We start from the raw sequence: 66,782 nt of genomic DNA on the forward strand, positions 1-66,782 counted from the left end.
TCCTTTGCAAATCCCAATGTAATCAATACGTTTCATTTAAAAAATACCATTATGAACTCTTAGGCGCTCATGTACTTTAATATGTTTCTGTCCACTCTTGATTATTCTTCCTGATCCTCAGATTTTCCTATGTTAGACCAGTGGGAGTCCTTATAAGTTGGCTCCTATGTCCTTTTGATGTAATCTCAGTAGTCTTCAATAACTTCTTTGTCTTCTTTGATACTTTGTCTCTGGGGTAGGATATTCTAGGCTCATCTTGTACATTTATTGCCCCACACCTGGAATCAGCTATTTCCCTTCCTTACCTTTTAGGCAGGAAACTATTGGTGCCTCCCACCTTCAACATGGTAGATCTCAGAATGTTTTTGCTTCCATGACACAACAATTACGCAGTTAGAGATTCTAAAGATGCACCGGAAGGAACTGGATCCTTGGTGGTTACCTTCTCCTTTTCCTTTTTCTCTTCCCAGCCCATGGCTGAAAGGTTGCTAATAAGAGCACTGAAGGGTGGTAAAAGCACTAAGATCATCACCCTGAGCGGGAAGAAGTTGACTAAGATGCCCTGCGCATTAGAAAAGCTGCCAGGACTGAGGACTCTACACCTTCAGAATAATCTAATCTCCAAAGTGTGCTCAGAGGTGCACAACTTGACTCAGGTGAGGAATAGCATATCTTTTGGGAATGAGAATGCAGAACAGGAGAGAAAAGAGGTGAGAGAACAATAAGGCTTTGATCTGTGGAGATTTAGCTTCTTGAAGACTTACTGTGGAGCTTTGTCACAAAGACATGGGGAGGCTGGCCCCCTCAGGGGATTCCATGTGTTGGGGGAAGAACGTGTTTCAACTTCCTCCAGTTCTCCTTGACCCACATCTGGCATCAGAGGGTTACGTCTCTGCCACAAAAACAAAGACTTGTCTTTTGTCTTCTGGAAAGGCCTGAGAGTCTGGGTTTGAGGACTCCCAGGTTCTGTTCACCCTGAGGACTACTCTGAAGCTTTTGCATATGGAAAAAAGAGGCATTTCTGGCACAGGAAAGGGGATCCTTTTCGGTTTCCAGCAGCAGGCTGAAGTTTGCAATGAAGGGTTGGCAGGAAATGGGAAGGAGGGGCAGCCATTTCTTCTGAAGTTGTCTTAAATCAGTTAAATTCGTTATTAAAAGTAGAGTACAATTTATTTAAATAAATTCTTTCAGGACAGCTGGGTTTGGAAGATGCATGTGGCATTGTATTGAACTGTGGTCTTAAAGATGTCACAGGTTTTTTTTTAAAGGCATTTATAAGGATTAGCAGAGTGAGCCATAGTGCTGCCAGTCCCCGTATACCTTGGCCACACACCAGGTAATTAGAAAAATGTAAAACCTTATTATGTTTCTCATTACTTTGATTCAGTTATTTTTGTTAAATAGTTTGTGGGACTGGGTGCTCTATTGTGTACTATGTAGGTATAGTAAATGGGAGTATTTACTGTCCTTAAGCAATTTAAAGATTAATATTTCAAATACCAGCTCAAACATATTTATACATGTTATCAGAAAATCATCTAATAGCTTGTTCCAAGATGGTATCATCAAGCCACTGTTTAGTTCAGAGGACTTCCAGCTTGTTTTTTGATACTTGCAAAAAATTTGTTATCCAAGTTAGTCATGGTTATTATTTTTAAAATCACACAAATAATTAAAAGATATAATAAATAGCGAAGAATTTTCTAGTGGTAATTAGCAGCTACAATTACAGAGTAATTACATGTTAGAAAAGTAGCCTGGACCATGATCTAGGTGTACTTTATGATAGATTGAATTAAAGGTACAGTTACTGAGAATGAGTTGATGGCTAGAATTTAAAAAAAAACACATAACCCATTAGAAGGAAGTGAACTGAGCAGTTTGGAGCTGACTGAACTTTATAGAGACTTAATTTTGAAAAAAAAAATCATGTGGAAGTATAATGAGTATTCCACAGCTGAACCATTAGTTTACAGAAATGTTCTAAGCAGGCAGCATTCAACTAATGTTTCCTGAGCAGCTATTATATTCCAGACACTGTTCTTTGGATGCCAGATAAACCACATAGAGATCCCAACATTACAAAACTTCCAAATAATTGTAGAGGTAAAAAGAAAAAAATATGTATACATATATATATACTAGAATCAGTGTAATACAAAGCAGATGGTAATCAGCCATAGACAGTGCCTTGCAAGCACAAGAGGATAGCTTCATGGAGAAGGTGCTACATTGCTAGGGAGGAGCAATTAACACAGAAATCTGTTACAACAATTGGAAAGCCAAGGTATAGTAATAGTGTGGTGGAAACAGAATCCTGAAACACATTCATCACTACAGGAATAAACAAACAAAACTTTTCAGCAAAATTAACAAATTAATATAAAGGCTTTATAGTAAACATTTCTCTCTTTCAAAAGTGGCTGTGGATGTAGAAATCTTCAAAATCATTAGAAAACAAATGGTTTTCTCATGCAGAATTAGAAAACAAATGACTTTAAGTTAGAAAGCCAGGTAGAAGCGTCAACACACACATATACGAAGGACCTACTGCACTTGCAGCTTCTGCTGGGTCTAAAAGGTTATGGTTGGCATTTCATAGTATCTACTGTTTGCCAGGTGCTTCATTATACTGTCTCTGATCCTTAAAACAGCTGTGAGAAGCAGGTGCTACTGACCCCGTTCTAAAACCAGAAAAGGCTGGGTTACTGGGTTGGAGCATCATCCCATGTGTGCGCACACACACTCAGGGTGCAGGTTCAGTCCTGGTCAGGGAGCGTGTGGGAGGCAGTCGATTGGTGTTTCTCCACCATATGGAGGTTTCTCTTTCTCAATCTCTCTCCCTCTCTCCCCTCTCCCCCTTCCTCTCTCTCTAAAACATCAATTAACGTGTGCTTGGGTGTTCATTAGAGTAAGTTGTCTGTGACCCCTTACCTCGTACACTACCTGGCAGATGGTCTAAGAAACATATGCTATGCCTTCTGCACAATGCTGACTAATGACTATGTAAACCAATAGAACAACTATATTTAAAATGAGAATTGTATGTATTGCATACAAGAAAATTTTATTGTATGTTATATGAATGTATTATGTGTATATATGTCCTTATATGTGATCATTCTGAGCAATAGTAAATTCTTCTTAAAAATAGGCAGCATGTTACTGTAGATAGTGTGGTATAGAAGTTAGGAGTATAGACTATAGAGTGAAGCTACATTATTTCACTATTAATTGTTGCCTGGACCCCAGATCTCTTTTCTGTACAATGAATGTACAGTGAATGTACAGGCTGGCTCACTGTTAATTTGCCAGCCTGCAAATCAAAGGGTCACTGGTTCGATTCCCAGTCAGGGCACATGCCTTTGAGTTGTGGGCCAGGTCCCCAGCTGGGGGCACTCAAGAGGCACTACACACTGATGTTTCTTTCCCTCTCTTTCTCCCTCCCTTCCCCTATCTCTCGAAATAAATAAATACGTTTTTTAAAAAAATATTATGTAAATTTTAGTGCCCTGGTACCTCAGTACTCATTCTTTTTTTTAAAGATTTTATTTATTTATCCCTATAGGGGAAGGGAAGGAGAGAAATATCAATGTATGGTTGCCTCTCATGAGTCCCCTGCTGGGAACTGGCCTGCAGCCCAGGCATGTGCCCTGACTGGGAATCGAACCGCAACTGTGTGGTTCGCAGGCCCGTGCTCAATGCACTGAGCTACACCAGCCAGGGCGTCCGTACTCATTCTTAATTTATTCTGGAATTCATGAAAAGTGCCAAAACTGAGAAGTACAGAACGATGAACATTTCCTCTTGCGGGGTGGAATCATAACACACAAGTTCTAGCAAGTGAGATGAGTCCCCAGCAAGCGCCGAGTGCTGGGACATTTTTTTTCTTGTCAGAATGAGACAAGTACAAGGTTTAACAAGTTCTGAAGCCAATGAATACCAAGGTAGGACTGTATTATCGTTAACAAATCAGTCAGTACTTTTTTCCCCCTCAAACTTCTTCTCTCCTGCTTATACAAAGACTGCTACACATGAAAGCTAGATGTCATAATCCAAAGGCATCAGTGGACACTGAGATGCTTATCTTATACCCAAGGTGTAAGAACAATCACATGTATCTCCTACAAGGCAGGCAAAGATTGGATATAACTTAGAGGCATGCGTGGGTCAATGTAATTAAATGCATTTAGGAAGAGTTGGCTTAGAGGGTCACTAGGGCAAGAATACAAAGATGCAGAAAAGGCTTCAGGAAGGATAGAAATATTTAGGAATTTTGAGTGAAAAAATTCCTCATCAACTGATAATTTGGGCAGCTGTTTATATACAATCTAGCAGGATTGAAAAAAGGGAATTTAAATGATAGTACATTCCATTCTTTGTATTTTTTCACCTATGTAATACCATAAATAAACAATAATGATTCCTAGTATCAGAGTGATTGCGAATGGGATAAAACTAAAATATTGAATCTAAAAGGAGTTTGAGAACAGGATTTGTTGACTATTGATTGGGGTGGAGAGAAAGAAGCTGGGTGATTTCAAAGGTGGCTACCACCGCATTACAAGCATGGTGAGTACATTAACCAAAGTGTGGATAGGAAAAACAGAACCCATTGACAATGGGTTTCTCCATTGACTTTGTCCAGGTTTAGACTTTGGATTTAAAGTGACAGAAAACTGTACTTGAAAAATAATTAAATAAATTTAAAAAAATAAAAAAGTGACAACATCACATATACTTGAGCTGTCTTTTGAGCTGAAACCAAAAAGATACAATTTTTGTAGGGATAGCTGCATTTAAGTTAAGAAAATAATTTCATTACATAAGTCCAGATGTGGCTTATGGTCTTGACTATTGATTTAGCAGCTTCGTCGCAGATAAAATTAATTATGCACCAACAATGGGCCCTGCTGACTAGAGTGCACGCCAGGATCAGCTGCATTAATGTAAATGTAGTGATCTGCCGGAGGAAAATTCTGTGGCCCCGCCAGCGTCTGCGCTATGAGATCACATTCCCTGTCTCACACGAGGTGTCATGCTTTCAGGGACAGGTACTTGTAAAAATGAGAGAATGACTAGGACGGTGAGGGGTCTTAATAGTATGTCCTGAGACAATTGGTTAAGGAAGAATGGAACAAATTTGGGGGAATATAACAGCAATCTTCAGAATTTTAAGAGGTCGTTACATGGGAGAAAGGAGGGGGGATAAGACTGTTTTTTATGGCTGCTGTGGGAAGAATTGGGTAGAAGTTTCAGAGAACCTAAACTTAAAAAAATAAAAATTCCTAGCAAGATAGAAAAGCTTCCCATTACTCTGTCATGAGGAACATACATGATGCCCATTTCTGTTTTATATGGTGTCCTAGGTAACTTATAAAAGTTCATCTGGATTATAAGACACTATAATTCTCTGGGTCACGGGGCCATGAGAAACCATTTAGTAGCGATGGTGTCTTTCAATCTATGGCAATATGCCCATTGCAAGGAACAAAATTTACATGCTGAAAAATACCAGCAGAACTTTATTCTGTATATAATTGTTGAAGTAATGTTAGTTTTAAATTTACCAAATGGTTGTCTCTTATTTGACTAAGGTCTTTCCTCAGGGACTGCCCATAACCACAGAGAGTTACTGATGAAATGGTGTAGGTGCTGTTCCTGGATGCTCGCAATTTCTGAAACCCCTGTGAGCAACACACCATTTAGTAGCCTTCCAAGGCATCCCGACGTCTCAGTTCAAACACCACCTTGTCAGAGAGGTGTTCCCTTCTGACACAGTCTAGCCCTGAGTTACTTTCCATTCCTTGATCCTATTTTCTTTCCTGTATATGCAGCACTTGGCACTAACAGAAATTATTTGTGTGCTTTTTTGTTGTCTGTCTCATTTTTCAACGTATAAATACTACAAGAAAGGGAATTTTGTGTGTCCTTTTTACTGTAGTATTCAGAATAGTACCAGACACATAGTAGACATATGAAGAAGGGACCCCCCAAAATTGAAATTATCTTCTAGAGGGTGGGCCCCTGGTAGTACAGACTCCCCCCGCTGGGTGGCTGTCCTGGGAACCCATCTGTGTCAGTGTACCAGCTGGTGTTGTTGTGAGAGGCTGCATTCAGCCTCAGGGAGGTTTTTTTAAAGACTCTTTGAATCTGTTTATCTATTTCATGATGAGTGATTTAAAAGTGCACCTGCCCACACAGCATTCAGTGGTCAGTAGTTTTTGACCAAAAATGGCGTGAGCCCCGTGCCCCATGCTCCTATTCACCTGATCTTGCCCCAAGTGACTTTTTTTGTTTCCCTGGCTGAAAAATGTCCTCCAATGGGAACATTTTGCCGATGTGGAGGAGGTGACACAGCAACAACCATGGCAGAGGCACTAAAAGGCATCAAAATCGACCAGTTCGAAACTGTTTGGAGCAGTGGAAAAAAACATCTCCATAGGTGCATTGCATCAAATGGAGAGTACTGTGAAGGTGCCTGAAGTTTAGACATGTCAGGATAAACACACAAGTTTTATAAATAAATCTCAGTGTTTGGGGGATCCCCTATTATATTTTATGTAATATTTTTATATAAAATATTATTGAGTTATTGAAACTTTTAGATGGGGTCTTGAGGTATTTTTCAAAGGAGAATTTTTCACTTCCTGCCATGGTGTCTGTGGACCTTTCTGTATAATTTCCGTAATCCAGGCTGAAGCTCTGACATATTTGTCATGGTGACAGAGTATAACCACCTGGTCTTTAAGATACTTTTATAGATCTCAAGGTCATCAATGAATCTTTTTAGTTATCCTATTCTATCAAGAATAATCCCAGTTTCATGTACTTCATTTTAGCTTTAACTTTGAAATCCTTTACATTCTAAAAAGAGATTATCGTTGAAACTGCTTCATCTTTTACATGTCATATTCTCGGTCGTAGGGCTCAGAATTCCACGTGGTAGCCTTTTCTAAGGCCTGCCTGAGTGAGGTTGGTAGGGTACATGAATGGCTCGCATGAGCTGGACAGCAGTTTGACCGTTTTATCTAAGGTGTCGCATGGTGTGCTGGAGTGTGATATTGTTATGTTACAGAAGTACATGCTTATGACTTTGTAATATTTTATAATAAAAAGGGGCATTATTTGTGACAGACCTACATGCATATATGTGTGTGTGCCCATGAGTATTTTTAATCCCTTCACCTTCTTTCATCCAGCCTCCCAATGCTCCTCCCCTCTGGCAGCTGTCAGTCTGTTCCATGTGTCCATGCCTCTGTTTCCATTTTGTTTGTCAGTTCATTTTGTTCATTAGATTCCATATATAAGTGAGATCCTATGGTAATGGTATTTCTCTGACTGGCTTATTTCACTTAGCGTAATAATCTCCAGGTCCATCCATGCTGTCAAAAAAAGGTAAGATATCCTTCTTTTTCACAACTGAGTAGTATTTGTGTAAATGCACCACAGCTTCTTATCCACTCATCTACTGATCGACACTGGGCTGTTTCCAGATCTTGGCTACTGTAAATAATTACTGTAAATAATGCTACAATAGACATAGGGCTGCATATATACTTTCAAATTAGTGGTTTTTTTGAAATATGTTCCCAGAAGTGGGATTGCTGGGTCATCAGACAGTTCCATTGTTAATTTTTTGAAAGAGATTGGCACAGCGACTGATTACCAAAGTTGCTGCACCAGTCTGCATTCCCACCAACAGTGCACTAAGGTTTCCTTTTCTCCGCATTCTCGCCAGCACTTGTTGGCTGATTTATTGGCGATAGCTGTTCTGACAGCTGTTAGGTGATCGCTCATTGTGGTTTTCATTTGCATCTCTCTGATGATCAGTGACATTAAGCACCTTTTCATATGTTTATTGGCCCTCCGTATGTCCTCTTTGGAGAAGTGTCTATTCGGATCCTTCGCCCATTTTTTAATTGGGTTGTTTGTCTTCTTGGTGTTAAATTTTTTAAGTTCTTTATATGCTTTGGAAATCAACCTCTTGTCAGATGTATAATTGGAAAATACATTTCCCCATTCAGTAGGTTGTCTTTTCATTTTGTTAATGGTTTTTTTGCTGTGCAAAAGCTTTTTAATTTGATGTGGTTTCATTTGTTTATTTTCCTTTGTTTTCCTAGCCTAAGGAAATGCATTGGCAAAAATATTGCTATGAGAAATGTCTAAGATTTTACTGCCTATATTTTCTTTTAAAATTGTTTCTTTTATGGCTTACGTTGAAGTCTTTAATCCATTTTGAGTTTATTTTTCTGTATGGTGTAATTTAGTGGTCTAGTTTTATTTTTTCTTCTTTTTTTAACCATTCATTCTTTCATTCATTCATCCATCCATTTTGTTTTCGCTCCCTCACTGCTACTGTGTAAGTGCTTTTCAGGTAAATGTATCTTACATGTCTTATTCACCTCTTTACATTCAACACTTAGAACTAACTAGTGGCTCATAGTAGTCACACAATGCATATTTGTAAATGAATATTGAGTCACCTGCTTCCTTAGAGATGATTATATGGGCAGTTTAGACTGCATTTTTTCCATCATTTATTTGTGGATATATTTGTAAGCCTTAAAAATTAAATAAAACACCCATTTATAGTCAACCTTATTTATATCTTGCGATTTTCTTTGACATACTGTGATATCAAATTACTGTATTATCTTGTATCCGGGGCATGTCCTTAGATTCTGTAAAACACAATGACAAAAATAAAACTCACACATGAGTACTGAGGGCATAGAATATGAAACGAGTATTATATAGTCTGTGCCCTCAAAAATACCTGGAAAGCATGGATGGTGTGGGAAATTACAAGTGATATTTCCGGTTGTCTATTTACTTTAAAAAATACATATTGCCATTAACAAAACTGACAAAAATAAAAAACTGGCAACAACTTAAAATTACATATGGCCATCTTTTTGTTGGAGACAATTCATGGATCTCTCCTGCTTCCACGCATCTGGTAAGAAGTACTGACTGCCTTTATTCTGGACTCGCTCTCCCAGGATATTTATGAAGCAGAGAGCCTTGGGAATTAGAGATGGTGTTTTGCTGTGGGGCAAAGGGCAGCCACGGATGGTTAATGCTCACTGTAGAAGAGTTCCTTAACTCATGTTTTCTTTTCTGTAATACAACCCACTGCACATCCGTGCATTGCTGGTACAAAAATAGCAATGATCTGGGCACTGCTGTTTCTGTGGATAACAAATTGTCCTTTGCCTCTTTCCCAGGGGTCTCATGCTTTCTACCATCATCTACAAAATGGTGGCAAGTTAACTGTTATTTTGCAAGTTGGGTAAAATCTCAGAGCAGGTGAAATGTCTCCCGACCTTTTTGTGTTCCTCACCAGTAGCACAGCAATTTTGTTGACCTCCTAGCACTGGCAAAGTGCTACAGATTTTTTTTTACTAAATTTAGGCAAAAGAATGAAATCTACCTCCTTTTTGGAAAAGACTTCACTGTGGTAGGCAAATAATGGCTCTCCAAAGATGCCCACATCCAAAGCCCCTTAATCTGTGAATATGTTAGGATCCCACATCTTAAGCCCCTTAATCTGTGAACATGTTAGGTTCCATGTCTCAGGGGAATCAAGCGTGCAGATGCAACTAAAGTTAATAGTTAGCTGACCTTGAGATGGAGAGATTGTTCTGGATTATCTGGGTGAGCCAGTTGTTATTATGAGAGTCTTAAACGTGGCCGAGAACATCAGGGTGATGTGATTTGAGGAAGAGTCTCCCAGGTGTTGCTGGCTCTGAAGATGAAAGGCTGAGCTAGGCCCACGGCAGCGGGAAGCCTCTGTGACCTGGACAAGGCAAAGAATTCTTGTCCCCTCAGGAGATATGGCCCTGCTGGCACCTTGGTTTTAGGTCAGTGAGACCCATTTCTGATATCTGATCTCCAGAGCTGAAGATAATAAATTTGTGTCGTTTTAAGCCATGAAATGCATGGTAATTTGTTACCACAGGCAAAAGGAAATGAGTACAGTCACAAACTCTGGATTAAGTGTTGTCATAAGAATAGCTGCATGAATATAAACATGACTTGAAGATATTGCAAGTTCGATTTCAGATTACGTGATAAAAATTGCGATAAAGCAAATTGTAATCTCTTTGCTATTGGAAGGTCTTGTCTTCAACTTGTAAAAAGCACACCGCCTGTGAAGTACAGTAAAACAAGATAAATTTTAACTTCACCTTTACAAAAGAATAAGGCTTCCAAGGTATATGGTTCTTTGTTTTGGGGCAATGGTAAATTTTGGAGGAAAGCATGTATGGAAGTAAAACCTTTCCCATGAATTCTCTGGGCAAGGAATTTCATTGTAGATAAATCTATGTCTGCTTTATATTAATTTAAATCATTAACAGACATCCACACCAAATACCACTTGGTATTTACATATAAATGTAATTGCTGACATTTTTTCTGAATAATTTTTCTTGTGTTATATAAACTTATTTATTTGTCAAAGCTACCATGTTTCCTTTTACCTTTTAATGGTAAAATTCTGGAGTATGAAGTTGGTAGTGAAATCTGAATGGTAAATTATGTTTTGGAGTAAAAAAAAAAGACCGTGTATCTCAGAAGGTACATTTTGGTTTCAAATACCCTCCCAAAAAATATCATGTTTTAGAGAACAATCCTGTATCACGGATTTATCAGAGGATCCACGAGGCTCTTTCTGGCCCTCTTACACGCAACACTCCCTACCTCTAACCAGTGCATCGTTGGTAGGACAGGTGCGTAGGGGCAGATCTCCCTGCCCCACCTACCATGCCTTGTCAGTAGTTTCTCGTGAATTTTGTGGTCACACAGAGTGATGTTAAAGCCCCCCTCCCTTCCTCTGACTCTATACATGTAGTAGAGAAGTCTTGGTTGTCTAAATGAAAAGGCTCCTTTGGGAATGAGATAACATGGGGGCCTCAGATTTTTGGCTATATATCTGATTTCAGGACATCAACACCTTTGTTGGTTTTTAAATCGTTCTGAGTCTATGGGTCACATGTTAGGACACTCTTGAATTGCTGAAGTGAGTTATAAATGAGTCATTAATTGTGTTTTTGAATATTCTTGGAATGGTTTGTAATACAACTTTAGTGATGTACTTTAACTGAAAATTAAATTGTTCTTTAATTAACATAAGGTGTTTGAACATGATGAGCTCAAATGAACTTTATAAAGATCATTTTAGGCACATCTGAAAAATTCATATGATCATGTTGAAGTGTGAGGTCATATGGATCACAGCAAAGGGGCCTAATTATTTTCTGTTTTTATCCTTTGAAGGTAGATAATGTATGAGTCCATTAAATCTCTATATGTTTGCAGCTGACAACACTAAACCTGGGAAACAACCTTTTAGAAGAAGTTCCAGAAGAGATGAAGTACCTTCCCTCCCTGAAGAAGCTCCATTTGTTTGGAAATAGAATTAATAGATTTGCACCTGGAGCATGTGGTAAGTTAGTCGAAGAAAAGCAATATTATAGTATCAAACTTAATCCCGTCATTATGTTTAACAATTTGGAACTAAAGTGAGAAAGAAATTGTACATGATTTTCTTTTTTTTTTTTGGAGATATTTACACACTACTCAGGAATTTGGGGGACTTTTTTCAACTATTGTATTACACATTTCTTTACATGCAGACTTAAGAAGCTGAGTGAGCATTAGTATCGGTGGATTTTCCCCCTTTCAGAATCAGTGTACACTCAGGCTCTTGAACCTGTGGGCTCTTCCTTCCTGCCAGGATGAAAACTAGTTGAAGATCAAATCAACAAAATCTTTCCACAGCTTTCCTTTTTCTTTGCGCTTTTTATTCTATCTCAGATACTAAGTCACAATCTTTGCTCAAGATTTAGCTTTAAATTAATTTGTGGAGAATTTTAAAGAAAGGATAGGACATCCAATTAGTGGCATTCTTTTTGTGTGTTTCCTTTAGACGTATATTTTTTTGCCATTCAATATGAAACTCTACCCATTTAATATAGGTGGAGTGGGTTTAAGGACAGAACATATGACAAAGAAATTCAGGTGAATTTTATAGCTCTATTAACTCATGTAAGGCACTTCATCACTCTGTCTTTGTCCCCAGTAGTAAAACTAAAGATATATTATACAGTTTACAAGGTGCTGTGAACTTTTGAGACTTGGGTACTATATATAATCATTGTCATAATCAAACAGCCTTCATTAAGGGTATTATTGCATGGGGCACTAAATTAAGGGTATATTTGGCAAACAGCACCAAGAGACTCTGGTACCATCTCTTTAAGGTACTTTTCAGTCATAGATCATGTATCTTGGAGAAATAGTTTTACTCAAAAAATGTGACAAACACTTATCGATGCTTATGCACATTACAGACACAAAGCCATAGATTGAACATTCAACTATATTTTACTTAGGAAGAAAAAGTTTACCTAAGAAAAAATTCAGGGCATGGAAACAAGTAGACAATATTATTTTATGAACTATACTGAGAGAACACATTTCAGTAAAATTTGATACATATAAATGGTATTAAGCAACCTAATTAGTTCTAATTTAGATTTCTATAAATTTTTTTGTTGCCCTTAAATGTAAGGTTTATAAACTATGTGTCATCTGTGTACAGTGATCCTGAAGGTCTTTAGTTTCTGTACATCTTAGTTTGGAGCTGTTAAAATTAGAAAATCTCATGTGATTGACATAAACTATGTTCTGTGTTAGGTCACGATTGTCCAGCTGCAGAAACAGTTTGGTGTCAGGGAGTTGAGCACTGCCCAGCAGGTATTACATAGCCCTGTGTATGTGTCTCCGGCCCCTGACCAGAGCAGACTGAACCAGGGTTAGATATGTGTCCTGAGCTGAGTCAGTCATATACTCTTTGTTGGGAGTTATGATAAAATCTAAAACAGTTTAATTCGTTTGAGCTAATCACATGAACTAAGACAGCGGTTATACACTGGTGGCCCAGGGGCTGAATCTGGTTCACAAATAAGTTAGTTCTGTTTTGTCTACTTTCTTTTAAATCCTTACCTGAAGATAAGTTTATTAATTTTGAGAGAGAGATCAATTGGAGTAAGAAACCCTGATCAATTGCTTTCCATACACACCCCAGCTGGGTATCAAAGCTGCAAGCTGGGTATGTGCCCTGACTGGGGATTGAACCCTCAACATTTAGGTATATGGGACGACGTGCCAACAACCAATTGAGCCACCCAACCAGCACTGTTTGTCTGCTTTTTTTAAAGTTTGACTTTAGTGCCAAGATTTGCAGATTAAGAGAATTCATATAAAAATCTGGATTCCTGGCTGTTTTTGTCTGTTTTTTTTTTTTTTAAAAGAAAGGTTAGGCACCACTGGATTCACACTACCATATGACGGCACTTGCTAGGAGCTGGCTGAGTTGCTGCTTCCTGTTGGACAAGACATGTGCTCTCCAGCTCAGCACGCTTGGGCCAGGTACACTCCCATGAGGCCCACTACTGTGTTCTGAGTCGTCTTCTTGATTCCTGCAGGCATTTCAGTTTGAGAACTGTTTAATCCGGTCTGCAAATGTTTGAAAGCAGGAGTTGTAGGAGGGATATGAACACATGGATAATTAGAGAAAATCTATTCAAAAGAGAAGGAATTGGAGAGGGAGAGAGACCATGAATATGAAGCTGAGAGAAGCTGTAATGAGAAATGAAACTATGTCTCGCATTCTCTGTGCTGCAGAGATTCTCCGAGAGTATATAATCTACAGGCTTTGAGGAGCTCAGGGTGGGGAAGACAATTAGCCTGGAGAATGGCCCAGAGCATGGCCTGGGTCTCCTTGGACATCACAATCTGGAATAGTGGTTCAGAAGTATCTGAAGCCCTGGAGACCTAAGCATGAGCATTTTTGTGTCTACCAAGAGTGGTCATATACAAAACCAATACATATATCAGCCTATAATTACATAACATCTACCTATATTATTTGTTTATATAGTGAAATATATTTGTATTAATATGGCTTCTGGCCAGCACCACTGCTGTGGTCAGAGGGCCTGGTGTGCGCGGCGGTGGGGCAGTGAGTCTGTGCAGCCCATGTCCTGGTTCATGGCAGAGTCTAAAGAGAAGCCCAATGGGAAGAAGCCTGATACAGAGAAGAAGGTGTATCTGGAGCAGGAATACACCAAGTCCGAAATCACCAACTTCAAGTTCAAGCAGCTAGTGGTGCTGCCCTGGGAGACTGAGATTGCAATGAGCCACAGCATTTCTCCACCTGGTCATTCTGCAGTACAGCACCATCTCAGAACTCTGCACAGGAGAGGTGTGCTAGATGCTGGCCGCATGCAATACCTAGCACTAGCACAGGGGAAGATCAAGTGCACAATCCCCAAGTACACTGGCTTAGTCTTGAGCTCCATGCAGAAGCTGGTGACCAATGAGGACATGTTCTCTATGAAATACGATAAAGAATTCCCCAGCTCCTTTGAGTCTCTTGTGAAGATCTGCAAGTACCTGTTCCCAGTCTCGGTGCAAATCTACTCATCCCACTCCAGGGGGAGCCTGGCTCTGGAGCTGCAGACACTCAAACACACTCATGCGGTCCATCCTCATCACCAGGGAGTCCATCCTGCTCAGCTCTTAAGAGACTGCCATTGTGGACAGTGTCATAGAGGTGCCGTGTGGAGCAGGGCACAGGGCACAGAACCAGGGGCAGGAGAGGTGAGCCTCGAGAAGGGACAGGTGTGCACACATGCAGGGAGATGGTGCCATGGGTGCCCACATTGGTTTGCCTGGGCGCTCGCGCTGGGCCCGTCAGATGCTGGTGGGCATGGGGCATTTGATTTCCCACTGTAGGTTTAGTTGGGATGGATGGCACCAGTAAAGAGCCTTTGGACGTCATTCATTTGCTCAGTACATGTTTATGGTACTGCCGTTCAGAGTTGTTTTTCTTAAAGTCTGTGTTCTGGTGCCCTTTGCAGTACCTTTGTTCCACTTTGTGGTAGCTTGGCTGCACCTTTTGTCCCCAGGCACCATGTTGCAGCATTGTAACTTTATGATAAATTCAGCTCTTTTGTGTAAGCTAGTTTTAAAGGTTATTGGTTATCGGTGACCCAGAGAGCCTTGGCTAAGGCCAAAAATCAGAAAGAAAACAAAGTTAACAGAAAAGAGGCTAAAAATTATTTTCAAGTGTACAGCTAAAGTGACTAAAATTATTTTCTGACAGATGGTTTACAAAATTTGATTCTGCTTAATCTGAATAATAATCAACTCACATGGATTCCTGAAGAAATCAGCAGGTAATCTTGTTCATAGTGAGACTTAGTGAACCCCCCTCCCCCAAATCCTCCAGCCCTCTGAAGCCATCTGAAAACCTATGCCCAGCCTCAAGCCCTAGTGGGATTTGAACATATAGCAAAGAGGCACCTAAAGGACCAAGGCAAGCTGCTAATTTTAAGCAGATGTTTCCTTACGCAGCATGGCGTGGCAAAGTCGGGGGTTGGAAACATAAAGTTCTAAAGTTGATTGTGTTATTGATCTCCCAAGTCTGTGGTTCTTGGAGCTTGTTCCACTACAGAATCGGTGATATTAAAATTTTATGTCATATGAGTATTGCAAGTCATTCTCAGCTTGGTAGGAAAGGTACTATACAAGCAAAGGATTTAAGATCAAGATGTCATTTTCATTTTTAAAAATCCCACGTTTTATTATCATTAACAGCAACAACAACAAAAAATGTCGTTTCTCCTTCCTGCACATCTGCGCAGATGGGCTGCCTTCACGGCGCCTTTCTGGGGCCGACTGATGGCCTCGTGCTTCCGCAGGCAGGCCACCGGCTTGGGCTTTGCTTCCCGCAGATAGAGAGAAAACCTTCCTCGAGTTTACTTTGGAGACTCTTTACTGCTGTTGAGCAGACACAGACATATTACAGAGTTGAGAGCATCCAGATATTTCAAAGAGGACACAAAGCTATGAACAGCCTTCAACAAAGGGTTTTCTGTAGCATCTAAAGTCTATTCTATTTTCCTGCCACCACTAATGTATGTAAAAAAAATAAATAAAGTCTATTCTAATTCACTTATCCATATCGCTAGCAAATGTATTGTTTCACAGACAGATTTTTACAAAAAAAGTAGAATTTGAAGTCAGAGCCACTAGAAAAAAAATTTGAAGCAAATTAATTTTTTAAGATGAGGAATATTTATAGCAACGAAAATACCAATAATTGTCTGCTTGCTTTTTCACTTATTCAATTGATTGATGTATTGGTATAATAAAAATAGGACACCTTGGAAGACCTAGTGAACTACATTCAGGTTCATATATTTGTGTAACTGGCCACTAGCCTTATGACTTGGAGTGAGTAATTTAACTATCCTATACCATAGCTTTCTCAACTCTAAAGGAAGAATTTTGAGTAGGTGAACTTCCAAATCTTTGCAGCTATGTTATAATTTCACAATTTACTATGCTCTGTTTGGAGTACAAAATAAAATACTAAAGGAACTGTATAAATCTATGGTGCTATGTTAGAAAAGTGAATAAAAGCCTTCACTGGAAAAAGTAGGATTAGAAAATGTATAGGTCTGAGCCATTTTACAGATAACTCTGGATTGTCTGTATTCCAGCTGTGCCTTAGATGTAAGCTGCATGGTTAGCTTCCCATGAGTGATTCCATTTTCTGATCTTAGGCAAGTTTCTTCACCTTCCTCTACCTTGGTATTTTCATTTGCAAAATGAAGACTATAATGATGCCTATTTCACAGGGCTGTTTTGATGGTTAAATATGATAACCCATCCCCAACATTCAGGGTTGAGCCTGGGAACATAGTAAATGATCAAAGGATGTTAGCTGTTAGTATTATTAGTTATTTTTATTCTTTTTGTATCCCCAAATTCAAATGTCAATTTTTCAAAAATGTTTGTGGCATACCTCAGGTATCATGTCTGTAATTATAGACTCAGATTTTCTTAATGTTTTCTCCTGGTCCAATGGCATTTTCTATCCTCATTTTACGACTTATGTAATCTGCTTTGGACCATGGCGTATGAATAAGGCAGAATTTGTGTTTGATCCATCTTTGCATCTTCCACAGGGACTAAGTGATTCTCACAAATATTTGGTACAAGATATGTAATCTGTAACTATACTTATATCTACACCCATGTAGTAAATTTGTGCATGTGTGAATATATATGTATAAGTATATGTATATATCCTACTTTGTTCAATCTATATACATCCTACTTTGTAAAAAATATATGTGTGTATATATGTATATGTACACACATATACATGTATGTGTATACACACACACACACACACATATATATGCACACACATATATCCTACTATGTTCCCTGGCTTCCTCTTTAATATAGTGAATATATACTCACAAATAATAAAAATAAGATTTTCTTTCTTTAAAATCTAGGTTTTGATTATTTAAAATACTTTTTTTTAAAGATTTTATTTATTTATTTATCTTTAGATGGGAAGGAGAGAGGGAGAGAAACATCAATGTATGGTTGCCTTTTGTGCGTCCCCTGCTGGGAGTTGGCTTGCAGAGAACTGGACTACAACCCAGGCATGTGCCCTGACTGGGAATCGAACCGTGATCTTCTGGTTCGCAGGCCTGTGCTCAATCCACTGAGCTACACCAGCCAGGGCTTAAAATACTTTTAATGTAAGCCATATGAATATAAAATACCTTCAGAAGTTTGATTACAACTTTTTTATGTTCCAATGATTCACCATAGTTGTGAACACTGGACTGAAATAAGGCTCAGATGAGCTGCACGAACCAGGTCTGCACAGTAGCTTTTCTTATTTTTGTGAGTTTTGTTCCTATGCTTTATTTTTTAGATTAAAAAATCTGACATATTTGAGTATAAATCGTAACCAGCTAGCCAGTATTCCTAGAGAACTTTGTTTTCTTAAGAACCTTTCTGAACTTCAACTTAACCACAATCAGCTCATTTGCATACCTGAAGAAATTAAGTTCATGAAGATGCTCCAGAAGCTTTTTGTAGTCCAGAACAGCATTGAAGTTTTGCCAGAGGTAAGCGAAACAGGCAACAGAATTTTATTTTGTTGGGGAACAGCTCTCATCCCAACCCAGTTGGGAAGGGTTATAGAATGGACTTGGGTATCTGAGTACAGACCAGCATGTGCTTTCCCTGTGATTAGATGTAGTCAGTTCCCAAGTTCCTGTGACAAGGGAGAGTTGTAGTTTGGTTTATTTCACTTAGCTAGGGCTGCCAGGTTTAGTAAACACAAATACAGGCTAGCTCACTTCAATTTGAATTTAAGTTAACTAATGAATAATTTTCCAGTATAAGTATGTTCCAAATACTAATATGGGTCATAACTTATGTTAAAAAATATTCTTTATTTGAAATTTAAATTTAAGTGAACCTACTATATGTTATCTGGCAACCCTATATACTGTGTAAGTATAAATGCATATTGGTTTTGGAATTTGTGCTAGATGTCTCTCATTTTTCTTCATATCCACCTTTTATCCTTTTTCAACCTATTTTGCCTCTGAGAGACTCACCTATATTGGCATCACTGAGCTCCTGTGTCCTCTGGCTTGTTCTTGGACATGGCCAATGAGAGGCACTAGCATGATATAAAAGGATGGGAGAAGAGTGAGTATCAAATGGTATTCCCCCAGTACCCCACCTGATGGGGTGCGGTGAGTTTCCTGCACACCTTTTTGGAAAACCATAGCTAATGTCAGGTGATCCTCATATGGACCATTACCACTGGCTCCCTTGGCCTACGGTGTTAACACACACGCACACACACATACACACACACACACACACACACACACACACACACACACACACCCCTCTTTCTGCTGTTGCTAGCTTTTGGGAACTTTGTGGGATTAAGGAACTATGTTTTGAGGCTTAGGTTTTTCTAAACACTGTCAAGCTTTTATAAGTAGTGATTTTACTAAATCTCCTCAAATTTCCCAGTTAGAGAGTAGTGTTTCCTGTTAGGTACCTGTCAATGGGTTTACCTTGATTCCTTATGCAAGTTAGAATTAATTTGGTAGGAGGGAATGCATGTCATACAATAAATTGAGAGACATAAAAGCAGATCAATTCCTGATATTTCATTTTTCTTACAACAGAATATTCTCTTTAAAAATTTTGTGCATAGTACAATGCAATATATGAAAATATACTAATATATAGATATATTTCAAATATTTTATTCTTAAATTCTTAAAAAATCCTAATTTCTATAAGCAAGAAAAAATGTCTTTAAATTATGGAACAAATCTATTAAAAGTATAACTCCTTTATTTGAGGGAAAAGTTTTAATAGCATAAATATGGTCATCATCTTGTTTTTCAGTGTTTATTACAACTTTATGATGTAGCTCTTTTTATTATACCCATTTTAGAATAAGAAACAGAGATTATGTGACTTGAACACAATTTGCAAAGGTCGGAGAAGGTACTCAGATACATTCTCTTATAACTTAAAAGGAATTTTTCTACAATTTATATACCCCCAAAAGTTTAGACTTCAAAAAATTTGAATGCTAATAAGCCCTGCCCTGAATTATTATGTAAAGAACGCGTATGATTATCTATGTCCTGGTGCATTTAATATGATTCAGTTTATCATTTTTTGTTTGCATTATAAATAATAAAGCATCACAGAAAATATTCATTTGTTCTGGTAATGACAAAATTATGTGATTTTTCTGGTCATTATAAATTATGAATATGTCTGCACATGTATGTGGGTATATACATCCATCCAGGCACACTGGACTTGTAGCTAGATAGAAACCCTAACAGATTTTTCTTTATAAGGAAGGGTTTCTGTGAGTGCAGTGCTAAGCAAAAGGGAGATAAGAAATAAACATTGTAGAATTGTCAATAGAGACAACTTTCTAAGATTTTGTCTGTTTCTCAAAGATTCTATTTTAATGATAGTAATGTCTACCAACTGCTCACTCTGTATCGAGCCCTTTAGTAAGCACTTAGTAACTTATTTAACTCATTCAACAAATCATCGAAATAGGAGTTTCAATGAGCAATTTCATGTTACACATGGAGAATTGAAGTACAAAGAGACTGAGATATTTAACCAAAGTTACACAGTAAGTGTCAGAGGTGAGATGTGAACCTTCAAATAGCCCAACTCTTGGCCACCATGATATGTTGCCTTTGTATGGTCAGAGGAAATGGAAAACTCAAAGAATCTAGCAATCCAGTGTATAGTGATCTCCTTGGGGAGAATGTACTGAAGAATTGATCAGGTAATTAGGAAAGATGGTCAACAGCATCTAGTTCAGATTTAGAAGAAATATTTATTATTCTATATACTTTATAGATTTTTAAGAATCTCTCTCTTTTGTTTTCTTACACAGGGATTTTGTGATCTTATAAACCTAAGAGTCCTAAATATAGCTGGAAACATTATTCGGATATTTCCACAAGGAGTAAGTAGAATCAACTTCTATTATAATTGAAAAATAATTTTGTTTATGCTACTGGGATTAAGAAAATGTGGACAGCCAGTATAACCTATAATAACTGGAATCTTGAATTATATAAATGACTCAACTATTTTTTTTCCTAGAATTTCAAAACTTTTTCTTTCCCATTTCTTCCTTTGTGTTTTGCGTCTGCTGAACTTGTTTGAACTAAGCAAACTCGACTATCATAAACACTTTAATGTGTTTGTTATGGTTGGTGTTTTTGTTATTGTATACTGCTTTTGGTCACCTCAGAGTTTTTGAAAATATTGTTTTCCAGAGTATACGTTTTTATCCCTTTTAAATAATCCAGAGGTGACATTTGTCTTAGTTGCTTTTGAGGCATAAACAATGAAAAATGCACCTTTTTTCCATTTGGAAATGAATTTTGACTTTGCTGAGAAGCAGGTGATCTGGACAAATTCTATCTTTTTTTTATTTGATTCTTATTCAAGTACAGTTTTCTGTTTTATATTCCCTGCCCTGCCCCCCTCCCAGTGCTCCCAATTCTATCTTTTGAGAAAGAAGTGGCAGTTTTTCATCACATTTTTATATCCTAGTGAGTGCTTCTACATGCAAGGTAATAAGTAGAGGCCCATCAGCCCAGAAGGTATTCAATAAGTAGTTGTTGGTCCATTGGTTACTTTTTCTGATGTATCAACTCCAAATTGAGATTTTAGTCTTTATTTGACCCTTAGTCCTTTGCATGTGGTTTTCCAATTCTCCCAGCACTATTATTGAAGAGGCTTCTTTTTCTCCTTTGTATGTTTTGGCTTTTTTTCTGTCAAAAATCAGTTGTCAATATATATATGGGCTTACTTCTGGGCTCTCAATTCTGTCCCATTGGTCTATGTGTCTGTTTTTCTGATATACCATTCTGATTCAATTATTGTAGCTTTGTAGTGCAATTTAAAGTCAGGAAGTGTGACACCTTTGGTTTATATTTTCTCCTCAAGATTGCTTTGGCAATTCAGAGTCTTTTGTATTTCTGTACAAATTTGATTAACTTTTTACTGATTTCTGTTTTTAATAATTTGAATATTTAATTCCACTCTCTCTTATTACATAGGGCTTCTGCTAAAAAATCTGATGATAATCTAATGGTATTTCTTTTGCTGATTACTATTTTCTTTCCCTGGCTGCCTTAAGAATTCTTCTTTGTGTTAATTTTTCAGTTTCAACATAATATGCCTTTTGTGAATGCTGTTTTTGGATTGAGATCATTAGGTGTCCTGTTAGCTTCTTGGATTTGAGAATCCAGATTTTTCCATGGGTTTGGAAAGTGCTTGTTGATTATTTGTTTAAGTTTTAGTTCCTTTTTAATTTTAGAAATAAATAAAATTATAGAAACCATTTAATACTTTTTTTGCCTTGGATTCTAAGAAGTTCATAACAAAATAAATTACAGTTTAGCATTATCTTATTCTGTATATTTCAACTCTAGTTTTTTGACCTTAATTTATAGTTTTCAATTATAAACCACCTAATGTTCTTGGAAGATAATTTAGATTGTATTAAAATACAAACCGAAATGAAAATGAAAACCTAAGCTCTCACTGAGAAGGTATTCCAAAGACTCCCAAAGCTTTCTGTATAAAATTGCAGAATGTTTCAGAACATTTTATTTGTAATCAGCAGTGATGGTAGCAGGAAGGAAGATCAAATTTCTCATTATTAGTATTTCTGTTAGATGAGCATCAATAAATTGATAGGAAACTGCCTGCTATTCTATACATTGATCTGTCTCTTAATTTCTCCTTCTAGTGCCCATGTACAGAAAATAATACTGTAGTGTACAGAGAAGGCATAATGGTTAGATAGGTATAAGTATTGGTGACATTAAGGGCAGAAGTTTCTAGAAGATATTAAGGGGAAAAATCAATTCGGTGTGAAGAAGGCAACTACCCAGAAGTTTCAGGGAACTAGGCCCAGAAAATAATATATTTACTTGTTAGGACCAATCAGTTTTTCTTTAGGAGATTATGGCAAATACTTACATGGACTAGAGTTCTATGATTAGAAGCAGAACCAACAAGGATAGGCAAAAGCCACGTAAGAGGGGTACTCTTTGGTCTGATACACTCAAGATTGTTAGTGTTTCATGTACCTAGGTCATAGATGCTTGCTGGAAACAATAGTATGCCAAGGGGACTATGTAAAAGTTATATGAAAATGAACAATTCTAACTAATTCTTTGAAAAGTGTGTGGTTGGTTTTGTGGTAAGCACTTTCAGAGTATCATCTTATTTAGTCCTCATTATAGGTCTATTTGCTAGGTACAATTACTGTTTGCAATCTACAGATGAGAAAACTGAGGAGTGGGGGAAAGATGAAGATACCTTGCTCAACATTATATATTAGAGTGAAAATGTCAACCTAGATCACTTCAAAACCAAGTCAAACTTAGTTACTAGTAGTACTTTTAGGAATAAACCATGCCTGATTATTGTGTATTGTTTCTGACTGTTTGTGACGATTGTTGTTCTTTGAATTATTGTGGAGGCCTTGGTCAAGTTTAAGTACCCGGGGAAAAGCCTGATCTCTGAACCTTCTTCCCCCTGCTGGGTAGCCTCCTGTGCTCCTATGGGTTCTTGCTTACTTTAGAATAGTGAGGTCAGGCTTCCTGGAAATGTGGTTTTAGAAGTAAAAATCACAGGTTTATTTGAGAGGAGTCGAGATTAGTAGTTGACTTTGAAAGTTGACAGTAGGTGGCATTGAGGAAAGCTTGAGTGTGTCACTGTGGGGAGACTAAGCTCTCTGATACCATAGTTCTTTGTTTTAGAATACAGAAGTTTGCTTACTTTCACTTTCTTATGCTTGCAGCTAGGGAGTTGGTGCTAATCTATTAAAATAATTTGATGCCTAGATTTTCCCAGGTGTTTAGTCCTGAGACTTCTTCCATGCAAATGTCTCCCAGGAATGACAGCGGCATCAGGTCATTCACACAACTCTGATAAACACGTGTAGTCAAAAGTAATCCATTTCTATGTAATATTGGTTGCATTGATATTTCTTTCTTTTTTTTTCATTAATGGAAGAAACATGATGGGTGAAAACAGCAGACAGGTCTGGAGTCAGACAAACTTGGGCTTGAATTCTGGCTCTGACACTTACATTTGATTTCTTATGATTCTTGCAGATAACAGCCCATTGCAAGAGATCACTGAATTGGCCATAGAAGAAGACAGGTTTTTCTTGGTGGAATTACAAGTTAGCTTTCCAAGGGAAATGTGGTGAGTCAAATTTTGGTAATGACTTCCTTTTTAGGTTGTAATAGAATGAGGAGAGGCTAGTGTGTGATCTTCACTGGAGGCAGCATTATGTAATAAAAGACAGGAACTTTTGTGCAATGTATTTGAATTCCGGCTTTGCAACTTCCTAGTTGTGTGACTATGGAGAGGTTTCCCAGAGCCTTGAACTTAGTTCTTTTATCTAAAAAAATGGATGTTAATACAATGATGCTGGCTGCTGTCATAATTGAACTAGTAAATATAAATCACCAGAAACATAGCTAGTGCTTTATACATTATGTTAGCCCTTTATACATTATGTTAGGCCCATTTCCGTCTCTCACCATCAGAGACTGTTTCCACACCCCGTACACACTACGACAGTGGTGTGGGACCGCCACCGTAATAGCGAGGCTGAGAAAAGTTGTGCTAGAAGATGTAATGATTGCTTCCTCTCCAACTTCTTTCCCTAAGTTATTTCTTGCATACCTGGGACACCCTGGGGTAATCTGACCCCGACTATGAAAGAATAAATGGCGAGGAAATAATAAATGGAAAAGAACCTTTAAATGCCTGAGGAGTATTGTTGGAGAACTAATTAATATTATCATTTTTTTAACTTTATGGCAGGAAGAGTAATTATGGTTCATATCTTTGGATGAAAGATATACTCTGAAAACCAAAAACACATAACATAAAATGAACATGTGGCTATGTGTAACTTTAGAGTGGAAGAGGCTACTGTATGAAATTATTTTATATCACTCCCATCTAATTTTTATGCAGGTAAAAATTTTATTTACTGCTTTAAAGCACAGCTTCTGCTGAACGTCCCCTGGGGAGTAACACATAGTCAGTCCAGTACTGACCTCATATAAAAAGAACAAAGGAACTTATGCTTTCTCTAAGTAAGCTGAGCACTGCCAAAGAAGCACTTTCTCTTTTTCGTTTTTATTGAGTTTATTGGGGTGACGTTGGTTAGTTATATAGGTTTCACATGTACAGTTGTATACTACACTATCTGTATATTGTGTTGCGTGTTCACCAGCCCAAGTCAAGTCCCCTTCCATCACCATTTACCGCCACCCCCTCCACCTTTACCATCTGGTAATCACTGTACTGTTTGTGTCTGTGAGGTGTTTTGGATCCCTTTAACTTTTTCACCCAGGCCCACACCCACCCTCCCTTCTGACAGCAGTCAGCCTGTTCTCTATGAGTCTGTTTTTAATTTGTTTGTTAGTTTATTTTTTTCACTTGCCACATGAGTGAAATTATATAGCACTTGTCTTTCTCTGACTGGCTTATTTTGCTTAGCCAAATTGTGTCCAGGTCCATCCATACTGTTGCAAATGGTAAGATTTCCTTCTTTTTTATGATCTAGTAGTATTCCATTGTGTAAATGCACCCCAGCTTTTTTAGCCACTCGTACGTATACTGATGGGCACTTGGGATGCTTTGAAATTTTGGCTATTGGAAATAACTCTGCAATGAATGTGGGGGTGCATATATTCTTTCAGATTAGTGTGTCAGGTTTCTTTTGATGTATTGCCAAAAGTGGAATTGCTGGGTCACAAGGCAGATTCATTTTTAATCTTTGGAGGTAACTCCATACTGCTTTCCACAGTGGCTGCAGCAATCTGCATTCCTACCAACAGTGTATAAAGGTTTGCTTTTTAAATAAAACTTTTAAAATTAAAATTGTCCCACTATTTCCTCATTTCTTCTCCCTTACCCCATTCTCCTTCATTCAGTTCCCACTCTGTTGTCCTTTACCATGAGTCCTTTATACATGTTCCTTGACTAGACACTTTCTCTTATTTCCCCCATTTTTCCTCTCCCCCTTCCCTTCTGGACACCATCAGTTTGTTCCACTTTTATCCACATCCTTGTTTGTTGATTTATTGATGATGGACATTCTGACATGTGTGAGGCGATATCTCATTGTGGTTTTAATTTGTATTTCTCTCAAGATTAGTAACATTGAGTATATTTCATATGTCTATTGACCATCTGTATGTCCTCTTTTAAGTGTCTATTCAGATCTTTCACACATTTTCTAAATTGGGTTGTTTGTTTTTTGCTTTTAAATTTTGTATATTCTTTATTAATTTTGGATTTTAATCCTGAATCATATGTATCATTGGTGAATATGTTCACCCATTCAGTTGGTTGTGTTTTCATGTTTTCTTTTGTTGTGCAAAAACATTTTAGTGCGATGTAGTCCCATTTGTTTTTCTGTTGTTTCACTTGCTTGAAGAGATATATTAGAAAAAAGTATTGCTATGAGAAATGTTTGAGATATTACTATCTATATTTTTTTCTAGGATTTTTATGGTTTTGAATCTTACACTTCAGTCTTTAATACATTTTCAGTTTATTCTTGTGTATGGTGTAAGAAGATGGTCTACTTTCATTTTTTGAACATATCTCTCCAGTTTTTCCAACACCATTTATTGAGTAGATTATTTTACTTTATTGTATTTTTATCTCCGTTGTTGAATATTAATTGACCATAACAGTGTGGGTTTATTTCTGAACTCTCGCTTCTGTTCCATTGATCTATATCTCTGTTTTCATGTACATACTATGCTGTTTTGATTACTATGGACTTAGAGTATGTTTGATATCAGGTAGCATGATACCTCAACTTTGTTCTTCTTTCTCAAGATTGCTGAGGTTATTTGGGGTCTTTTGTGGTTCCATATACATTTTTGTAATATTTATTCTAGATCTATAAAGTACGCCATTGGTATCTTAATGGGAATTGCATAGATTCTATAAATTGACTTGGTAGTATGGACATTTTAATGATCTTGATTCTTCTAATCCATGAACATGATATATGCTTCTACTTATTTATATCTTCCACAACTTCTTTCTCCAGTGTCTTACAGGTTTCTTGGTACAAATCTTTTACTCTCCCAGTTAAATTTATTCCTAGGTACTTTATTTCTTTTGCAGTAGTTAACGGGATTGCTTTCTTACTTTCTCTTTCTGGTAGCTCATGAATGGTATATAAAAATGTCATTGATTTCTGAATATTTACTTTATATTCTGCTACTATGCCTAATGCATTGATTAGGCCGAGTAGTTTTTTGGTGGGGCCTAAAGGGTTTTCTATGGACAATATCATGTTGTCTGAGAATAATGACAATTTTACTTCCTCTTTTCCAATTTGGTTCCTTTTTTATTTCTTCTTCTTGTCTGGTCACTATGGTTAGGTCTTCTGGTACTATGTTGACTAAGAATGGTTAAAGAGAACATCCTTGTCTTGTTCCCAGTCTTAATGGAAATGCTTTTAGTTTTTGCCCACTGAGTATGATATTGGCAGTAGGTTTTTCATATAAGACCTTTATTGTGTCCAAAACCCTGATGTTGAGGTATACTCCCTCTATTCCCACTTTGGTGAGTGTTTTTTTTATCATAAATGGGTGCTGGATTTTATCAAATGCTTTTTCTGCATCTATTGATATGATCATGTGATTTTTGTCTCATTTTGTGTATGTGATGTATAACATTTATTGATTTGTGAATACTGTACCACCCTTGCATCTCTGGAATAAATCCCACTTGATCATGGTGTATGATCCTTTTAATGTGTTGCTGGATCTGGTTTGGTAATATTTTGTTGAGGATTTTAGCATCTATGTTCATCAGAGAGATTGGCCTGTAATTTTCTTTCTTCGTTGTGTCTTTACCTCATTTTGGAATTAGGATAATACTGGTTTCATAAAAAGAGTGTGGACGCCTTTTCTCTTCTTGAATTTTTTGGGATGATTTGAGACTGATAGGTGTTAGTTCTTTTCTGAATGATTGGTAAAATTTGCCTGTGAAGCTGCCTGGTCTGGGCTTTTGTGTGCTAGGAGTTTTTTGAATACTGCTTCAATTTCATGAGTCATTATCAGCTTTTTTCAGGTTTTCTGCATCTTCCTGATTCAGTTTTGGAAGATTGTATGTTTCTAGAAATGTATCTATTTTTCTCAGGCTGTCCATTGTCTTGGTATAGAATTGTTTGCATTAATTTCTTACAATACCTTGTATTTCTATGGTATCAATTATTTCTCCTCTTTTAGTTATGACTTTATTTATTTGGGTCCTCACTTTTTTTTGTGATGAGTCTTGTTAAAGATTTTCCAATTCAGTTTATATGTTCAAAGAACCAGCTCCTGGATTCATTGATCCTTTAATTGCCTTTTTAGCCTATATTTATTTATTTCTGCTCTGATCTTAATTATTTCCTTCTTTCTACTCACTCTGGGCTTTTTTTGTTGTTGTTTTTCTAGCTCCTTTGGGTGTAGATTTAGGTTGTTTGTTTGAGATGTTTCTATCTTCTTCAGATAAGCCAGTAGTACTATGAATTTCCCTCTCAGGGCTGCTCTTGCTGTATCCCATAGGTTTTTGTGTTGTTGTGAGTTTGTTTTCATTTGTTGTCAGGTACTTTTTGGTTTCTTCCTTGATTTCATTGTTAATCTATTCATTATTTAATAATATGTTGTTTAGCCTCCATGTATTTGAATGTTTTTGAGGGTTTTTTTTTGTGTGTGTGTGTGGTTGATTTCTAGTTTCCAACCATTGTGATCCAAGAAAGTGTTTGATATGATTTCATTTCTCTTGAATTTGAGAAAGCCTATTTTGTGTTCTACCATATGGTCTATCTTTGAGAATGATCCTTGTGCATTTGAGAAGAATGTGTATTCTGCTTTTCTGAGTTGAAATGTCCTGAAAATATCAATTAAATCCATAAAAGTATGGAAGCATTGTGAATTTGCGTGTCATCCTTGTGAAGGGGCCATGCTAATCTTTGTGTCATTCCAATTTTAGTATGTTTGCTGCTGTAGTGAGCACTGTTCCCCAAATTCTTTGTTTGTTTGTATTTACTTTCTTTTTTTAAGATTTTATTTTATTTATCTTTTAGAGGGGAAAGGAAGGAGAGAGGGAGAGAAACATCAATGTATGGTTGCCTCTCATGCGTCCCCTGCTGTGAACTGACAGGCAACCTAGGCATGTGCGCTGACTGGAAATCTAACCACGATCGACTGCTTCACAGGCCCGCACTCAATCTACTGAGCTACACCAGCCAGGGTGTTTTTTACTTTCTTTTAGCTATTATGTGTCATGTGTAATTTTCTTTGGTTAAGGTGTGTAAACCAAAATCACTTTTAGGCTGTTATAAAGAATAAAATTTATTGATTTCAGCAAAAACAAGCTGCAGCCCAGGAGACAGAGATTTAGGTGGCAACCCAAATTGAGGTCCACTGAGACAAAGGGGAGGTTGTCATTTATAACAAAAGTTCCTTCCCAGGTTCTCAAATCTGTTTTGTGCATGAAAGGTCTACAAATTGTGCAGCTCTGATTGGACAGGGCTGGTCTCAATCTATTGGTAGAAATAATAAACTGTTGTTTCTCTTCTGTGATTAACCCAGATGCTGTAAAAAAGCAGGCATAATATAGGAAGCCGAGAGTTCAGCCTGAGGTTCTTCCTGGTATACAGAATATGTAGGAAGCCTCAGTCAGAAAATGGCCACTAGATTCTTATTATGTACAAAATTCGGGCCCTTAATTGACCATGGGGGGTCCATATTAGCAGGTAAATATTTTCTCAGGGTTCAAAGCAAATTAATCTTTCTTCTTTGGATCTAGAGGTACATTGCCTTTGACATTAATGAAAATATTTCTGGTTGTTGAATCCTTGAGTCATAAGCCATTTCCTTCTTAAACTACTAAATAGATGATTCCATTTTATTCTGTACTTTAATGATATGGACAAACCTGAGACCAAAATATTCAAAGAAGAAAAATGTTCAAAACCCTGATGTAAAGAATGCTTGGAAAGAAAGCTAATGTTGCCAGAATGGAGAGAGAAATTAAAAGTGTGAGAGGATGCATAACTACCAGGAGGTGAGGTCAAATAGATAGTTCCAGGTCCAGTCATAACTGAATCCCGTTTGTCAGTGTGAAGGCTTTGCATTTTATTTCGAGTGAGATGAGAGACACTGGGTAGTTTTGAGCAATAGAAGTGATGTATTCTGACTTACACTCTAAGGAGATTGTAGTGTTGGAGGTGGCACTTACAGGGCCGAGCAGATGCAGAGGCCTGTTCTGTTGCTGGTGCTCAGATTGTTCAGGGACAGAGGTGCTTTCTAAAGCAGGTATGGGATAGGAACTGTGAGAAGATTCCTACAAGTCCTCAAATATTAGTTGCTGTTTTTACAGTGATATCTGAAAATGATGCTGGAGCCACTGTCCCATTAGCTTTAAGGCCCAGCATATTGAAGTCAGGGAGGGGACTGGGCTTCAGAGCCTTCAGCTGCTTCTCCCTAGTGTGTGTGTGTATGTGTATGTGTGTGGGTGTAGAGCCTGGAAGTTCAGTTATTTCCTTCCAGGCTTCTCTTGGTGTCCTTTCTTTCATTACCTCTAAGGGTCTTCTCTTGGATAAGTGTCCAGCTGATACCGAACACTTCTGGTCACGTTCTATTTTCCTTTCATTCATACAGGGTATGTGGGAGGGATTTTCAGAACAGATTTCTTGGCTTTCTTATATTGAAAGGATACTATCAGCCTAATCACTACACAATTCTGTTTAGATATCAAGCTGTACATTTTCTTGAATTTCTTATTGGTCACAATTCTTATTCATGTCTTTTCTTAAACAAATTATTAGCTAATATATTTTTTGGCTGCCAGAACCCCCACACTTAAAATCTCACCTTCCACACAAGTTGACCTTTAGCTTATTTAGAAATTCCAATTCTTGCTAAAGGGTAACCCTATGAGCTTTGAGGTGGTCTGATGAGCTTTTTGAGTCCATGTAAAATCCCAGTCTCTTTTCCTTTTTTTTCATATTAACAATGTTCTGGTTAAAATAGCCCCCTTCTGATTACTTTAGGTTAGTCCAAAGCAAAAGGGGACTTACACATTGCTGAAGTTACACATTGTTCCTAGGGCATGGAGCTTTGCAGGACCAGCTTTAATAATCAACCAAGTCTGGAGAAGAAGGCCTTTGCAAACCTTGAGTGCCCAGGGAGAGCTATGTGTGCTTGGGGTTTATGAGAAGATATTCATTTATGTATCAATGAATTGGGCATCAGCTATGCACTAGACACTGAATTTAGAGCTTGCATTATGTAGTCACTTAAGATAAAGCTCTTAAAGAGAACAAAGCCTAACATAAAAATAGACTGTTCATAGCGTTTATACATAGTATGATTAATTTATATATAAGGTCCAAGCAGGAAACAAGGAAACATTTGATAAAGAAGTTTAGGGAGGTGATGTTTTAGGCTTGAAGAGATGACCCAGGAGCAGGGTGAACAGAAGGGCACAGTGTGGGTATTAACTGTGAGAAGAGACCCCTATGTACCTCAGGATGGCTGGTGTATAATGGCGAAGGCAGGAGTTCCCAGATACATGGTTAAGAAACAGGCTGAGGTAAGCCAAATATGATGTACTTAGGGTTTCAATTTGTCCTGTGAATGAGAGGGAGCCTTCAAACTTTGTAAGCAAAGTTGTATTATGATCGGATTCTCATTTTAAAAGATTAAGTTAAGAGCAAAGGATTTCCCTGGGACCAATTAGAGCGCTGTTGTCGTAGTCCACATAAGGTGGAGGTCTTAATCGAGGCTGTGACTGGGGTGAGAAGTAGGAAGAGATTGTGCAGAGGTGGTGAGGAGTGGGTGGGATGGAAAGAAAGGATGAAAACAGTTTTAAGAAGATAGAAAGGACATGATGGGAGATTCGATGTTAGTGATGAGGAAAAAGAGAAAAATTTGTGGGAAACATGAGGTGGGTTTCAAATGTTAGAATTTGATGATCGTGGGACTTCCAGCTGGAGATGTCCAGTAGGCCAGAAAATATTTGATAGCATTACTCAGAGAGTTGCTTTGTAAAGGTGGTTGGTGCAAACAATTTAGATTCGAAGACACATGGATCCTTAATTTTAATGATCCTCAAATTTAATGATTTTAATAATCCTCACCCACTCTAAACTTGAAGAATTAAAGCCCACTATGTCCATTTGCCCCCTGGTGTCCCCTGTGTTCCAGCTCCTTACTGCTTTATAGCCATGTATTTTCTTTTAGATCACTGAGATAATGTCCCTCTATTTCTCCTTTTTCTTCTAGTCCATTAAACTTTATACCAGGTGGGTACTGAAAATATCAGAGGGAATATTTTGTAAGCATATGATTGCCTAACACTTATTCTGTATACCTGAAACTAATACAAAGTAACACTGAAATGTAAACTAGGATTGAAAAAAATATATTTTTAAAAAAGAAAAAAATCGTTGGGCCCTTCTTTCTTTTTCTAAATCTAGTCCAGACCGTAAAAGACCCAATCCAAATCAGTTGGTTTTTAGTACATACGACATGGTCATTTCCTTGCTTTCTCACATATCCAATCTCCAGATTCTTGGGGTTGGATCTGGATTGCCTGATGCTAAAGAGAAGCATGCTATATGCACAGGGTCCAACACAAATGTGTGGATCCTAGTGGGTCCCTCAGCACCTCTGTACAGTATTTTTGCTTGCTCCTGATCAGGTCCTCTTATAAAATCTATGGAATATTTAAATTTGTGTTATCTTCTTCATGCATTCTTCCCTTATCAACCACCCAATCCCTTACCTTCAAACATATCCATGACTGCTACTACACCTCCTTTCTTCTGGTCACAGAGAACGTAATGGAAGATGTTGATATTCAAAGGTAATTTTGTATACTTTACCTGATCATTACTTTCAAGTAATGATTCCTTTTTTCTCTTCTATATTAATCTCTTTATGTTGACATTTACCTTCCACATGCTTAAGTCTTCTTCATTAAAAAAAGTTAAAGCTCTCATTTGAACCTTCATTTCCCTCAAGCTGCCAATCCTCTCTCCAGCTAACGTGGGGGAATGTTTACATATGTCAGTAGTTGTTTATGATCTTGTGCCTCTAAACCAGATTTTCCAACTTCAATACTATTTCAGGCCAAGACGTTTTTTGTTGTGGGGGTTGTTCTGTGCATTGTATGGTATTTAGTAGCATCCCTGGTCTTTACTAACTAAACGCCCCCGCCTTGCCCATTTGTGTTAGCCAAAAATGTCTGTAGACCCATTTTGGATGAGAGGGAAAAGCTTTGTTCCAGTTGAAATTAAATACATAACAGTGGTTGTTTGAGCAGGCATATTAAAAGAGCTGAAAAGTTGTGCTATTTTATTTATAGAGGATAATGTAGCTGATTATACTCTCAGAGTGAGGACAATTAAGAAGCTGGTCTGACAGGAAACCCAGTAGTACATCTAGAGAGAAAGTATGAAAAAATGTTGCTCTGGAGTATGTTCACAATGAATATTGAGAGGTTGTGTGACTTTAGGTTATTGAAAGGTAGCTGCTGTAAATTTAATTAATTATTATTATTGTATTAAGATGAATTCTTTCTGATACATTTTATGTAAAATGTTAGCAAGTTTGACAACTCATTACCATGCTTGATAGAAGAATAGTGACAGGATTTGAAGAAAGAGAGACATGACCCTTAAAGAGAAATGTATGCCCTTTGAACCATGGTCAAGTTTGAAATGAGGTTTGTATGTGTTAATGATGTTCACATATACCAAGCTGTTCAAATTTCTATCAATTTGGAGAAAAAAGGACTGTGAGTTTAGGTATAAATTATGGAATGTTCTTTATGACAGAAGGTTTCCATGAAGCATAAGATGTGCCCTTTTCATCTCAGCATACCCAGAGCTGACTTTGGGCTACCATCCAACTCTGTAGGTTGCTTCCTGTTGATGGGTAACAGAAGAAACTGAACTAAAAAAGTCAGAATGTCTGTTGTGATACTATGAGAAAAGGTGATTTCAACATGGTCTTGAGATCTATGTTTTAAAATCTTGTCTATGTTGTAGAAATCCCTTGAGACTTTTGAGGTCAATGACATGACACCATGGAAAGATGTTTCGAATCAATTATTTTTAATTTGTTGAGTGCTTGTTATGTTTCAAACCCAGGGCTGAAATCAGGGAAATATCTCTAATTCTCTCATGATAACGGTATGACGGTGCCAGCTCGTCCTGGCTCACAGGAGCTGATTTTGTGTATCTCTCCCCAGCTCTGTGTTTGGTGACTGGAATCAACCACGGTAAGAATATTTACAATGTGGAATCTACCCTGGCCAATGACACCCAGTTGGCAGGGGTGTCATTCCATAAGTTAAGGGTCGAGGGTTCAATTCCCAGCCAGGGGTCTGATCCTGGGTCTGATCTTGGGTCCAAGATGTAGTATCCTGATTTGTAGTATCCTGGGTGTGTACTGGAGGCAACCAATTGATGTTTCTCTCTCTCTCCCTTCCTCCCTCCCTTCCTTTCTTTTATTCTCAGGTAAGGATAAAATAGAATTTAAAAGAAAACTGTGTTCCCTGGCTGGTGTAGCTCAGTGGATTGAGCACAGGCCTGCAAACCAGAGGATCACAGTTCAATTCCCAGTGAGAGCACATGCCTGGGTTGCAGGCCAGTTCCCAGCAGGGGATGCACAAGAGGCAACCATACATTGATGTTTCCCTCTCTCCTTCCCTTCCCTTCTAAAGATAAATAAATAAAGTCTTTTTTAAAAAAAGAAAACTGTGTTTACACCATGAAGTCAAAACATGTCACAAATCCACAAATCGAGATTCTGTGTTTTTAATTTCCAGAGAACTGTTTTGCCTGAAGATAGGTCTTATTTTCTCCATTTCACAGTTGAAACTAAAACTCAGAAAACTAATTCCCTTTAAAGGATACATGGACAACAACTAAGAAGAGTGGAAATGGGAAGGAGGGGGAGGAGCATAGGGGGATGGGATGGGATGGGAGAAATAGACAGAAAACTGTACTTGAAAAATAATTAAATCAATTTTAAAAAATGTTTTCTTAAAAAAAGAAAAAGAAAAAGATAACTAATTCCCTAAATGAGTTTTACTTTGAAAACTACATGAATTCTTGGGAAGCAAGGCATAATATAAATACAAGAGAATTCATTTTTCTACTCAAATAACAGACTCCAGTTGAATTGAGGTTTTCTTCATCGAAAAGTGAAAAATCTTGTGAATTGTATGTTTTCCCTTTAAATTTTTTTTTTTGCTGTACACAACATGTTATAATGAGAACACGTTGATGTTCCTCTGTTTCTCTTACCTTCTTCACTGAACATAAAATGACTTATAAGACAGTCTTTAAGATCTGGATTTTATTGTAGATTAGAATGCTATTTTTCATCATGCTTGGTTTTCTAACAAATATATTATTTGCAAAATGTTTCTAGCATTTTGTTAATTAACCCCTGTTCTATTACTAATAAGTCCTGTGATCTTAAAAAGTTTTCTCAGCTGTGTAGTGTAAGGAATGCCACCAACGACCTCTAAGGTCATTGCCATTCTTGCCAGCATGGAGATTCTTATGCTTCTAACCAATGGAATATGCCCTGCTATAAAAATACTATTGTGGAATATGTCCTAAATAAAACATTCTTATTATAACTTTATTGAATACATAGCCTCAGAAGTGAAGTGTGTTATTTTGTTGTGAAACAAAGTTTTTATTTTGTTTTCAAAGTTTCAGAATCTGAAGCTGAGGGAATGCTACTGTGAGGAAAACCCACTGTTCCTGAAGCAGCCTGTTAGGGCTGAGATAAAGCAGGATGTCTGGAGTCTGCAGGTGAGACCTTCTATCACCCACACAGCTCTCCTCTAAAGCCTTGATTTAAGTTTTAAAGAGGTTTCTTTTAAAGCATTCCAACCTCATCAGCAAGCGATTGATGTCACCCTAGTCTGTTGGCAATGTGAATCTTAGACATAATCTCTTTGACTTGCTTATAGAATCCAATGTCTTGCTACCTGATTTCTGGAGTGACTAAATTCAGAGAAATAGAAACATTTTGTTGTATAGAAAGAGTAGAATTTGTTTTCACTATCACCTTTCAAGTGTTTTTTTAGTATCATCTAAGAATACATTTTATTTTTTCTTACTGGGGTCTTTGTCCTTCCCACTTACCTCCCTGCCCTCTTTTTTAGGATTTTTAAATTGAATTTATTTGGGTAACATTGGTTAATAAAATTATATAGGTTTCAGGTATATAATTCTATGATATATCCTCTGTGTATTGTATTGTGTGTTCATCTACCAAAGTCTAGTCTCCTTCCATCACCATTTATCCCCCCTTTACCTAATTCTACTTTCTCCCATCCCCCTTTTTCTCTTGTAATCACCATATTGTTGTCGTTTGAATTTCCTTTTTCTTTGCCTATCCCTTTTTCACTTCACCCCATTCCTATTGGATGAGTTATTATGATCCAGAAATCATGGTCACTTTGGTCAAGTAACTTGGTGATATTAAAAGAAGGAATAGGAAGCCCTGGCTGGGTATCTCAGTTGGTTAGAGCGTCATCCTGATACACCAAGGTTGTAGGTTCAATCCCCGGTCGGAGCACATATAGGAATCAATCAATGAATGCATACATCAGTGGAACAACAAATTGATGTTTCTCTCTCTTTCTCAAATCAAGAAATAAAAACGTTTAAAATAAAAATAATAAAAAAGGAATTGGAAACCATATTAGGGGATTCTCTTTGTGGGTCTTTTGGTAATAGACAAGCTAAACCTTTGCAGATTTTTTTACAATTGAGTATGTCTCCATCATAAACTTGAACTTCTCAGGTCCTTTTAAGATTATAAGTGAACATTCAGGATTGATTATCTTAAGACTTTCAAGAATCATGTAGGATTCAAGTTTCTGAGATGCAGGAAACAACCAATTTTGTTGAATGGTTTAGTTTTTTTCTATAAATAACATTTTCCTTTGTTGCATAGATTCCATATACTCAATACAGAGAACTAGAAAATATATGTGAACAAGGAAGAAAATTTCAATGTTATACTGATTAAAAGAAAAGTTTATTACAAAAGCAATACAAACTCATTTAGGGAAATTAGAACAAAAGCAATAAAAGTTGGTGAGATTACTTAGAAATCCAATATGCTGAGATATTACCATTATTCTCCCTGGCATTTATTTTGCTAGTACTTTCCATGCATCCAGAAGTTTTTTTTGAAGTTGAAGATGAATTTAGATGCCATATACTATTTGAGACTTGTTTTCTTTTTCTCAAACTATTGTGAATATCTTTCCAATTGATAAAAGAAATAAATCTCTGATCTCTTTTAAATGAATATATAATATTCTGGTATATTACAACATAGTATTTTTAACTATTATAAAAATATTATGTTGTACTGCTGTTAGCTGTTTAGATGACTAATAATTTTCTGGCTCTTTGGCCTTTATAGGCTACAATGACTGTCCTTGTAGCAAACTTCTCCTCTGCACAGTAGCCCTAAGAGTGAAATTGCTTTGTCAAAAATTGTCATTTTTTAAAAGTTTGGCTAGCTCTTTTCAAATTCCCTTCCAGAGAGTCAATCTATATTTCCACAAACAATATTATCTTCTACTTTTGTGTGAAAAAAATCCTATTTGATATTTAATTGTTAATGATTTCGGAAACTACAGGGATTAATTTGCTTAATCCCTTATAATGTATTTGTTCTCCTTGAATCAAGCATTTTAGAATAATAGTAACAATAACAATAATAAAAACTAACACCTGTTAAGCTTACTATGAGCAAGGCGTTGTAAGCACTTAACAGAAATGAATTAATTTAACCATCCAATAACCCTAAAAAGGTAGGCATCATTATTGTTGCCCTTTTGTAGATAAACTAAGCCCCAAAGAGGTCACATAATTTGTCCAGGGTCACAGAGCTGGTTACCCGTTGGAAATACGATGCCAACCAACCTAAATGGCTGGGCTCCAGACTCCTTGCAGAAGAATCACCTCAAAAAGGGGCTGCCTGGGGTGAGGGAAAAGGGAACAGCGGGTGGGGGCGGGGCTGGGGGAGTCCTTAGTTGAAGGAGGTTCTGGATTGCAGATGGGGCTGGAGGTGGCAGTGGTCTTACCAGGGTACTTTTGAAGGCAATAATAATTTGGGTACTTTTTAAAGCATCTCTAAGAATTTTTCTTAGAAAGATAAGACATTTATTACACATTTCATACTGTATTTAGAGTAAAAGTTATTTCTACTGGACATTTGCTTAACATTACTGATGAAACTATTGCATACCTGAACTGCCAAAGAATTATAGAGCTTTGATTCAAGATTTTTATTCACCTGAGAGCTTTATGAACTAAATTTGAATGTTGATAGCTGGATTATAACTAAATGTTAGCCAGGACATTCTGTATTAGTAGATATGAGATTAAGAGTTTTACCCAGGTTATCTGATTTAATTCTTTGAACTCTCTAAGATGGCATTGGATAAATATCCCNAATGGGCTCACAGGACCAAGTATAAAGGACACATGGACAATAACTAAGGGTGGGGAGTGGAAAGGGGAGGGAGGCGGGGAGCATGGGGCGGGGGGCGGGCAGGGTTGGGAATATAAGACAGAAACCTGTACGTGAACAAGAATTAAATAAAATTATATTTAAAAGATAAATAAATAAATAAAATAAAAATAAAAAGAATTTTACCCAGGTCATCTGATTTAATTCTTTGAACTCTCTAAGATGGCATTGGATAAATATCCCTGTTTTATTGGTAAGGTATCCGAGATAGAGAAGTCAGGACCTGTCTGAAGAGAGTTCATAGAAGAGAGTACACAGCTAGTAAGTCATAGAGCCTGGATTTGCACCTATTTGGCTGAGTCTGACACAGAGCATTTGCTCTCTTTTTAAATTTTATTTTTAAATTACAGTTTGCATTCAATATTATTTTGTATTAGTTTCAGGTGTATAGAATAGTGGTTAGACAATTACATACTTTGCAAAGCAGACCCTGCAATTTTTCAAGTACCCACCTGGCACCAGACACAGTTGTTACAATATTATTGACTGTATTCCCTATGCTGTACTTTACATCCCTGGGACTATTTTGTGGCTACCAATGTGTAGTTCTTAACCTTTTCACCTTCTTCACACAGCCCTCCAAACCCCTACCCCCTGGCAACCGTCAGTCTGTTCTCTGTATCTTTGTTCTTGGTGCTATCTATGTTTTAGTGTCTGTCCTAAAGGAGTATCGGTGTCACTTGACCGTAGTTCTTAATTGATCATTTCTTCCAAGGATTCATATTCATTTTAAAGTCGTATATATTTTATATCCACATAAATATAATTTATATATAGATAGTTTTATATTTCAAATGAAATCATTATATGTAAGGAAAAAATAAAAGAACACCCCTGAAGCCAATTTTAACCTATCATGGTTTAAACATAGGGATAATCTCAGACCTACATATACTTGTTAGCTAACAAATATTCTAACAAAATAAGTGAACTATTCAAAAGGAACATTTTTTTGGTCCATAAAAGATTTCTTAACTCTTAAGTAACACTGGAGTTAGGCTACCATTAAGTTGTATATTCTCAAAGATGTACCGCTTGTATCTTTAAAAGGTGTCTTAAAAGATACTATTGGCATGGCAAATACACACACACATATATATGCACATTTCCAAGTAATAACTTTATATTTCAATGGTATATCTTCCAGATATACCTAATGCAACAGACATGTTTGGTTCCAAAAATCATAAAAAGGGAATGGTGTGAACTGCGACATATTTATAGGTCTCATATTTCAGCAAATTCTTCTACCATTTGATGGGAGTGAATCTTTTATTAGTTTTCTGAAGCTGTGTAGTGACACCTAGACTTTAATTTGTGTAGCTAAAAACTTACCCTTAAAATCAATGTTTTACTCCGAATCCCAAGCCAAGCTCCATGTAAGTAGACAAAGAAAGGGTGATAACAGATGTGTGATTTAGTCGTCCTGGTAATACTAGTATGAAAAGGTAATTTTTTCACAAAGAGGGACCTCAGTTCTATACTGTATTTTGCCACATATAATGCACACTCATGTTTTTGTGCTCATTATACACGGGATTGTTATGCCCATCATTATACCCATGGATAATATAAATCCTCACTTTTCCTTCAAAAATCAGATAAAACATTTCACATTATACATGGCAAAATATGGTAACCACCCAGGAAAATGAGCATCAGTGGGTAGGAGGTTGTGCTGTTGAAGGATCCTACGCCTAAGGAGCCCATGCTCAGGGCTGTTCGCTGTATGAAGACAGCTCTCCCAGACACTTAAGTGGAAGGGAGAGAGTGAGAAAAAAGGGGGGAAAGAGCAATCTATAATATTTTACTGTTATTTTAAAAAGATTTTAATTGGGTTGAATGAGTGAAATATTACGTATGTACATATGCAGGTATTCCCAAAGACTCCTCTCAAGGCCTGGTGTGGACTATTTTAACACCACTGGAAATTCTTCACTTTGGCCAGAAAAAAAATAGTTCCACACACTTACTAAAATTCATGTAGTGCCTGTGTAACATTTATATGGGACTTCTAGGCTGCTGTCACAATGGTGAAGGGCACTTAGTGGGGTAAATCAGATGTTTGTTTTGTTCCCTTGGTCACTGAAGATTTAAGTATTATACAGTTTTATTAAACATTTTACTTGATGATATTAATAGTTACAATGAAATTCAGCTTATGTAGATTATATATCCCCTCACCACCTCTTTTATTATTTAATATTGTAATATTATTATTACCTGAAGTGAAGTTTTTGGATATACCTGTGTGGATAAGTTTAATACAGATCGAATTCAGAGATGTGGTTAATATTGGTCAATCAGTGTTCTTTACCAATATGGCTTAACCCAGGTACTCAAAGCAGCAGGTAATTTAGACTAATGGTTCTCAGACTTTAATTTGCAAAGGGATTACCTGAGGAACTCTGTTAACTGCAGATTCTGACTCAGGAGGTCTGGAGTGCGTCTGAGAGTCTGAATCTTTGTTAAGCTGCCAGGTGACACAGGTTCTACTGGTCCATGACCCATAATTTTCATAGTAAGGCTTTAGACTTTAGTAAATATGGCAGACTCAATTTTCAAGTTCAAGGTAAATGTTTGTATGGTCTGTACTTATTGTAATTAGAAGTACAATATTTGAACTAAAGTTTATCTAATAATGTAAATTTATTATAACTTGGATTCATGTCTGTAAAAGACATGGAACTATTAAAATGAAAATAAGTTGCTTTTCTTACATTGTTGAAAACTAACCTTATTTATAATACTAGTCATTGACAATATTATATATATATGAAAATTAACTTAACAGACACTGTGAGGAATAAGCCAAAAATATAAATCAGTGAAATGGGAATTAATGTAATATAAAAGTTATTTTGAAAATTATCTGAAGAATCATATTTTTTTAATCCAGGAAATAACATCAAGATTTATAATGAATCAACTAGCAGAAAATAGTCCTTTCCTAATGCAAGCCATAGAAGGGTACCCAGAGGTCAGGAACACAATCTCTAAGGGAAGACAATGCTCAATATGTGGAAAGTTATTTTTAACGACTTGGATGGAATGCGTTGAATTTGTTTCTCCATCAAAGGTAAAGGGTGGTTTTTACACGAGTGTGAACATAAGCCCTCCTCTTATTCTTTGTTCTCATCTAAATCAACCAATTCTAATTAGATTTGTATATAAGAATTGATTTCTATGATAGCATAATGATTTTCATAGCTTCATTGAAATATAGTTGACACACAATATTATGTAAATTACAGTGTAAAGCATGTTGATTAAATATATTTATAAATTGCAAAGTCTCTATTAGCAAGGTCTTAGCTACCACCTCTGTCCCATCATAGTTATTTATTTCATTTTTACGGTGAGAACACTCAAGACCTCCTATCTTAGTAACATTTAAATATACAATATAACATTATTACTTATAATCATAATACCATACATTATATGCCCAAGCTTGTTAATCTTATAACTGGAGTTTGTTCCTTTTGAACATTTCTCTCATCCTGACTCCTGGTAACCAATACTTTACTATTTCTCTGAGTTGGTCTCTTTTAGATTCTAAATAGAGGTGACATCATGCAATATTTGTCCCTATCTGACTTATTTAAGCTAGCTTGATGCCCTTAAGATCCATCTAAGTTGTTGCAAATGGAAGGATTTCCTTCTTTCTCGTGGCTGAATAATATTTCCTGGTATAAATATCACATTGTCTTTACTCATTCATTTGTTGACACTTAGGTCGTTTTCATATCTTGGCTATTATAAGTAATGCTGCGATGAACATGAGGTGCAGATATCTGTACGAGATCCTGATCTCAATTTTTGGGGATCTTTACTCAGAAGTGGGTGGCTGGGTAATATTTTTAGTTTTATTTTTAATTTTTGAGGGAATTGCATCCTGTTTTTCTTAGTGGTCATACCGAGTTGCATTCCAATATTCTAGGGTTCCTTTTTCTGCACTTATCTTTAGTCTGCTGATGATAGCCATCTAGCTGATGAGAAGTGATATTTCACTGTGGTTTTGATTTACATTGACCTGATGGTGGTCAGTGATGTTGAGCACTTTTTCATGGACTTGTTGTCTATTTGTATGCCTCCCTTGGAAAAAACATCTATTCAGTCCCTCTGTGCGTTTTTAATTAGGTTGTTAGTTTTTTTTGGCAATTAAGGTATACTGGTTCTTTTTGGGTATTGACCCTCATCAGATATATAATTTGTAAGAATTTTCTGCCATTCTGTAGGTTGCGTTTTCACTTTGTTGAGTTTGTTTTGCTGTGCAAATGTTTTAGTTTGATGTGGTCTCAATAATTTCTGTGTGTTTTTGTCCCTGTGCTTTTGCTGTCAGAGCCAGGAAATCACTACTGAGAGCAACATCAAAGAGTTTTTTTCCCTTGTATTCTTTTAGGAGTTTAATGATTTCAGTTCTTTAATTTAAGTCTTTAATCTATTTTGATTCATGTGTGTATGTGTGTCAGTGGTGTAGGATAGAGGGGTGCTTTTATTCTTCTACATGTGGTTACTTGGCTTACAACATCATTTATTGATGAGAATGTCTTTTCCCATTGAGTATTTTTGGTTCCTTTCCTTTGTCAAATATTACTTGACCAAATCTGTGGAAGTTTATTTCTGGGCTTTTGATTTTGTTCCATTGGTCTGTGTCTATTTTTTATGCCCGTACCATACTGTTTTGATTACTCTAGCCTTTGTAGTACAGCTTGAAACCAGGAAGTGTGAATAATTGGCTTTGTTCTTCCTTCTTAGGATTGCTTTGCCTATTGGGCATCCCTTATGGCTTCATGTAAATTTTAGGATTTTTAAAATATCTGTTAAAAATGCTATTAAAATTTTAACAGATATTGCATCGAGTCTAGAGATGGCTTTGGGTAATGTGAATATTTTGGCAATATTAATTCTTGTGACCTTAGAGCTAAGGATTTGTTCCCATCTGTTTGTGTCTTCTCTTCCCTGATATCTTTTATCAAAGTCTCATGGTTTTTAGTGTACAGTTCTTTTATCTCCTTGATTAGATTTATTCCTAAGAACCTTATTGTATTTTTAAATGTATATTTTATTGATTATACCATTACAGTTGTTCTATTCCCCCCCTTCATTCCCCTCCACCTGCACACTCCCTTCCCCACCATTCTCCCCCCCCCTTAGTTTATAACCACGTGTCTCAAGTTCTTTAGATTCTATATTTCCCCTACTATTCTTCCCCCCCCATCTATTTTCTACCTACTGTCTATGCTATTTTCTGTACCTTCTCCCCCCTTCTCCCCCTCCCACTCCCCTGTTGCTAACCCTCCATGTGTTCTTCATTTCTATGATTCCACTCCTGATCTAGCTGTCCTCTTGGTTTGCTTTTTTTTTAGGTGTGGTTGTTCATAACTGTGAGTTTGCTCTCCTTTCACTGTTAATATTTTTCATCTTCTTTTTCTTATATAAGTCCCTTTAGCATTTCATATAATAAGGGCTTGGTGATGATGAACTCCTTGAACTTGACCTTATCTGAGAAGCACTTTATCTGTCCTTCCATTCTAAATGAAAGCTTTGCTGGATAAAGCAATCTTGGCTGTAGGTCTTTGGATTTCATGACTTGGAATACTTCTTTCCAGCCCCTTCTTGCCTGTAAGGTCTCTTTTGAGAAATCTGCTGACAGTCTGATGGGTACTCCTTTGTAGGTGACTGTCCCCTTATCCCTTGCTGCTTCTAGGATTCTCTCCTTCATTTTAATCTTGGCTAATGTAATGATGTGTGTGTAATTAGTAATTACATTACTAATGTAATGCCTTGGTGTGTTCCTTCTTGGGTCCAACTTCTTTGGGACTCTCTGAGCTTCCTGGATTTCCTGGAAGTCTATTTCCTTTGCCAGACTGGGGAAGTTCTCCTTTATTATTTGTTCAAATAAGTTTTCCACTCATGGCTGTTTCCTTCCCCCTTCTGGTACTCCTATAATCTGGATATTGGAATGTTTAAAGATGTCCTGGAAGTTCCTAAGCCTCTCCTCATTTTTTTGAATTCTCATTTCTTCATTCTTTTCTGGTTGGATGTTTCGTTCTTCCTTCTGGTCCATTCCATTGATTTGAGTCCCAGTTTCCTTTCCATCACTATTGATTTCCTGTGCATCTCCCTTCACTTCAATTAGTTTAGCCTTCATATGTTCCTCTAATTTGTGACTATAATCAACCAGTTCTGTGAGCACTCTGATTTATCAGTGTTTTGAACTATGCATCTCAGAGGCTGGCACTCTCTTGGTCACTTAGAGTTATGGGCTCTGGGGCTTTGAGTTCTTCTTGCACCATCTTTTGAGCTGTTCGTGCCTGTTATGTATCAGGATCAGAGCCCTAGGTGTTCACCAGAGCAGGGCAACTCAGTCGCTGGGTTGTGAAGCTCTATGTGGGGGCGGGGTCAGAGAGGAGCAATGGCTGTCCAGTCTTCCGCCTCTCGCCGCTGCCGCCCCAGGTGCCGCAGCTGCCACTGTCACCGGGGCCTGCGCGTTTCATCCCACTGCACGCTAGTGTGCCACCGCCGTCAGCCCTCTACCACTGGGTTCTCCCACTGGGGCCTGCTCGGTCGTCTCACTGTGCGCTCGAATGTGCGACTGAGGTCAGTCTGCACCAAACCCTGACTGGGTCCAGGCCACCTGCGCACCTAAGTCGGGGGATCTTTCCTGCCCGACCCTGCTCCGATGCTGGCTCCGCCCCTCTTACCGCCCCGGTCGAACGGTTAGTTGTTGTCAGACTTCCATATAATTCAATTTTCTGTTCTTTGGCTGTGTCTTTGTTCTCCAAACCTTTGTTGTATTCAAACTTGGTTGTGGGAGAAGGCACAGTGTTTCCACCTATGCCTCCATCTTGGCGGAAGTAGAACCTTATTGTTTTTGATGCACTGGTGAATGAGATTCTTTTTTATTTCTTTTTCAAATGTGTTGTTGTTACAACTGTTTTCTGTGTATTAACTTTGCATACTGTAACTTTACTGAATTTGTCAATTCTAGCAATTTTTGGAAGACATTTTACATTATATATGTATATGATGTACATGGCATGTATATATGTGTATATGCATGTATACATCCTACTCATATATACATATATACATGTATATATCATAACCATATATACATATATATGATCATGTCATCTGCAAACAGAGACAATTTTACTTTTTTTTTCTATTTGCATATATTTATTTTACTAACCTGGCTGCTCTTGCTAGCTTTTCCAAGGCTGTGTTAAATAGAAGTGGTGAGAATTAGTACTGATTACAAAGGCAGTTTACACATGTTTTATTTCTAAGGATGCTCCATGAATCCCCAGCTCTGGATTTAAACACCAGCCCCTCTGTTCCACTGCATTTTTAATACATTACATCATACGTGCTGTAGAGGTAAATCTGTCAGAGCCACTGCCAGTGAGAGCTACTGTCAGAGTGAAATAACAGTTAAGGAGAAATTTAAAAGTTAAAACCAGCTGGACATTAAACACTAAGAGAAAGGAAAGGTCATCAGGGAAAATGAAAATAAAAATGTGTGTCGGTTCTCAATATGGAAGAAAATCTTGATCTTGGTCGCTTACATAGCCTTCTAGAATGGATTGTTATATTGAAGAGATGTTTGATGACTACAGCACAGGCCATGTTACTTGGCAAAAGTTGCCAGAACATTTTTTCAGTCCATGACATGAATTCCTCGGACAAGTTTCCGTGTTCATTTTTGCCCAATGAACATCTTCTTGGGCCAGATCTTCTTGCTCTGATAGATTCCCTCTGAAATCACCTCATGAGCTGCTAGTCTCATCTCAAGGAAATAAACTGCAACCTAATAATAGTAACCACAGCCAACATTCATGTAGTACTGAATGTGCATCTGACATTGTGCTAAGCATGTCATCTGGGATACCTCAATTAATGTTCAAAATAACCCATGGACACCAAAGAGAGGAGCCAAGGAGCCAAGGAGCCTTGGCACCAAGGTGCCAAGGAGTGAAGTAATTGGGCCAAGTTCACAAAACTACTAAGTAGAGACTATGATTGGGGAGGAAACCCATACGTGATTCCTTGGGCTTAACCAGAGATGCTGGACCATCTTTTCAATGTTATTCAACTCAGTTATTCCTCATTTACTTCAACTGAATTTAGGATGCTCATGCTAAAGAATTTTATTCTGTCGTCATTTATTTATCCACTCAAACTCATTATTGTTTTTCCTATTACATGTCAAGTCCTTTACCAAGGGCTGAGAATAAAGAGCTCCAGATCTCTGAGAACTCATGTGTTCCCAGAATTTTGGAATCTGACAAATTAGGCTTGATGAGAGGCCCTAGCTCTTACCACCTGCATCATCTTAATTTCCTCTTTGAGACTAACTTTCCATCTGTGAATTTGAGATAATAGTGGTCCTTTCTCACAGGGTGGTGATCAGTGATACCTGAGGTAATCATGGGCAGTACTTAGCAAAGCAAGTAATTAATGAAGGTAGTACATAGTAGATAATTAATAAAGATTAATTTTTTAAAAAATATCAAAGCCTTTAGACAAGAAAGAATGATGACATTCTTGTGGTAAGTACTATCATGGAAGAGTGTACTATGGTGCTATAAGGAGAAAGCATCTCAATTAAACAGGAATGCTCTCTGCTCTCTCTCCGGGGCCTAGCGCAGTGATTGTGCTTGGTACTTGGAGAATGTGAAATAGATGTTATAATTATTTTAATAGGCATTGTTTATGAATGTACTTTGAATGATTGGGAGGCATTAGAATAGATAAACACCAGTAGACAGGCATTTAAAGTGAGGAGACTGCCAGTGCAAAGGTATCAGTGTAAATAGGTTACACAGTGAGTGGAGGGAACTTATTATAAGTTATAGAGATGAAGTTAAAGAAAGAAGCAGATGTGAGATGGGAATGGCTCTTGTGTGTGAAGTTGGAAATTAATTTCAAAATCTATTTTATTAGTTTATTATGTCCGAGTGAATTGAAAAAACAACAACAAAGTGGTATAAGAATATGGCATGTGGCCCTGGCTGGTGTAGCTCAGTGGATTGAGCATGGGCTGAGGAACCAAAGGGTCACCAGTTCGATTCCCAGTCAGGGCACATGCCTGGGTTGCAGGCCAGATCCCCAGTTGGGGGCACATGAGAGGCAACCACACATTGATGTTTCTCTCCTTCTCTTTCTCTTTCCCTTCCCTTATAAAATAAATAAATATAAATAAATAAATAAATAAAATCTTTTTTAAAAAAGAATATGGCATGTGCTAAAAACACAATGCTTAAAATTTTAAGACAAAAGCTTGGTGTGGATTTTTGCTAATGAACGATAATGTTCAAATATTGAAGAAAGACATGATCCCACTGATAAAGCACATTGAGTGCCAAGCAGAATAAGCAAGACCTAGACACACTCATGCCTGGGCACATCTTGGTAAACCTGCTAATACCAAAGAGAAGCTCTTAAGAGCTAAAGATGAAATTTTGAGAAAAAATATCACCTACAAAAAATGACAATGAAGTAAAAGCAGATGACAAAAATGTATAATATTATTATAGTCATAAAAGATAATGGCTCAGAATCTAGAATTATATGCCTAGGTAAGTTGATAAGCAAAAGCCATGTGAGTGACAGAAAATTGTTAAGAAGAAAGGCAGTTTCTTCCATAAGAGGAAAGGAAGTTTCTTTCCATCCATTGAAAGGAAACTTGTTATGCTTTGAAATAACCATTGGTTCTAATCTTATTATAATAACTTTTAAGAATTCAAAAGTTATCTTGAGACAAACAAAAATGAACAGACAACTATTCAAAATCTATGGGATACAGTGAAAGCAGTTCTAACAGGAAAATTTTTAGCAGTACAGGCCTATTTCAAGAAACAAGAAAAACCTCAAATGTAAAATATAACCCTGCATCTAAAAGTACAAGAAAAAGAACAACAAACAAAGCCCAATGTAAGTAGAAGGAAGGAAATATTAAAGATTAGAATGGAAATAAATGACAGAAGAAATTTAAAAAATACACAAAATCAATGAAAACAAACACTGGTTCTTTGAAATGATAAACAAGATTGACAAACCATTAACCAGACTCATTACAAGAAAGAGAAAGGACCCAGGTAGATAAATCAGAAATGAAAGAAGAGAAGTAAAAACTGACACAAAAGAAATACAAAGGGCTGTAAGAAAATATTATGAACTATATGCCAAAAATTAGGACATAGAATTAAACGGATAAATTTCTACAAACATAAAACCTTCTAAAACTTAATCAGGAAGAATCAGAGAATCTGGACAGAAAGATTACAACTAGTGAAATGTGTCCTTTATACATGTTCCTTGATGACCCTTCTCCATTTTATCCCCATTTGCCTCTCACCTCCCCTCTGGTTACTGTCAGTTTGTTCTTTATTTCATTGTTTCTGGTTCTATTTTGCTTGCTTGTTTGTTTTGTCGATTATGTTCCACTTATAGGTGAGCTCAGACAGTATTTGTCTTTCACTCTCTGGTTTATTTCACTTAGCATAATACTCTCCAGTTCCATCCATGTTGTCATGAAGGGTAGGAGCTCCTTCTTTATTTCTGCTGTGTAGTATTCCATTGTGTAAATGTACCATAGACTTTTAAAAATTATAAAAAGTAATCAAAGAAGGACACTGATAATTATAAAAGGGTAAATCTAAGAAGAGGGCATAATAATCATAAATATCTATACAATCAAGATGGGAACAACTGAATATATAAGGCAATTATTAATAGACATAGAGGGAGAAATCCATAGTACTAAAATAAAGTAAGAGATTTTAATACTCAACTCACATCGATAGATAGATCATCATGAGTAAGATCATCATATTAGTAAGAAAATAATGGTCTTAAATTACACATTAGATCAGACCAACTTAATAGGCATTTATAAATATTTCATAAAAACTATAGAATTCACACTTTATTTTTAAAAAATGAATTTAATGGGGTAACATTGGTTAATAAAATCTATAGATTTCAGGTAAATAATGTATAATACATCATCTGTATATTGTACTGTGTGTTTAGCGCCCTAATTCAATTCTCCGTCCATCACCATATCCCCGCTTTATTCTCTTTTACCTCCCCCCACCCTTCCTGTCCTGTGGTGGTCACATTGTTGTGTGTGTCTATGAAATTCGTTTTCTTTCAAGTGCACATGTAACGCTCTCCAGGATAGACCACATATTAGGCCACAATATAAGCCTCAATAATGTCAAAAAGATTGATATCATATGAAGTATCTTTTTGGACCATAGCATGAAATTAGAAATCAACTACAGGAAAAAAAATGAAAAAAACAAAAACCACAGTTTTGTTTTGTTTTTTAATAGAGACTAAATAACGTTACCAAACAATCAATGGGTCAAGCAATAAATGAAATATCTTAAAACATATAAAAATAAAAACACTTCAAAATTTATGGGATATAGAAAAAGCATCTCTAAGTAAGAAGTTCACAGCTATATAAGGCAAACTCAAGAAACAAGAAAAGTCCCAAATAACCTAACTCTACACCTAAAGGAGCTAGAAAAAGAAGACCAAATGAAACCCCAAATAAGCAGATGGAAGGAAATACTTCAGATCAGAGCAAAAATAAATAAAATGGATTTTTTTAAAAGACCAGTAAAATAAGAGCCGATTCTTTGAAAAGATAAATAAAATTGACAAACCTTTAGCTAAACTCATCAAGAAAAAAAGAGAGCCCAAGTGAAAGTGAAATTACAACTGGCACAACAAAAATATAATCATTAAAAAACAGTACAATTATTTGCAATAAATTTTAAAAATTTGGAAGAAATGGGTACATTTCTAGAAGTATATATCCTTCCAATGTTGAACTGGAAAAGTACAAAATCTAAACAGACCAATGGCTAGCAATAATTAAAAAACTCTCAGCCAATAAAAGTCCAGGACCAGATACTTCACAGGTCTTATCCATCTTAAATTCAACTATTTAAAAAAATTAAAGAGAAAAAAATGCTTCCAAATTCATTTATGAAGCCAGCATTACCCTGATATAAAATCAATCAAAGACATTACAAAACAAAAAGAAAGAAAGAAAGAAAGAAAAAATAACAAGCCAATATCCTTAATAAACATAGATGCAAATATCTTAACAAAGTTTAGGCAAACTGGATTCAACAATATATTCACGGGATTATACATCTAGACCAAGTGGGACACATCTAAGTGATGTAAGGATTGTTCAACATCCATAAATGTTTCAATGTGATACATCGTATTAACAAAATAAAGAGTAAAAGTCATACTCAATAGACATAGAACAGAATTTACAAAATTTAACATCCTTTAATGATAAAACTCTCAACAAAGTGGGTATAGAAAAAAAACATATCCCAACATAGATGGCCTTTATAAATGACAAATCCACAGCTAATAACATACTCAATGTGAAAAACCTTTCCTCCAAGATCAGGAATAGGACAAGGAGGCCCACTATCACCACTTCTATTCAATATAGTATTTAAAGTCCTAGCCGCAGTAATCAGACAAGCAAAATAAATAAGAGCATCCCAATCAAGAAAGAAATAAAACTTTCCTTAGTCACAGATGACACAATACTATATATAGAAAACCCTAAAGACAGCACCGAAAAACTGTCTAATTTAAACTGTCTAATTTTATTCATTTAAAACTAATAAATTAATTCAGTAAAGTTGTAAGATACAGAATCAATAGACAGAGATCGGTTGCATTTATGTATACCGATAATGAATGATCTGAAGGAATTAAGAGGGCCTACATCAACACTCCTCCAAAGAGGACCTACAGATGGTCAACAGACATGAAAAGTTGCTCAACATCACTAATCAGGGAAAGGTAAACTAGAGCCACAATGAGATATCACCTCATACCTGTCAAAATGACAATCATCAATAAATCCACAAACATCATGAGTTAGTGAAGATGTGGAGGACAAAGAACTATTGATGGGATTGTAAATTAGCGCAGCCACTATAGAAAAAAGTATGGGCTTTCTTAAAAAATTAAAAATAGACAACCAGACAGTCCAGCAATTACACTTCTGGGTATCTATCTGAAGAAAACAACAACACTAATTTGAAAAGATATATGCCCCCTTATGTTTGTTGCAGCATCACTAGTAATAGCCAAGATATGGAAGCAACCTAGATGTACATCAGTAGATGAATGGATAAAGAATATGTGAGATATATATATATATATATATATATATATACATATACATATATATAGAGAGAGAGAGAGAGAGAAACATATATATTACACAATGAAATATTATTCATCAATAAAAAAGAATGGGGCCTAGAGGGTATTATGTTAAGTGAAACACATCAGAGAAGAATTGATAGCATATAATTTCGCTTATATGTAGAGTCTATAAAAATAAGACAATTGAATAATCAAAACAAAATAGAAACAGGCCTATAAAGAAATAACGTAGTCATTTGGCACTCAACATCATTCTTTTAAAGATATATGAATAACGGTTAAATGTAATCTAATTATTTAGTATGATCTCATACAGAGTAGATTTAAAATACTATATATAATATGTCTACCATTGTAAAACTGCTTATGAATTTTTTTACTTCTGGACTAATGTATTTACTGTTGATATCTATGAGTCAACATTTTATGTTCTATATGTTGTTTTCCCAGGTCAATACCTATGTTCTTGAACTTCTGCTCTGATAGTTCACCCTTTCTAAATGTCTTTTCCATCCTCTCCAGGGAGCCATATCCTACTCATTCTCCAAACCACAGCCTGTCATTCTCTTCCATTTTGAAATCTTGCTTAATTTGCAGCCTATGTTGGTGTCTCCTTTCTCTGCACTCACATAGAACCTATAATTGGGTTCAGCCTTATGATTTTAGGGTTTTTTTTGTGTGTGTGTGTTTATGTCTCATCTTTCCACATGGTGGCTAAAAAGTTTCTTAGAGACAGAGATTTTTTTTTACATATCTCTGCATCTTTGGCACTTTACCTAATGTGGTGCAGAATTGAGGTTGCTTGTAAGTTGTCATAACTCTTGGTTGCAAGTTAAAGAAACCCAACTCACACACTGAGTAATGAAGCAGGCCCAGGGTTGTGTCGGCTGAGTGTTTAGTCGTGCTGGATCGGGTAGCCAAATTTATCACCAGGAATCTGTTTTTTTCTATGTATTGTCCCTGCATTTATTTGTCTTGGTTTGGCTCTCATATAGGAGCTCCCTAAACTGTCCTCTGTCAATAGGAGGACAGCTTTCCTCTCTCAACAGATGCAGGGAAAGCTCTGGGTTTGATGCTCTTTGGCTTTATTTGGCGTTATGGGATCATGTGCTGGTCTTGAGTCATGTGGTTTGTCTTGACACATGGAGTTGGATCAGCTGCTCTCTCCCTCCAGTAATATGTGCACTCAAACTGGAGAAGGGGTAGTTCCCCAAAGGAAAGGTGAGTTTTTGTTCCAGCATAATGAAAAATCGATGCTGGACAGGCAAAAACAAGATGTCTAATGGAGATTTCAGTAAACATTTGCTGATTAATAATCTGAACTTTCTTCTAGGAAGGAAGGCAGGTTTGCAGAGATCCTGTACCATTTTTCACCTTTATCTAAAATATTTATCATTAGAATAATGCCATGAATCCTTCGGGCACTTCATAATCGCTGTTGAAGGTAGATATGAAGGTGATATGATGTGTGACTTTGGCTTACCAATGATGTATCACCAAGGTTGAAAAGCTATTACTCTCTCAAGGAAGGAATAATAACTTTACTTAGGTGTTTAAACCCTTAAACTGGCCTGAAAGTTCCATTGTGGAGAAGTGAATGGAACAGTAATAAAATTTCTTTCTGTGGATTGTGGTGATGACAGCCCAATAGGTTCCTAATAAAACTAAGTAGTGTGATCAACCAATTCAACTGCTGGTTGTGCAGGTCATTTGGGGATTCTCTGAGAGCTATGTTGACTTCAGCAGTTGTGTGTAAAGCATTACAATGGTGAGCTTTTGAAATTAGCCTTATTTCCAATATCAGTGGTCAAGACACTATGTCAGCTAACAGTTTTGGACTACCTATTTTGTGCATTAAGAAGTAAGATTAGAGATATTTGAACTACAAAAACTTAAGCCGTATATTGAACAACCTGCCTGAAACCCAACCAGTGAAGGTCTTAATGAACATTGCAGACAGAGCACAGGCAAAATCAAGGTGTCCACTGCATAGTTCAATGAGTGTCTGCTGATTAATTCATTTAACATCCCTGTTACAGAAGTCAGGTTTGCAATAATTTTGAACTGTAATTTACCTTCATCCCAACCATGTTATGGCTAGACAAGATAGTGTGTTTGATAAAAGCATTGAATGAAAATAAGTCTTGTATTATTGGAATTTATTTAGTGTTGAATAAGCCTTTCCTAGCTAGTTAAGTTTGTGTGGGGGAAATATCAAATCAAGCATAAATAGAATAGTGTGCCCTTTAGAAATCAATCGTATGAAATTTCTGAGGAAACTAATATTTATTTTATTCAAAATGATTTGTCGAGCAATGCCTTAATTTTATTTCTGATCTTTACATTTTAGGACTGGAAGATAAGCAGAAATCTACAGCAGATACCCCTCCGAGTATTAATTTGTTCTTTCAACTGTTTTAACCAACGTGACAGTAACTTGTTTGGAATTGCCAAAGTACAGAGTGAGTGAGATGCTCATGAAGAGTCTCACACAACTTGCTCTGTGAGCTCTGAACATACAGTCACATTGTGCCCTAATTATGATACCATGCCTTGTCTCCTCTCTTTGTCAATACATTAAGCAAAGGAGGAAAAATAATTACACATACTATTCCAATTTAAGTCTTACAGCCTGCCTTGACTGTTGAGACTCTAGGTGTGCTGTTTCTTCTCTGACTTAAACACAAAATAATAAATGAAAAAACTAAGATCTGTGTGGTGAGTGTTATTATTTCCCATCACCCTGGTGCTACCACCCTCCTTTTCTAGTATTTAGAGTATTTCTAGTATTTGATGGAGACACCTTTTGCAAATGAAATTGTATGCTTTACAATGGAAGGAGACCCACTTTTTAATGATAGAGTTGCATCACCTTTTTATAATTCAGTTGAGCTCTTAGTTTTTAAGAGGCACTAACATCTTATCGACTAAGATAAAATCTTCATTCCACTTATAAATGAGTAGAAGGCTGGAAACCCAAGGTTGGTTACTCCTAACATCACTTTGTTCCTGCTTTTAAAGTCATTCATATATATATAATTTCCCTCACAAATTAAACTGACAGCAGAAACTGGGGCAGTAGAGCTGAAATGAGAATTTGACTCTTTCTCTGTGAAGGACAATGGAAGAGTAGGGAAAGGAGTTATACAAATATATGGCACAGATTGCATAGACCAGTGGTTTTGGGCAGTGCATCCAGCAGCGTTTAGATCACCTGAGAAATTGTTAGAAATGCAAATTATCCAACCCCACCCCAGACTACTGAATCGGATATGGGGCAGTATGTGGCCTGGCAATCTGTTTGAAAAAATCCTCCAGACAACTTCGATAGACTCTGCTGTGTGCTCAGCAAAGCATGACATGCAACCATAATTTTACATTTAAACGCCACTAGAAATATATTTGTTCATATAACTATTTGGTGCTCCTTCTGGTGGAAGGCTGAGTGGATCCTCATATTCCGTATTTTAGAATGTTACCTTCCTCACGAGGCCTTTTGTTAGTTCACTTTAGGACACACTCCTTTATGCACGAACTCCTGTCACACATGCAGGCCCTCTGTCACAACTGGGAAGCTAAAGCAATGGAGCGCAGCTGAGAGGCCCTCAAGTCCAAGAACGTAAGAGTCAGGTCCTACTGAGACACACACAGGTGGGGGCCTCAAGGTAACTTTCTAAACACTCCTTTAACTAAGAATGCATTTAAAACTAAAACACAAAACAAAGTACAAATGAAAGTCACCGGAGCTACTTAAAAACAAGTTATGGGAAGAAACTGTAGTTAATTGAGGAAAAACAGCTATGTTGATTTTGATTAGGGAAGCATGTTTACGTAAACTATGCTACTGAAAAGAGTGTTTGTTTACCATTTTAACTGTATGACCTCAGCCAAAATGTAGGTGCTTCTTGACTCAGGGAAGAGAATTGTATCCGTTTATTCCACTATGCGTTCATTTATTTAACAAACATTTCAGGTATCCGTGGGATGCAGGTGACTCAAAATGAGAATCTTGACTACACCTTTTCACCCTGACCTCTTCATGCCCTGGGATGCTGAGACCTGGTTTTCGCTCCACCGTCCCACCACCGGTTGTCCAGAGGCCCGCAGAGACTGCCCACCAATCCACCTGCCCCTCATCTGGCTGCTCTTCCCTGCAGTTTGGGGCTCCACTGAGCAGCTTTTGCCTCTGAACTGCGTACCTTAGGGTCATTTCTTATTTCTCTGCCTGCCTGCCTATTTACCATAACTTTAACTGAATTCTCTTCTATCTCTTTTCCAAAAACAAGGGTTCTGTGAGATTCTCAGTCTTATTTTCTGCTTTCTTAGCATTTTTTCTTTACCTGAAGGGACTCATCTACTCTTACCAATTTCATTTCACTTCATTTTCTACACCTGAGTGGGTAGCTAGCTCCTCTTTCTCCATTTTTAACCTGTGATTCCAAGCTCCACAATTTAACACATGTTTTAGATAAGACTGATTCTCTTCTTCACAAAATGTTATTTTCTCATTTATTCATGTATTAAACACATTTTTTTGAGGGATAACTATCTACTAGCACTGTTCTCTGTTCTTGGGACATAACAATGAACAAAACTGACGGGGCCCTTGCTATTCAGAAACTCACAGTCTAATGGGGAACAGACAATAAAAATAGACAAATAATATGCTGGTAAGTATTTTGAAGAGAAATAAAACAGGATTAGAGAGATCGGGAATAATAGGAATACTTTTTATATATGGCGGTCTGGGTCTTAGAAGGTAGTATTCGATCTGAAATCCGAACAATGTGAGGAGGGAATGAGTTCTCTGCATATAATGAATAGAAACCAGTTGAATGTTTGAAGAAAGGAAAGCCCAGGGTAACGCCAGAAAGCACCAAATAACTGAATGTGTGCTAAAAAACATCATGACCCCCAACATCGAGAACCTTAGTGTTGTTAGATGCAAGATGATGCACCAAGTGTCACTATGGAAACCAGACTGGGGGAGGATGACTCTGGTTCTGCCCTGTGGGGCCTCTCCATGGTCTGAAGCTGGTTAATGAAATAAAAAATTTAACCTCACTCCGCTTCTATACGTGGGTATGTGCACGCAGGTAAGTGCATGTTCTCCTCCTGCTGATCAGGAATTTATACGATATATACTATTGTTGATAGCTGTAACACTGTAAGATACTTTTTTTTTATTTTCTAACAATTACAACCAACTTTTATTTATTCAAGTGAAGTTGAATCAACCGGAATATTAACTTTATTTGTAAATTAATTTGGATTCAATTTTTCTCTTCTGTGAGTGCTCTGTGGAATTTTTGTAATTGCCCCAGGACACAGGTGAATAAAAAAAGAAACTCAAGTCTCTTTCACTGTTTGGTACAAGCCCTTATCATCTGTGTTTTGGGGAATTAGTTTCAAACAGAAGAAATATATTATTTTAAGATTATTTAATGAGTGCTTTTTGCCCCAGTTACTAATTTGTTCCCGGTCATTAATTATAGTAATGATTTTCTACATGTCCCTAGCTATGAATAATTGAAGCACAATCTAATTATTTATATTTGTGCATTTCCTTTACACAATTCAAGATGGATTTTCTCCATTTAATTGCTCAATATTTCTAACAACCTTCAGAATGGTGTTAGTTGAATCCAGTGGGTGAAGAATCAATAGATCTTGCTAAAAGTAATGATAATATCTTGTACAATTAAAGGATTCCATGATTAAGGATATTTGCTTTCTTTTGACCTGTATCTTAATTGCTTTCTTTACACCAGCATTTATTAATGGCTATTACTGGGAAAGTTTTAAATGAAGGTAGATGTAATTTTTTTCACCTGATAAAGCTTCTAAAATCTCCAAAATAACACTTGGAACTCTCATTGCCTTTTCCCCCCCATAAAATACGTCTTCGTGTGTTCCTTTTTGTCTAGGTTATTTTCCAACTGCAGTTGCGAGAAAATAATGGCTAGAAGTCACCTGCACTTGCTCAGTTCGTTTTGGTTCTTGGTGCGGAGAGTCTTCTGGTAGCTTCATCTGCAAGCTTGCTGTCAGAACTAGGGAGCCTTCTCCAGGCCACAGGGGGCCAGATCACATGAAGGCTCCTGACCTGCAGTTCGGAAGGGACCTTGAGTCTCATACACCAGCCACATCACACCAGGATTAATGCGGGGAATTTTAATAATTTTCATCCTACAAAAGTGGGTGTAGTGAGTGAAGATGGCGAATCACTGTAAGTAAATGGGCAGCAGGGCCAATGGTGGGTGGGTGAGATACAAAAGTAAGGGTGTTTTAAAGGCAGGATGGGGAAAACAAAGGCTTTATAATCTCCTTGAGTCAAGCTATCCAAGCACAGCTGAAAGATCTGGCACGTTCAAGGGCAAATGCTTGGATCATCAGAGGAAATGGGTGCGGGGTTGATACAGACAAGGCTCTCCTCCCACTGCCAAGGATGAGGGCTGGCCAGTGCGGAGGGCGGGGGAGGGGGGGGGCGGTGGCGTGGCCTGGTCAGAAGGAATGTGTATTGTTTTGAAAATGGATTGTAACTGCCTCCTTATCTCTTTTTAAGAGCAGGCCTCGTCCTGTGACTGCTTCTTGACCTTTTCTTTCTGCACGTACACACTGTGGTAAAAGTACGTAGTTTAGCGTCAGGCACAGGACTCGTGCCTCCTTTGTCTGGGCCCCCTTGTAAGGAGCCTCAGACTGGAGGAGGCTCGGTCTCTCTCGCCCCAACCGGCTGCCCTGGGTGTGCTCCCCTGTAATGTGAGTAACAAGCGGCATGTCCCTCTGCTGATCCTCTGGGTGGTTTTTTCCGACTATCACGAACACTTAAGCAGCTCCCGGGCCTGGAGTTCCTGCGTTGCAATGGGGCTAGTAAGCATCCCTGCAGACTGTGGCTGAGGGGGCTGGTCATGATTAATTAAGCTTGGACCAGGTTGGATAGCATGGGGCAGGGACTGGGGGGGGGGGGGGCAGGGTTTTCCCAAAAGTCATCTTATGGGAAATCTCTACTTTATATTTCGTTAAAGTAAATTGATAAAAAAACAGGAAAGAAGAAAGAAAAAGGCAAGAATATGGAAGGATGGGGAAGCTGAATGTAGGGGGAAGAGGATCACAAATAACCATCACTCTTTTAGTAAAGTTGGACAAAACCTCTGATTACGTGAATAAGCAAGGCCTTTGATTTCTTTCTGCTGTAAATCAGGGTTTACATGTAATTTATTATTTTAGTTTTCCAAATAGAAGGCAAAGGGCATTTCAAGATATTTTACAAGCATTTAAAATGTCTCAGTCAAGTAATATTAGCTTGAAAAAAAGTACTTAAAAGAATAAACTAGCCATGTGTCACTGAAAGAACTCCTTTTTGTTTAGAATTGCCTTTTCAACAAATATTTCTTGATACCTCTAATAGGTAAGACATTTTCTAAATTTGAGAATGGACAAGACCTCAGAGAACTTCTATCTGTTCCTAACACAAGCAGAGAGGGAGTCCTTTAAAACAGATCAGGTATGAAACCCACCAGTTTCATTCTCTCTCCCCCCTACCCTCTTCCTGGGTCTGATTGCTCTCCCCTCAGATCTGCTTGTTGCGCATTCCCCCACAGCCTACAGGAGGGGCCTCCCTGGCCAGGGCATTAAAAATTGTGCATTCCACCCCCAGCACACTAAAATCCTTCCCTTCTGTGGCTCCCGCCCCTTATTTCCTTCCATTTCACTCTGTAATTGACTCACTCATTTTATGAATTTTCTGTCTCCTCACCCCCCACCCCTGGCTATAATGTAAATTCCATGAAAGGAGGGCAGGAATTTTTTACCCTAACATTTTTTTTGTAAAAATTACAAACCTACAGAGATATTGGAAGAATCTTACAATGAATAACTGTATGCCCATCACCTAGATTTTACAATGAGTACTTTACTGTATCGGCCCTATCACATTATCTTTTCATCCCTCTATTCATCCATGAATCCATCCTGGTTTTGATATATTTTCAAGTTGCATTTCTCTTTAATATTTCAACATGTATGTCACTAACTAGAGTTTAACACTTGTTTCTCTTTTCTCTTCTAAGGTAAAAATTTACATGGCTTTGGCGAATGTATTCACAAACCTTTATCAAGAGTAAAATAATTTAAAAAAACATGGAGCTTTACCAGCACCCGGAAAGTTCTCTTATGTCTCTTTCTCACAGAGTTGCCAAATTTCGCAATTGAAAATACAGGAAGCCCAGTTCAGTTTGAATTTCAGTGAAATGATGCTTACATCTTCAGCATAATGTTTCAAATTTTGCATAGGGCATAGTTATACTAAAAAAAAAGAACCTCTGTTGTTCATCTGAAATTAAAATTTAACTGGGAACCTTGAGTCTAATCTGGCAACTCTACTTTTCAGGAATTTCTCGCCCCAACTCCCCAAAGGCAGCCATTGTTCTGATTTTTTTTTCCACCAGAAATTTTACCTGTTTTAGAACTTCATAATGTATTTATTTTTCTGTGTGGCTTTCTTTCACTCCGAGCAGTGCTTTTGAGATTCAGCCTTACCATTGCATGTATCATGTGTTCGTTCCTTTTTATTGTGAGGTAGTAGTTTATAATATGGCTGTGATGCTGTTTGTTCATCTGTTCCCTATTTGGGGCATTCTGTCTGTTATAAATAAGTTGCTGCAAACCAAAGCATTCTTACAATATGCATTGGCTACCAGTTACAGTAGTCTAGGCAAAGTACAAACTTTTAACAAACCTCACTGGCACTCTATAATTTAGCTTCTCTTACCCCTTCCCTGGCCTCCCTTCTTGTTATTCCTCCTAAGCTCCCAGCCATATTCCGTTGAGTACCCTGATGCTTGCATGCAACTCCCACTTGAGGCTTTTATTTGTAATGCCCTGTGGTTGGAACACTATTTCTCTTCTTTTTAAAGATTTTATTTATTTACTTTTTTAAAAAGAAAGCGGGAGGGAGAAAGAGAGCAGGACATCAATGTGCAAGAGATACAGGGATCTGTTGCCTCTCATGTGCCTCCTACTGGGGACCTGGCCCACAACACGGACATTTGCCCTGACTGGGAATTGAACTAGTGACCTTTCAGTTTACAGGCCGTGCTCAATCCACTGAGCCCCATCAGGCAGGGCAGAACCCTATTTCTCCTTACTTGTCGCCTGGCACATGTTGCCTGTGTTCCTCTACCTGCTCCAGTGCGACTCTAGGCAAGGTTCCTAACCTCTTTATGGCATAGAATAATATAGTTCCTTTTTCAGGGGGTTATTAAGAGAATTAAATGAATTAACATTTGAAAAGCACTTAACATGGCACCACAGCAAGTATTCAGTCAGTGTTTGTAACTGATGTTGTGGAGAACCTTGAATTTCTAGAAGCTTATGCTTTATGTATATTGCATACTAAAGGACAGGAAATTATTGAAGGCAACGGCAGCAGAGTGGAAGATGAATTTCAAGGGGGACCAAGCAAGCAAGGGGGAGAAAGACCAGATCAGAGTTTGTAGTAATAGTCCACATGAGTACACTCAATGGGAGTTGAGGTAATGGCAGTAGGAACTGAAAATAAGAGATAGATTCAGAAGATCTTCACGTTAGAGATAGAACCAACTGAGTGAATATCAGTGAGCTTAGGAAAAGGTGTGACATAGCATTCTCCAAGCTTTCTGTCTTAGGTCATCTCTAAGAATGTTGGTGCCATGTACCAAGGTAAGGAATTCAGGAAGAGGGGGTGGATTTGGGGAAAAACAATTTTGCTTTTAGAAGTGGTAAATTAAGGATGCTAACTGGACATTGCTAGTAATGTCTCTGACCATTCAAAAGGAAAATACAATGGAAGGCATGGATTTCGTTGAGGAATTAATCGTATCTTATATTGTAAAGATGATGTTTTCAAGGCACCAGAGAGTGACACTTTTATTGCTGCCCTACAAATCTAAGTCCTCTTTTAGTCTCGTCTTACATAGAATTCTAACGACATACCGAGTATGCAACTCTGTGTCTTCTGTGTTCCAGTTTTAGAGAACAAAGACACAGGGACACGTGGAGAAGACTTTGTTCCTGGAAGAGGGCCAAAGGCACATGGGAGGGCCCTGGTTAAAAGTAAGAAGCAGTTCTGTTTGAAGGGAAGCACTTGAGATCTGGTTGTGGCTGTGATGCCTTTCTTCTTTTTAAAAAGTTTTATTCTTTTTTTTCTGAAATATTAAAACTTCGGTGCTTTGAATCACTGTTTTCTAATTTGCAGTTCAGGGTAGATTATTTTAAATCTTAAAACTGTGAAGAAAAAGTTGAAGTCAGTAGGTGCCATTAGGGTCCTGGTTGTAAGGCAAGAAGCAAGTACTGTGTGATGCTGGGAAGTGTGTGTGTGTCTGTTTTGCCTTTCTTTCTTGTTTTGATTTTTTCCCATTGCTAGACAGGAGCTGGATATCAGAGAAGAATTACTGCTACTGATCTTCCTTTAATCTGAGAAAAGCTTTCTAGTCTTATTGGTTGGGCTTTGTGCCACCTTTTAGAAAATAGGTGTATGCTAGTCTTTATTATGCTGCATAACTTTTATCACAGTGTCGTGTAACAAAAATTACTCAAGCTGAAGGGTTCTTTTAGGGTGGAATTCCTCATTCAGAAAACCAGAAACTGATCTGAAGTTAGTTGTTTTCCTCTGAATGCATTTGAAAATTATAATACATGGGCACTAATAAAATGCTACCTTCCTGATAAAAATATTAATGAAATTCCATTCTTTCAATCTAAGCTTTTTCAGAGGTTATTTATTTCTAACCAAATGAATCTGTTTACAATATGTTATTTGCATTTTTGTTTAGATGAAGATCTGTACTGTGAACCAGAATTTTGATACATTATGTTTTTAGAGAGTTATTTAGAGAAACTAAGAGATTTTTTCACATAATAGACACAAGGTATCTTACTGCTGATTCTAATCATGTTTCGCACTTGAAACAATATAGGTTCTCATTCGCCTTGGCTGTCGTATTTAAGAGCATCACATACTTGAAAATTCATTTCCTCAATTCCCTTATTCATCTCTTTTCATGAAAGGAATCATTTATTGTTACAAAAGTGCTTTTCTGCTACACTATTTTTCTTACAGGGCTAAAGGTATTCCCTTTTGCTCAGTATTGATCGAGTTTCCAGGGCCTATGTCCCATAATCAGCCTTCTGGTTGAAAATATATTGCTGAATTTAAAGAAATCAGAAGCATTTAAAGAAATCACAGTGAGGGGGCCTGGGGAAAATAGAGAGCTAGAATATTTGAGTAGGTGACAAAAGGGAGAAAATTAATGAAAATATTGCCATGTAAATTGGCTTATTTTATGGTGCTGGTGTTCACTGACAGAGCGTTCGTAGGACTCTATTGTGTGGAAGAAGCAGGAGCTGGCTATGCCTGGCAGGCTTAAAATGCGCTGTATAAAGTTTCAGTCTAAACAAAAATGTTTATTTTTCTTTTTCTTTATTTTTAAATTAAATCTTTAGTGTATTTTTGCATTACCATTTAGTTCCTTTATACCCTCCTCTTCCCAGCATCACCACACTGTTGTCCACGTCCATGAGTCCTTTTTCCTGTTTGCACAATCCCTTCACCCCCTACCCTTCCCTGGCCCTCAGCTGTCAGCCTGCTCTCTGTCTAAGAATCTGTCCCCTTTTTCCTTGTTAGTTCAGTTTGTTCATTAGATTCCACATATCAGTGAGATGATACGGGAGTTGACTGGCTTATTTAACTTAACATGCATGATGTTCTCCAAGTCCATTTGTAATGTTGCAAAGGGTAAAATTTTCTTGTTTTTTTATAGCCAAGTAGTATTCAATTGTGAAAATGTCCCATACTTGTTTTATCCACTCATCTCTTGATGGACATGGGCTGCTTCCATATCTTGGCTATTGTAAATAACGCTGCAGTGAACATAGAGGTGCTTATGTTCTTTCAAATTAGTGTTCTGTGTTCCTTCAGATATATTCCCAGAAATGGGATTGCTGGGTCGAAAGGCAGATCCATTCTTAATTTTTTGAGGTATTAAGGTTGAATATTCTAGCCCATAACGCTGCTGAATACTTACTTATTGGGAAAACTGAAGAATATTGGGAATATTTCCAAATTGGTGCCCTGGATTTGTGAGCCATTTCCAAACTTTTCCATGCTTGTAGTTACATTGTGCGTATCTGGTATCTGAAGAAGAAGCAAGCCCCAAACAAAGGGTAGTTTATTTTACCCTAGTGAAGTTAACCCTTGTAGTCATGTAAAGCAGGCTGAGCCTAGAAGGGGAGAAGAGGAAATGAGGAAGAAAAGGAAAGAAGATGTTGGTTGCTGAAGAGATAGCTTTCCCCTTGGAAAATGTGAGAGAAAGGAATATAGCTTGATGTTGCCTTACTTTTCTGACAAAATACATCCCTGAAATCTGAAAAGGTAAAATAACTTGTCCAAAATCACACTGTGTGTCCATGGAGAAGCCTAGTCTTAGCTCCCTGCTTCACGCAGTGTGTTTTATTACAATCATGCCTATGTCTTGCCCCCACAGTCTCCCAGAGAGCCAGAATTCTTACAACATATCTTTTCAACTTCCCTGTTGCCCCACAGGTAGTCTTTAAACACTTAAATGCAGTTACTGCCTTCCAGGCCTGTCGTTCTCCTTCACTCTGTTCTTGATCTGTCTCTCCTCCAACACCCATCAGGACGATACTGTAAGTTGGAGTTTTCAGAAACATCTGCTTGTTCCCAAATAGATCAGACGGTAATTGTAGGAAACTGGGACAATAAGAATGGATTCAGTACTTATTTGCTGTGAATCTGGAATTCATTTTTATATTTCACTTAACTAATTTATTTTCAACTAGTATAACTCTCTTCTCTGAAAGTTTCAGTATCTTTTTTGGTGTTGTTGTTTGCTTGTTTTTTGTTTTTCTCCTCAAAGTGTGAGCACCATACCTCTGGGCATGGAATGTTGGTCAGGAACATAATTTGAAGATCACTGGCTCTATAACTTAATCCGTTTTTATCAGATCTATTGGTCATATCACAAAGGATTCTTTTTAATTCTTGTTCAAAGTATTAAACTCATGATTTTTTCAGAATGCAACCCTCCTTAGAGCTTCATTATTTGGTTTATGTATTAGAAAACTCTTTTAAGTCTCTTAAAGAGTATGTTATGAAGTACAATAGCTGGTTACCATTAAGTCATTACCAAAACAGTGTGTGTGTACATACATACATGTATATATGCATGTATGTATACATACACATATATATACTTGACCCTTGAACAACACAGGTTTGAACTATGAGAACCCACTTATATGTGCATTCTTTTCTTTCCTTTTTCTTTGTTTTTCATTTTTATATGTGCTTTTTTAATAAATACATACAGTGCTGTAAACATGTTTTCTCTTTCTTACAATTTTCTTAATAATATTTTATTTTTTAGCTTAATACATTGTAAGAGTTCAATATATAATACATACAAAGTATATGTTAATCAACTGTTCATGTCATCAATAAAGCTTCTGCTCAACAGTTAAGTTTGGGGGGAGCGAAAACTTATACTTGGATTTTCAGCTGCACAGGGTGTCAGCGTTCCTAACCCCTGCCCCACTCACTGGCCAACTGCATAGGTGTGCACACACGTTACTGTTCTTCCATGGGTTAAAATTGGGTGGCTGCTTTATTATTTCAGAAAATGCTACAGAGATTTAGCAGTGAAGAGCATATATCTTTGCCTTCTTTTTCATCTGTATAAAATATATTACCTGTTCTCAATTCTAATAAGAGAATTGAGGAACTGAATTTTGAAGTATGTGATGCTCTCAAGTAAAACAACCAAATGTGAATGAGAACCCTATATTGTTTCAAGTGCAAAACATGATTGCAAACAGTCTTCCATTCAGTGACTGGACATGCTATGGCCAAACAGTCATTGTGTTGCTACTTGGTTTTCTCATATGTATTCAGGTAAGCAGTGCACTCAGGGGAAAGCATGGCATTCTTTTCTTTAACTGACTCACATAGGTGAGTTCAAGGGGACTGTGCTGTACCTCCTGTTACTTAAAACTCAGCTTTTTGTTTAATTGCAGTCATTGGTGCCCTGCAAATAGACATGGCATGAATTGGTGAGCTGGTTTCCAGGGGTGCAGAAATTGGAGGTCTTTAGAGGATTAAATGTTTGGGGTCCATGGCTATGCCTGGGGATTTCTGAAGGGTAGAATTATTTCTAAGCTGTCTGCTTCTGGTCATTGAAGGCTTGGTCCCTAAGTCATAAAAATAAGCATCAAGAGGAGAAGGAGCAACTAAAAGATATAGAAGGAAATATTATAGGAAATATATTCTTGGTCACATTTAGGACTGACTTTAGGGCTCTGGAATGCACTTTCTAATAAATTATCCATGTGCATAACCATACTCATTCCTATCAGGAGGAAAAGAAAAAAATCAGAATTTCTACCAGTCTAAAAACATGTAAACCAATGTCAGCCATGAAATGTTTATGAAAGATTTTGGTTGAAGGAGAGTTTAGGAGGAGTAAAGAACTGTCAAAGGTCTGAGAGCCACAGAAATATTTTGGTAATGGAGGATCTCTGTCTGGGGATTTAGAAATATATACCCCTAGAAAGATTGGTTCTTTAAAAGGAAAGATTCCTGCCTTGGCTGAGAAGCTCAGCTGGTTAGAGCATCATCCAATATGCCAAGGTTGAGGGTTCAATCCCTGGTCAATGCACATAAAATAATCAACCACTGAATGCATAAATAAGTGGAACAACAAATAAATGTTTCACTCTCTCTCTCTTCCCTCTTTTTCTCTCTAAAAATCCACACAAGTTTTTAAAGGAAAGACTTCTTACAGACGTTTAAAATACAGATATTTTCTCATGAACTCAGGAAATATTTCTAACAGTCATTGATTAATAACTCGAGTCATATCTGAGTTGATATATTACCCATTTCGATGCCAAGTTTACTTCACTGAAGTATCTGCTGGGCACCAGGCACTGGGATTCTGGTTTGGAACTTCCATAGCATCCTCATAGGAGAAATAGATTACACAGAGCCCAAGGAAACACTGGCTCCCACTGAGGCTACTTGGAATCCCTAATTTTTCTTTACATTTCTGGAAATGAAGAAAGACTTCACTGTTCATTTACTTTTTAAACTTTTTACTTATGGAAATCCTTTATCTCTTCAACAGGCCCTCAGGACAGAAGCTAAATAATACATATGGAATAGACACTGGTCCCTAATTAGTAGACCCCAGATTAGCAACAGAATATTTATTTTTCAATTTGAGTTTCAGAAAAATAAATTTCTGTACCCAAAGAAGAACAGGGATCTTCTTGGTGGCATCAGAAAGAAAACAGAAACCTCTAACCTAGACAGAAGAAAAAATGGAAGCTGGTAATTAAGCTTCAAGCTTTCTATTTCCAGCTCTCCCCTTTACTCCTCCCCTTCTCCCA

The 66,782-nt window shown here is 37.3% G+C and overlaps 1 protein-coding gene, 1 non-coding gene and 1 pseudogene across 2 annotated transcripts; 2 read left to right on the forward strand and 1 right to left on the reverse strand.

The window, feature by feature from the left end:
- Positions 1-278: 278 nt before the first annotated feature.
- LRRC69 (leucine rich repeat containing 69) lies at positions 279-54,023 on the forward strand. Its single transcript, XM_037058710.1, has 8 exons — positions 279-656; positions 11,326-11,452; positions 15,179-15,251; positions 17,819-18,014; positions 20,354-20,425; positions 35,261-35,362; positions 41,008-41,187; positions 53,692-54,023. Exons 1-8 carry the CDS (start codon positions 474-476, stop codon positions 53,809-53,811), a joined length of 1,053 nt encoding a protein of 350 aa, XP_036914605.1. The 5' UTR covers positions 279-473; the 3' UTR covers positions 53,812-54,023.
- LOC118995302 (MOB kinase activator 2-like) lies at positions 14,050-14,596 on the forward strand (annotated as a pseudogene).
- Positions 28,433-28,536, reverse strand: LOC118995638 (U6 spliceosomal RNA). The gene has a single exon (XR_005068333.1). It is a non-coding gene; the product is annotated as a U6 spliceosomal RNA (small nuclear RNA).
- Positions 54,024-66,782: the final 12,759 nt, after the last annotated feature.

This window comes from Sturnira hondurensis, unplaced genomic scaffold, assembly GCF_014824575.4.
Source record: "Sturnira hondurensis isolate 20B ecotype Veracruz unplaced genomic scaffold, ASM1482457v3 Scaffold0010128, whole genome shotgun sequence".
Taxonomy (NCBI): domain Eukaryota; kingdom Metazoa; phylum Chordata; class Mammalia; order Chiroptera; family Phyllostomidae; genus Sturnira; species Sturnira hondurensis.

Excerpts from the sequence above, each read along its gene's own strand:
- LRRC69 (XM_037058710.1), top strand. The coding sequence starts at position 474 with ATGGCTGAAAGGTTGCTAATAAGAGCACTGAAGGGTGGTAAAAGCACT. Across the intron at positions 657-11,325 it reads AGGTGCACAACTTGACTCAG|CTGACAACACTAAACCTGGG; the intron begins GTGAGGAATAGC and ends ATATGTTTGCAG. Across the intron at positions 41,188-53,691 it reads AATTTGTTTCTCCATCAAAG|GACTGGAAGATAAGCAGAAA; the intron begins GTAAAGGGTGGT and ends TTTACATTTTAG.